The sequence below is a fragment of the Akebia trifoliata genome, chromosome 4 (assembly GCF_017979445.1).
Source record: "Akebia trifoliata isolate Shusen 1 chromosome 4, ASM1797944v1, whole genome shotgun sequence".
In the NCBI taxonomy this organism is placed as follows: domain Eukaryota; kingdom Viridiplantae; phylum Streptophyta; class Magnoliopsida; order Ranunculales; family Lardizabalaceae; genus Akebia; species Akebia trifoliata.
In genome coordinates, this window is record NC_141378.1 from 24,698,428 (window position 1) to 24,770,516 (window position 72,089).

At 34.4% G+C, this 72,089-nt stretch overlaps 4 protein-coding genes across 24 annotated transcripts; 2 read left to right on the forward strand and 2 right to left on the reverse strand.

Annotated features, from left to right (window-relative positions):
• Positions 1–2,290: 2,290 nt before the first annotated feature.
• On the forward strand, positions 2,291–12,879 carry LOC147404571 (uncharacterized). 21 transcript variants are annotated; one of them, XM_086440597.1, is made up of 13 exons: positions 2,291–2,545; positions 4,077–4,171; positions 6,244–9,330; positions 9,412–9,489; positions 9,575–9,658; positions 9,757–9,840; positions 9,931–10,044; positions 10,123–11,131; positions 11,248–11,316; positions 11,409–11,497; positions 12,003–12,086; positions 12,208–12,305; positions 12,484–12,879. In XM_086440597.1, exons 3-9 carry the CDS (start codon positions 9,281–9,283, stop codon positions 11,248–11,250), a joined length of 1,422 nt encoding a protein of 473 aa, XP_086296723.1. In that variant the 5' UTR covers positions 2,291–2,545; positions 4,077–4,171; positions 6,244–9,280; the 3' UTR covers positions 11,251–11,316; positions 11,409–11,497; positions 12,003–12,086; positions 12,208–12,305; positions 12,484–12,879. The 21 variants fall into 21 exon arrangements, with proteins under 21 accessions (XP_086296723.1, XP_086296722.1, XP_086296715.1 ...); XM_086440596.1 differs by having other exon boundaries at positions 12,514–12,879; XM_086440602.1 differs by lacking the exon at positions 12,003–12,086 and having other exon boundaries at positions 2,292–2,545; positions 6,244–6,367; positions 6,509–6,601; ... (1 more) ...; positions 11,409–11,481; positions 12,208–12,879.
• A 13,983-nt stretch (positions 12,880–26,862) lies between these two features.
• Positions 26,863–33,623, forward strand: LOC147404572 (ras-related protein RABD1-like). The gene is made up of 8 exons (XM_086440610.1): positions 26,863–27,079; positions 27,185–27,257; positions 27,374–27,421; positions 27,517–27,564; positions 28,668–28,739; positions 29,774–29,929; positions 31,931–32,034; positions 33,312–33,623. The coding sequence occupies exons 1-8, from the start codon at positions 27,066–27,068 to the stop codon at positions 33,400–33,402; spliced, it is 606 nt and encodes a 201-aa protein (XP_086296736.1). The 5' UTR covers positions 26,863–27,065; the 3' UTR covers positions 33,403–33,623.
• Positions 33,624–40,462: 6,839 nt separating this feature from the next.
• Positions 40,463–42,620, reverse strand: LOC147404573 (uncharacterized). Its single transcript, XM_086440608.1, has 2 exons — positions 42,417–42,620; positions 40,463–42,133 (listed from the first exon to the last, which is right to left on the reverse strand). The coding sequence occupies exon 2, from the start codon at positions 41,992–41,994 to the stop codon at positions 40,942–40,944; it is 1,053 nt and encodes a 350-aa protein (XP_086296734.1). The 5' UTR covers positions 41,995–42,133; positions 42,417–42,620; the 3' UTR covers positions 40,463–40,941.
• A 6,052-nt stretch (positions 42,621–48,672) lies between these two features.
• On the reverse strand, positions 48,673–49,326 carry LOC147404574 (cation/H(+) antiporter 18-like). The gene has a single exon (XM_086437863.1). It carries the CDS (start codon positions 49,324–49,326, stop codon positions 48,673–48,675), a length of 654 nt encoding a protein of 217 aa, XP_086293989.1.
• Positions 49,327–72,089: the final 22,763 nt, after the last annotated feature.

A 72,089-nucleotide genomic window follows, 5' to 3' on the forward strand; every position in this document is an offset into this window, starting at 1 on the left:
CCCCTCCCCCTTTGACACGCCCTTATACATCTCTTGATGTGACGTGACATGTACGAGAATCATAAATTCTTTTTTTGGGACACACAACCCCATATATTTATGGGGATCTATAGTTGTGTCTTCCAAGCAAAAAAAATCTATGATTCTAACCCATGCCACATAAGAGGGCGTCAGAAAATCATGAATCAATTTGGGAAGTTTTAAATTTACATCAAATCCTTTTCATTATAATATTGAAAATTAAAAGGGTATTTTTATAATTTCTAGTTTCAATAAATTATTTTTATAATATTTTATGAATAATGATTTTCTAACTAGAAAGTCTTTACCCTGTTAGTAAGTGGCAGATGTGGCACAGACATGGAATCATAAATCTTTTTCCTTTGGGATACACAATTGCATATCTTTTATGAGAATATCTAGTTGTGTATCCCGAGAAAAAATCTATGATTCTGTGTCTCTGCCATGTCAGCAGCCGAGTGAAGAGTTTCTAATTAAAAAATCAGCACTATATTATATTCCTAGCAAAGACACTGTAAAAGTAAAACCATCCATTTTCATTACTAGAGCGTTTTATGTCCTCACCTTCACCACCATCCTTGGAATCAAGAATTAATATTCACACTTCAAAATCCTGGTAATCGAAGGTGGTGTTTAGAATCTTTGGACTTCGACTCTGCCAACCTTGAGTATGCATGTATTACAACAATGGCAAACACATTGAAACCACTTCCACCAATGATGAATAATGCATCATGTATGAATGGGTCCGACAAACAAATCAAATTATGATCAATGATGGAAAGAGCTCATGGTTAGCCTCGGCATTGAATGGAACCAATGTCCGATGTCCCGACAACCAAAGGAAACAATAACCCCATTGTGATTTTTGCAGCTGTGCATTGACAATAGATGTGTTATAGTCCGCAAATTTTACTTTATGAATGAGTTTAGGTGAAGTCTTTTTTTTTCCTTACTTTTTTAATTACTTAAGAAGTCTAGTATTCTAGTTTCGTAATCGATGAGGATCTAGAACGGTGGCTGCATGGAGTGTTTTGGCTCTAAATTAAAATACTTTGGACTTCTAAACAAGTCATTTTCTACATAGCATGCAGTCCAATGTGTTTAATCTCTTACAAAAAAGTGCCATGTAGACACCTTTTGTTGCTATAGGAGCGGAACATTGTTCTTGATCGTGTGACTCGGTAATTGAAAAAAAAAAATAAACGAGTTGCTATTGGCACCTAAAACTTTTACTTATTACACTTTAATTAAAAATAATAAAGAGTCATGATAATTTGACTCCCACTCTGACACACGCCCTCGTTACAAAATCGTAGATCATTTGCCTCGAGATACACAAGAAAAAATTTTATGATTTTTTTTATCTCGAGGTAAATGATCTACGGTTCTGTGATGAGGGCGAGTGTCAGACGAGGTGTCAGAAAATCATTATTGTAATGAAAATAGAGAAATTTGTGTAAATGTGCACAATTTATAACAAAATTTTAGTTCTGGTACAATATTCATTTTAATTCTCAAAACAAGTTTTCCAGTGAGATCGTAATTTTTATAATCATCGATCTTGATGATAAATTACTAGCGAGATAGCAAGTAATGTTAAAGTCAAATGCCTTTGATATTTTTAATGGCGAGATCGTTGGTAATTTATTAGCAAGATCGCTGATTATAAAAGTAATGAACTCGTTGGAAAACATGTTTTAAGAATTAAAATAAACAGTATACCAGAGCGAGCAGTGAATTTTAACATATTGAACGCACAAAATGCTAATTTATACGAAAATAAGTAAATGATTGAGAATAAGGAAAAATGAGGATGTCAAGAGAAACTCTCTCGGTGGTTTTTCTTTCTATTTTTTGGGTATTGGATATTATAAAATCCTATTGAAATTTTTTGAACGAGTTTTATGTCTTGCAATGTTGTTGAGATAATTTGAGCCAAACATTTGTAATGTTTGTAGCATGAGTTTAAATCTCGTCTGAGACTAAGAGGACTCATTCGATATATCTCGGTATCGTCCACAAACCAGACAGATGGACAAGTCAAACGTATCGGAAGAGATTTAAAACAAAGATACATTCTTTCTTATTGTTGAACGAGACGACTCAAATGTGTCAAAAAAACTCGTCCAAGACGACTCGGTCTCGTTTATGGACGAGACGAGAAGCCAAAACGAGTTTTAAAACCATGGTTTGTAGAGGGTGGGGTGTAATAAGTAAAAGTTAGGTTGTTAATAGCATCTCTCAAACCCTCTCTCTCTTGGTTTAACGGTCTGTTTGGATTGAAAGAAGAGAAAGGAAGGGAAGCAAATTTTTTCTTCCTTTCTCCTGTTTGGATTGTGAAGTGGGGAGAGAAGAGAAGAAAAATGGAGGGAAGAGAAGGGAAAAAAACATCAAATTTCAGAAACCCTAGAGTTGTTTACGAAGGAGACGAAGAAACCATAGAGAGAAGGAACGAAAGCGGCGACCTCGAGTAGGAGACGACTTCGACTAGGAGACAACCTCGACTAGGAGACGACCTGAGGTACTCTTTCTCTGTCTCTCTCTCTCGCTCTCTGTTATTCTTCTGATTTTTTCAAAAAACCAATAGTATTATTAGTAAATAGTATGATTTTTTTCTCTCTCCCCATTTTGATGGTCTGGGTTTACTGCATTTGCTCTTGAAAGTCTTGAAATTTAGTCATTTTATTTAGATTTGTGTGTTTCTGTACCAATTGAGGTGATCTAGGTGTTCCCCAAAATTGTGTTTGGTAATCTAGGTTGTGCTTAAAAACGTGTTTGTTGATTTGAGTTTGAATTTCTTTTCTGTAGATTTTAGAGGTTTATGAGTGTTTGGTGGTTGGGAATTTGTAGTTGAGAGTTTAGAGATTTGGGTTTTGCTTAATAAACTAGACAGTGAAGGCTCTCTACAACTGATGAGATCTAAATAAAAGATCACTAATTTGGGAGGAATTTTAGAGCTAATAAAATAGAAGTTTCTAATGCTGCAATGTCAGTTGCAGCAATTCATTTTTAAGATCTGTTGATCCTTGTTAGTTTTTTATCTTTCAAGACTTACTATAGATCTTAAGAAAAAATATTTTATAGAATCCTTAGAAGTGATCTTTCTATGAAAATTTAATTTGTATCATTTTGAATTAAATTGATTCTTGTGAAAAACCTCAATTTTCCTAGAGTCAAACTGGGTTGTTTATCAGTTTGTGTTAGTTCTTCTTTTACACAAATAAGGTGTCGAGTGTTGCATTATCATAATTGCGCCTTCCCCATCAGATTGGTCTTTTGGGGTAAATGATTGTAAACATAAGGTTGGATTGTTATCTTTTCAACTTTAAAATTTCATTTGATTGTTCCATTGTCATTGTTTTAATATGGGTCCATATATATAGTCTGTACCTTACACATGGTGTGCATTCCTATCCTTCAGGTCCATCCAAATGATAGGCTCTTAGTCACTGGTCCACCAATTTATGTCAAATGTTTTTATTTTCTGATTGGGGTTATTTGGCCTCAAGTAGTAAAATCTAGTAATTTGGATTTCTCATGCACCATGTATTAAATTATTTAAGACACTCTTCAAACATTAGCAAGGTTTGGCTCAAATTATAATCTCAACATTACAAAACAATATAACACTCGTTCAAATAATTTCAGTAGATGTTTGCATTTTTTATTAGTCTCATATAAAATCCTAAACCCAAAAGATAGAAATCTAGTATAAAAAAAAGAGAGACCTTTTATTGGCATCCCAACCTTCTCAACCATTCACTTATTTTCTTTGTTTTTAATTGGGGTGTAATAAGTAAAAGTTGGGGTGCCAATAGCAGCTCTCTTGTAATATTATGACATTGGGGTAGTCACCATCCTAGTTGTTGGTGTTTTGAAAGACTGGATATTGATTGTCCTTTCAATAGTTATATTTCTTGAATGAACAATTATTGGATTGAATATTATTGATTATGCAATCAGTACTTGTCTTTATGCTGAATTTCTTTGTAAAACCCCAACTTTGTACCATTCTTAATGGTTCACATGTACATTTAAACTTTTTTTTACAGTTCTTTGTGGTGTTGTCGTGTACAACTACTTGAAGTTCAAGGAATCCCCTACATCTCAACTTCCTATTGAAAGTATTCTCAAAGGAGCAGTAAAGGTCAATTTTCTTTTTTATTTATATATTTCATCGAGTGTGTATTAGAAAATTCATCAAATAAATTAGTTCTTATTTCCACTCCTATTCTTGCTAATCTCATACCCTCTATTAGTAAGAGGGCTTGTTACTTTTTTATTGCTAAATATGAAACCTTTTCTTCTTTAAATAATGGTTTTACCATAATCGATCAATAGTCTAATGCTTTGCATTTTTTGGCGACCTTTGGTGTAAGGGATCTCCTTTTTGAATTTGAGTAGTCAAAATATTTGCATAGCCTTTATTCATGATGGTGTTATCAAATTTTGATTTTTTTTTCTTTGGGTTCTCTTTGATTGTATACCATCTTTTAATTTTCATTAAAAGAGGGGCATTAACATATAGATTGTCTTCGTTTACCTCACCAATATGGATTAAAAGATTTCTCGTGTTATAATGTAGACATATATGTATACGGTTAATTACTATATAGTTGTTATAATTACTATTGTAATTGTTGTAATTTTTAGATGGATGGAGATGAAGAATTGGATAATTTGTTTGATGAAGATTTTTTTGATGGTTATCAAATTTGGAGTAATTTTGTTTTGGAATGGGATCGAAGGCGTCGTATGGCTACACACATGGTTTGTCTTGTGGCTGCCTATTTGGTTAAGCAGTCTGAGTATAGAAATTATGTGGATCACTCTATAATGCCGAACAATTTAGAAAGAGAATGTGTGAGTAGGTCTAAGAAAATAGATAAGGAACAAGCTTGGAAATGGAATGAGCAAATGGATGCAGTTCTCATTGAGGCATTTGTTCACCAGAACGACAATGGCAATAGAGTTAATGAGACTTTCACAACCACGGCATATGACAAAATTGTGCTTGAATTGAATGAACAATTCGGGTATGAATTTAATAAGCAACTCGTGAAGAATCGCATGAAAATAATTAAAAAGAACTTCAATGAGTGTTATGATATTTTCAAGAGTGGCCTGAGTGGTTTTGCATGGAATCAAGAGACAAAGATGATGGATGCTGAGCCTGAAGTTTGGAAGGCTTTGATTGAGGTTAAATTTTATTAGTAATTTAAATTATGTCACTTTAATTTGCTTATTAATATGTAATAATGTTTTAAAGTTTGTTTTTTTTCTTTATTGTTGTAGGTAAAACCTGAAGCAAAGAAGTGGATGAATACACCTTTACCTCACTATGAAAAACTAACAAAATTCTTTGAAAATGATAGAGCAACAAGACAAGGTGCTAAAACTGCATTCGAAAAAGTGAAGCAGTGGAATAATGAGATGCAGACAGGTGGGGAGATGGAAGCGGGTGAGCGTGGTAAAACATTTATTGATGATATTGATCATATGGTGATAAATGATGATATCTATTTGGAGGGCTTTGAAGGTTCATATAATATGCATGAAGAAAGTGAACCAACAACTCCTTATGAATCAGTTTCTAACAAGTCTGTAACTTCCTCACAATCCAAAAAGAGAAAGACATCGTCTTCAACAGATTATTCGAGAATTGTAGATTTAATGAAAGAGATTGCATTGGCAATCAAAGAAGGAAATGAAATTCTTAGAGAAAGAAATGCAATTCTTAGAGGTAGAATTCGTGAAGCAAATAAGATTCTTCAGAATACTCGAGTACGAGTTTACTCGGAACAAGATGTTTTTGATGAGTTGGTCAGGTTAGGAATTGATTCAGAATTACTTGATCGTGCATACTCTTTTCTCATCGAAAAACCAGGAAGAATGAGGGCATTTTTTGGTAATCCGGTTGAGAGGCGTGTGCGATACTTGATGACAATGTTGAATAGTGCTGGAGATTCTTGATTTAGTTTGTTAACACTTTTTGTAATATAACTTGATTAATACTTTGGAGATGCTTTTGTGATGTGACTTGATTAATATTTTGGTGATGTTTTTTGTGATATGACTTGATTAATACTTCGGGGATACTTTTGTGATATGACTTAATTAATGTTGATTTTATTCTAAATTTCTGGTATTCAGTTGAATTAAGATCTAATTCATTCATACCATGCCTCAGATACTAAAGGTTTATCCTTTGCATGTTAGCCAAGATATAATAGAAGGGCTTGAACGGGCAAGAGATAGCCTAAATGAAGCTGTAGCTTTAAGAGAGAGATTTGTGTTGGGCACAAGTGTTAGTAGAAGGGTTGTTGTTGCAGTTGCTTCTACTGTAATGTCCCTTTTGTTTTTGAAATTCCTTCCATTTTTTTAATCAAAGATTTTATTAATCTGTCAATATTATATCATGTTATGCTTTTGTTCTGATTTAGAAACTTATCTCCTATAATTTAGTCTTGCTGATGACATGTAGGCAGAAGCAGTTGCTGCTGCTTGTGAAAGTAGTTTTAGATCTTTCATGGTGGTTGTACAACACTGTGCAAGCAATGTGGCTATAGTCCAGCAAGTATGCTGTTTTTGGACACTTTAATTAGGCCTCTAAGACCATCACATTGATAATAAGACTCTCACTTAACTGCTCCCGGTAATGTATGCATGGGCATATATTTGTAAATTGGCATGTGCTAAGCATGTTCTTATTTTTTCACTGATAATGAGATTACCTCTCTTGTTCTATGGAAACCACTTGCATAAAGGGCTATTTAACCATTGGCAGAAGTATACCTAACCATCTGTTCACATGTTTCAGAGCTGCGTGGTTGGTCATGCTTTGAATTATTTATTCTCATGTCCTCTTGAGCTATTTTTTATTGTTCTTTTTTTCCCCTATAGCTGTACATTTTCCATGTTTGTTGATCTTGAAATTGAGTCTCTAATTCCAAAGTTTGACCTCCATCCATGATTTATCCTTAATTGATAGAAGCAGCAAGAGGCAATGATACATGCAAGCATGTATCAAAAACTCATCTTTGGAGAAAATTAATTGGTACAGTAGTAGTAATTTTAGGATCCATTGTGTCTACTAATAGAAAGATTCTCGTCAAAACAGGACCTATGCATCTCTATTGTTTGTGTTTTAATTTGAAGGAGATTTCGATGGGCACGAGACCAAATTGTGTAGCTTTTTTCTATTTTAAAGTGGACAGAAAACCATGTAGTGTTCTTTCTTCATTTAAATGTATATGTTTTGCAAGTACAAATCGATAACCCACAAATCTATACCTTTAATGCTTTGATTTATACTCTGAGATTGTTGTTGTTGCTTTGATTACAACCAAAAAATGATTTAGTCATTGTGTGTGTAGAGAGAAAGACAAGTCCCTTTTGAATTATCGACAACATCAATGGGGGTGTTTGATGAGGAGTTTCAAGTAGTGCAGCGAAGAACTAAAGGAGAACATGTATGAGATTTTTATTATAGATTTAAATAACAAAACAACTTTTTGGGTTTATTTATATTAATTGGTGTGGTACCAATTAAAAAAAAATCAGGTTGATGAACAGGGTATTTTTAATGATTTTGAATAAATCATTAGTCTCTAGTCAAACATAATCAGTTTGAAAACAATAAAGGGGTTCGCAAAATTAGCCATTGAAGCAAACAATGGAAAGATTAGACATGTGGTGTTCTAATATTGGAAGATTGAATTTCAATGACCTCATGAACAATAAGAGGGGTATCTTCATAATTGATACCATGGTTTAAATGTCAAGGGAGCACCAAAAGTAGGCAGCCACTTGGTTGATACAATTATGGTTTAAAATATCGGAATGTATCGGTTGATACGTATTGGTATCATCTCAAAGCGATACGAAACATTGACCTTGAAACATTGCATGTTTCGAGAATGTATTGGGTTTGTAGTAGAATGTATCAATTTGTACCCAATCCGTTGTTTCATTAACGGAAACATTCAATCGATACAATATTGTAACATTAATGATGAAGTGACACACATGGGGACATGGGTGACACAAATGTGCACTCCTATGTTCCCCTTTGTGTCACCCTAGTACGACTCATTTTAAACCATGGCATCTTATTTATTAAACAGCTTAACACCCTCGCATAAGATATTCTTTTATAAACTAATGGAAAATAATCACACTTAGAAATATTTTAATTAATAAAGAACATTGATGGTCACATTGGAAAAATAACACTACAACTCTCTAAAATTCATGTTTAACTTGAGTTAGACTATACTTAAATAAAAAATAAAAAATATTTTTATTTTGGGCTTGATCCATGCTTTGAAAATGGATGATCACTAAATTCTAAAATTCAAATCTAAATCCAACGATGAATTTTATTTTATTTTATTTTAAGTTTATTAAAATCTTATAGATGGCATTGGATCCTGTTTTTGAAGTTGAAGTTACATTATTTTGGAAAGAAATAAAAAAATATCTACTTAATATTACATTTTTGAATCCGAACAATTTAACCCGACCGATCCGATTTTTAAAACATTTCTTAGAACAAAGAAGGTCAAATGAGTTTAATTGTTTATATTTTGTATCATTGAACAAATAGGATTTTATTTTTTAGACTATGAAAGGTATAATAGTCATTTGACAAGAATAATTTCTCTTCTCTTCTCTTATGAATCCTAACCAAACAGAAGAAACTTGACTCTTTTCTCTTCTCTTCTCTTTCAATCCAAACAGGATGAAGAGAAACTAGTCTTCTCTTCTCTTCCTTTATCTTTTCTTAATGAGTTTTTCTTCCCTTCTCTTCTCTCAATCCAAACAGAGCGTTAGTCTTTCAAATATTTTGGTTGGTCTTAGGATGTACTATGGAAGTAGGTATTTCATTAGTAACATCTACGTATGGACGTTTCAAATATCTTATTATATTATTTGCTTATTGATGAAGGTGTTGCTGATCAGCGAACGAGATGAACACTGACAAGGTGGTCATTGTTTGTTTTTATGGTGGGAGGATTACTGAAGGTGTTGCTGCAGATTACATTGGAGGTATAAGTAGGCTTCTACAAGTAGATAGGACGATAACATTTTCAAAGCTTTGTAGTAGATTTAAGATTACATTCGGTATACAAGAAGATTTAGAGTTTAGAGTCATTTGTAAATACCTTATAACTGCAATGGCTAGTAGTTTTATTAAGGTGGACATAATAGACGATGATTCACTAGCAAATGTATTTATGATTGTACCACATCTATGCAATTCGTTGGTATTTTGCATCGACAAACATCTTGTACAACATTCAGGTAAGTATTCACATTTCCTTGATTTTATAACACATTTTATACAATGCCATTTATACTTATGGAGAGCTTAATTTATACAAGATCCTCCGTGGGAAGTAGGCAACAACATCGTGACTTCAATTCGAATGTTGGTAGAGATGACTTGCTTATGAATCATAGGTAAATGGTTTTAAAGAATATTCTTGTTACCTTAACAATGCATGATATTCTTTTATTACAATAATGATTATAAGTGATATTCTAGTGTACAAGAAATACAAAGCATTGTACAAGAAGAGTTCATTGGACCTCCAACTCTTGAATCTATACACTCCCAAGCAGGAAATAGGTAATGGAACATATTTCTAAAGCTAGGCTTATGTATAATATTATTTGAATTATGGATAATGTTCTCGGTTGCAATAATACTTGTAAGTGTTATTGTAGATCAAGAGGAATTCATGAGATAACACAAGAAGCTACAATTGGTCCTGTAACTATGGAATTCGAAGATCCCCTACCGGAGATTAGGTATGATTTATCAATAATTGGTCAAGTTAATACCTAATATATGTTTATAGATTGTCAACATAGATGTTTACTTATTCTTTTATATACCAGGTTAAATCTGTCTCATTCAACTGTTGAATCTGAACAAGAAACTGATTGTGCAATTGATTCTGAGAATGAAGAAATGGTTTATCAAATTCCAGTTCCTTCGTATGATGACAATAGGTATTGTACATCTAATATGCAATTTAACGCTACAATACATTTCTTATAGTGTTAATTTATGCATTTATATATCATTAGGTTACATAGGCTTGAAACAAATTTGAATGATGAAAGCTTTCTATTGCAAGTCGAAAATGCTAAGATACGTCGTATGGCCTCACCTTTTGGAGGAAATCGTAATACAGAAATGAAATTTGGAAAAATGGTTAGCAATAAATTCGATTTCACAGAGGGTCAGACATTTGCTGATTATAATGCTTTCAAACATGCAATAAGTGAATACGCCGTTCGAAAGAAAGTTGAGATAATAGATGTAAAAACCTGTCCAGCAAGGATAGTAGTAAAATGTAAAGCTGAAGGTTGTCAATGGCGTTTTCGTGGAACGAAACAAAGAGGGTTGTCAAAGTTCAAGGTGACCTTTTATAAAAAAAAACCGCACACATGTTCCATGCACCAAAGATTGAGAGGTAGTGACCATAGACAAGCTACTACAAAATGGGTTGCCAGTAAGATGGTCACCAAGCTACGTGAGCATCGAAATATAACTCCTTCTGAGATAATAACAGATATTAGCACGTTATATGGCATAACCATATCTTATTGTAAAGCCGATGAAGCAAAAATCAGGGCGATGTCTATGATATATGGTTCTTTCACCGAATCCTATAAGTTATTACTGTCACTGTCAGCAGAATTGAAAAGAGTTGATCCAGGATGCATGACCAAGCTAGTATTGACCAATAAAGGGTGGTTTGATAGATTTTTTTGGGCATTTGGACCTTCAATACGATCGTTTCATAATCATCTACAACCATTGCTCTCCATATACGGTACTCACTCAGGCTCGGAAGTACAGGGGTGTTTAATGGTTGCTTCAGCGGTTGATGGGCAGAATGATATTGTACCTCTAGCTTTTGCAATTGTCCAGACAGAGGACGTGGGTTGTTGGAAATGGTTCTTGAGCTGTCTGAGTTGGAAATGGTACGTGCGTCCCTTCGTTGCTCAAAGTGTAAGGAATTTGGGCACAATAGGCGTCGTTGCAAAAATCCACCCTGCATCAGTGGGCCTTCACCCAATTGTACTTAAGGTTGGCCATCATCAATTAAAATGCATTGATTTATGTTTTTTATGTTGAAGTTGTACTTGATGCATGAGTTCAGATTATTTTTTGTATTTTAAAATATTTTTTTAATGCCATTGCAGTGAACTTAATAAAAGGAAGGATTGAAGGATTTTGATGGCTTTAACTTAGAGAACAGTACAAGAAGTCAGGTGAGTCATGAGTAATTATAAACTATAGTTAAGTATCCAATTGATGTTTCTAGAAGCACATCTCCATTTTAACTTTACCATTTTGTGTTCAGGTACCTCTAAAGCTCTGTTGCATCGACAATTGATGGTTCTGGAAGCACTTCTCCAAACAGCATTGGAAACAAAGTATGTTAACATAATGGTTAGTGTGTAACACTGACAAATTATGATAGTTTCTATTGACATTTGATTAGGTGCATTGGAAGCAATTTTCAGTCTCAATAGTCTTGGACTTAAAATATGAGTTGATTTTATATTTTTCAATTTTTTGGGGATTTTCTCTTATATTTAGTCTCTGCCATGTGATTGGTTGCAACGTATCTCGGTTGCAGGTCAGGTAAAATAGCAGGTTTTGGATGCAAATGGAAAAAAACGAAACATGACATCTTTTGATGCTTTCATGAAAATGATGTTGTCCCAGAAAATTTCAGTTTCGGTTTGGAATTTTCATAACCCTTTATAGGGTGGAAAGGGTCCTGCATATATTTTATTGGTGGTGAAGAAGAAAATGAGTTTAGTGGTACTCCATTTTCGAGTGCATAGAAGCTGAATGTTTATCTGAAATTACTTCGCAAATTAGCTGAATGTTTGTCGTAATTGTCACATCTTCTGCCATTTACGCATCACTTTCGTGGCTTTCTGAACAGTACTTTTATTTCTGGATTGTTATCTGTTTGGCAAAGCCAACATTAAAATTCAACAATGAAGGCTACTTTGACATTATATTCAGGGTGAATCTCAAGGCTTTTTATTTCACTTGTTAATAAGGTTTCCTTGATACAAAGTAATCAACTTTGCTATTTGTTTTCTCCCTTCTGATTGGATAGGGTTTTTTTTTTTCAATAATCTCAGGAAATGCAAAATATGCAGAAGGCTTACAGACCAGACCTGTTTGCTGTCGAGGGGTCATTCAAATTTGAAGTCAAGAGATTCAGCTCGGAAATGGCAAGGTTTGTTTGGCCTCCTTGACAAAGTTTAAAAAAAAAAGAAGAATAAAAAGTAAAGAGATATATGAGGCTGTCAAAATTACAGTTATTTGAGCCATGTTTTTTTTTTTTCAAACTAACAGATTTGAACATTTATTCATTAAAAAAAAATTGAGCTTTGGAGAGTCTCTAATCCTGGCAGTGTTGCTTGTTGTTTTGCTCTAATAAGAAGAATGGGTGCGTTTGGGGTTGGTGAGAAGTTCTATAGATTGCAATGATGATGAGAAACTGTGCTACAATTGTGATTCATGCAAGGCCAGCATCCTACTCATCGTTCTTTCGATCATCCATGTTTTTGGTTGGACTGTTTTCAGAAACAATAGCAGGATTGGCAATGATGAGCCTTATGGGGGTGAACAGGATTCTATCCATTAGCAGACAATGGAAACACAAAGACTATTATTGGTTTGATTGTAAATTACATGTCTATGTGGAAGAACAAAATTTGTTAACTTAGAATAAATTGGTCTATATATATAAGGCATGCGGTGCAGGCCATTGAGCTAGAGAGCAATGAGAACAACCACTTGGATGACAACTCAGTTGACTCGTTTTACCACTCCGATACTTTGGATGTATTGAGATATTGGAACACTTGTAATCTATCGAATCAACTAAAGAATATGGAAGTGAAGGAAATATAAGTGGTGTTGGTTGGTTTACGAAGCAGGATGTCTAAGGATCATGGTTTTAAAACTTGGTTTTGTGTCTCGTCCAGGCCCAATACTGAGTCATCTCGGATGAGTTTTCCGATACGTTTGAGACATCTTGTTCAGCTCCGATATCGAGTTAACTTGGGCGATATGTCTCACTCTCGGGCGAGTTTTAAAACCATGTTAAGATCGAGATGTGTGGCATCGGGAAAATTTTCACAAAAAAGGGTAAGGTGGCTGTCAAAGAATACACTATTAGCATTTGATCAAGTCCTCTTGGTCGTTAAACGCAAGATGATTTGCATTGAACATCTCACTTGTTATTGAAGGATACCAAGATGACTAGGACGAGTCATCTCAGTGTTTTCGACGGGATTTGAAACCATGGAAAGGAGAAAAAATTGCAAATCATGAGAATCTGATGCCACTAGTCCAGGAAAGAATAAGGTAGATGTAGACAAGAGGCCCATGGTTTTGTAATAGAAGAGGTATTTTAAACTTCTGTCTGTATAGATGATGCTTAACATTACTCCCACCTAAATCCTAGAGCCTTAGATCGACACTACGGCCTTGGGCTTATGTTTTCATATCTCAGTTTGACATCTCAACTCGTTCATCGACGAGCCCGAGTTATCTCGGACGAATCATCTCGTCTCTGACAATATAAACCATTTAACTCAATTTGCAATTACTTATTAAAATATATTTACATATGTATAATTATATTTTTATATATAAATAAGGTAGGTAGTCTATAGGGATATCTGGTTTTCAGGAAAAAAATAAAATAACAAAAAAGGTAACAACATTATAAAATCATTAGTTACAAGATCAATTTTTATTTAAATCATATTTTAATAAAAATCTAAGTTGTCTTGGTCGAGTTTTACTGACTCGGCTAAGATTTTCAAGATATAGTCCAAGTCATCTCATTTGTCTTTTGAGATGGTGTGAAGTTGACTCAGGCGAGTAATGTTGGTCTTGGGTGAGATTTGAAAACATGTTTGGACTTAACTTGAATTGAAAATTTGATAAAAAGATATTATTCATAAAAACTGATGATTAGACCGAAAATTTGATAAATTGGTTAGACCACTGTAGGCATCAAAATTTAAACGGACCCCCATAACTTTCTAAATTAATAAAAAGTCCCCTAAATCAAAATTGGGCCGACAAATTTAAATTAAGAGTCCATTAATCGGGATGGGCCTCGCGTGATTTGGGTTTGGGTTTTCGCAGATAAAACTCATAATCCAACAAATTCAAGTTATCCACATATTAAATATTTGGCCTTACACCCAAATAAATGGGTTTAGCCCAGTAATAATCCACAGAATCCTTGAAAATTGGCTTTGAATGGGTTTAACTTTTAAACAAATCAATCAAACCTCTTTAAATTGGGGTGTAATTGAAAATCTAAATTATCTTTAAGTCTATAAATACAATAATCTCTCTCATTGAGAGGGGATCTGGATTATTTTCTCTTAGAAGACAGAAGCTTTCTCTCTAAAGAAGAAAAATCCCTCAAGCCCTCTTCTAAAGACAAATACAAAGTTCTTCAGAGATTCGAACTCCGATTAAAGAGAAGATCAAGCATTAAACCCTTCTTCGGAATCCGAGAAAACCTTCTCAATCGATAAAGCACGAAATCCGGAGAGAAGAAAATCTACAGAAACCCCTATAGAAGATCAAGTACAAACAAAACTACAATCAAAGCTACCGTCTTAACTAATAAAGCGTGAAGCCCGGAGAGAAGAAAAATTACATACGTCATCATCACTATTTTGTACTTGACTATTAATCAAAGGAAACATTGTGATCTATATTTCCTTTTCATTAAAAATCAATAAAATCATTTGCGATCATATTTCTCGAATTTCGAAATAGATTTATTGAAATTTATTGTCGACAATCACAATTGGACCCTGGTGTTATTTGGTTGAACGAACTTACATTTATTAAAAAAGGAAAAAAAATTATATATATAATTTTTTAAATTATCTTCATTTATTTGATAAAAAGATATTATTCACAAAAATTGGTGATTTATTGAGTGAACTGATTTTATTAAAAATTCCAGTTCAAAACACTATTTTCAAGACTTTACCAACTTGGCTTAGTTTAAACCTTCTATTTGATCATGGTAATTGTTTATCTAGGAATGTCGTGATAAAAAAATAAAAGCTACATAGAAAGTTTGAAAAGGTAAAATTGTATGTGGGTTAAGTAATTGAGATTTAAAATCACTACAAAGATTAAATTCAATGGACTTTGATATCAAATTTACCTCTTTTTGGATAGTGAATAAGATTATGAGACCATCCATTTTGGTTGTCTAGTTGGATTGATTGATTTAGATAGTCCTCAAGGTGCTATCCAAAGTGATTTCATAGAGTAGTCAGTCCGCCATTTAAGCCAAACTATCTGGTTGGTTTGTTTGAGTTTCCGAATTTACCCTCATTAAACAATGTCGTTTTATGGCCTTTGTTGAAGATTTTGAATTTACCCTTGCAAAACTAGGTTGTTTATCAAGATAGTCAAACGACCGAGTTTCATGTTTTTTTAAATAAAAAAGTATAAACACGTGACAAGACTTCTCTTATGAATCCAGCGAAACATGGAGTCATCTCCAACTCCAACCCATCAAAACATATCTCCAACTGTTCCAAAGGCCCAGTTGGTTAAGCAATTTTGTTGCGGATAAGTAATCTACTTGAGATTGCTTAGGAAATTTACTTTTTAAACCCCTATCTTAATTGATTATTCCTCAAGAAAATCCAATTAATGAAAATTTACTTTTTAAACCCCTGTCTTAATTGATTATTCCTCAAGAAAATCCAATTAATTTTCAATTTTTCCCGTGCATTAAGCTTTCCTTAAGGTATTTGATTATGTTAGGATTTTAGAAACATATATGTTAAATGCAACAAAGATCCAAACCTTGAGTCGTGTCATGTTTACCGATCTCCAAAGATAAGAAAATCCAAACACCCATCACGTCTAATAAAAAATAAATTATTTTTTAATAATTTTCTCTATAAAATAAGGTGGTTTAAAAGATCATTATCCACAAGGCCTTTTTTTTTTTTAATTGAAAAATACAAATACTCAATTGACTTGGGTGAGATCTACTAACTGAGCCGAGAGTTTCAAAATTTCTTCCAACTCATCTTGGTTGTCAAATGAGATGTGACCCAAGGTGATTTGTATTGACCATCTCACTTGTTCTTGAAAGATAACAAGATGATTCGGACTAGTCATCCCATTCTCTAATGAGATTTAAAACCATAGAAAGGAGAGAAAAATATAAATTTTAAAGAAGTCACTTACCACAAGAATCCAATGTCATGAATCCTAGAAAGAGTCAAGTAGACGTAGATCACATACCCATGGTTTTGTAATAGCAAAGGTATTTTTAACTTCTGTCGATATTTAGAATGCTCAACCTTAGATCAAATACTATTGACTTGGGCTCATGTTTTCAAATCTCGATTTGATGTCTCATGGACAAGATCGAGATATTTCAGACGAATCATCTTCTCTAAGATGATATAAACCATTTAATTCAATTTGCAATCATTTATTAAAATATTTTTACATATATCTATATAATAAAATCCAGCTGTGGGTTTCACTCAAGTATAACTTTTTTTAGGGGGGTGATAAATGTCTTCTCTAGCTACAATTTTGTGGATTCCATACTACTCAATTTATTACTTTCCTCTACATCCCCTCCGACTTTATTGTTTTTCTCTCCTACTCCACCCACTTTTTCAATAATATCCCTATTATTTTATTATATTTTCTCTTTTACCCTATATATTTTCAATAATACCCTTTTAACTTTTTTATCTTTCATCTTTTACCCTTCAACTCTAAAAAGGATTAACTCCAAAGATTTTTAATAATACTCTTCCATTTTTATTATTTTCCTCTTTTACCCTCGTAACCCCAAAGAGGGCAAAGATACAAACTCTAGTATAATTATAAATAAGGTAGCTAGATTATAAGATCATGAGTTACAAGATTATTTGAAATTTAAATCATAAAATATAATTAATTTAATAAAAGAATATGGAAGTATTATTTACTTTGGCTAAGATTATCAAAATATCGTCCGAATCATCTCATTTGTCTTGTGAGATGGTGTGAAGTTGACTTGGGTGAGTCATCGTGGTCTTGAATGAGATTGGGAGACCATGCTTGGACTGAAATTGAATTGAAAGAGAGGCTCCTTTCTTCCCTAAGTAAAAGTGGGATAAGCTTTTTTTATAAGCTTATACACACATGCCCATTCAATCAGAGTTTATGCTCGATGCTAAGTAGTGTCAATCATGTAATCCTAATTTGATTAACTCACCTCTCTTTGGAGATTATTACTTGTTAATTTTTGTTTTTTTTTGACATTTATTAAAAAAATTTAAAATTGTGTATTTAGTTTTCTAAATTATCTTCATTTATATTGATAAAAAATTAATATTCACAAAACTGGAGATTCATTGAGCGAACTGATTTTATTACAAAATCCAATTTGAACGTAATTGGATCACTAATTAGATTCTATTTTCAAAACGATATTTCCAAACCTTTACCAACTTAGCTAAGTTGAAAGTTGAAACCTTCCAGTTTGATCGATGTAATTGCTTATCTGGACAACGAAAAGTGTAGATCAATGTCCCGAAAAAAGAAATAAGAAGCTGCATAGGGAGTTTGAAAAGGTTAAATTGTACATGGCTTAAGTAATTGAGATCCAAAATAAAACCATCTATTTTGGTTGTCTAGTTAGATTTGTTGATCTAGATGGTCCTCGAGGTGCTAGCAAAAGTGATCTCATAGTTAGAAAAAAAAAATCAAAAAGGTATTTAGAAAATAATGGTATTTAAGCCGAACTGAGTTAGATTCAAGGTGGCTGATCCCAATACAAGTTCAAAATTTAACAATTAAAAAACAGTTAGAAAATAAAGGTATTTGGGTTTTTTCTAATTTATGACAGGGGTCTCCGAACTTACACTAGACTAGGGGGACCGGAAGAGTCAAAGGATATGGCTCACTCCCCAGGGCATGTGCAACACCCGCGCATCACATGCACTGAGTAAGTGAAGGTGTGCTGTCACGGGTGGTTTCGAGAAAATACTTCTCATACTGAGTATCGAACTCACAACCTATGGGCTCTTACTGCATTGGATCCAAAATTGCTATTGAGCCACCCCCTCGGGGTTGGAGTATTTAGGTTATTTGACCTAAAAGACATTCTTTTAATATTAAATTCTAGTAAGTGGCATGTGGAAACAAACATATTACAAGAATTAGAATTTATAAATGATTTAAATTTTTTATAATTATTTTTATCATTTAAAATATTATAAAAGAATTTTTTTTGTAATTTAAAATATCAATTATATATATAATTGATAATTAGTATTTTTTGGAGATAAAATACTAAACAAGATACTTTTGTAATTTTAGAAAGCTAAAAACCAAGTGGCTATAGGAGGCCATGGCATTTAAATTCTATTCTTTTTGACGAAAATGACTTTGTTAATTATGATATTAAATGTAAAAGTGGGGGTCTTTTGGTCTTTTAAATTTTAGTGTAAACAAGCACCCATTAGGCCTTATCTCATTCTAATAGTAAAGATTTTTTGACAGTTAGGGAGGAGTTTAGAATTTTTTTTTCAAAAATATCAGTGGTGTGGGTATTTTATTTTTGTTTTGAAATAGCATTAATTAGGGGCTGATTTGTTCTAATTGGATTTGGTTCATGTTTGCAAGGTGTAATGGTAGTTTACACACCGTTGATAATGTGAAATAGTTAAATATTAATGTATTCAAAATGAGAGAAAATGATTAATGAAACTACAAAGATGAGACCTCATCATAAATGGAAAAAAATATAACATCACTTTGATAATGATTGTGTGAATTATGTCTTCAGTTTGAATCAAAAGATCCCTTAAATATGATGTAAATGGATATTGTTACGTGTCGTTGATTAGAAATTTCTATATAACATAATAACGACAAGAAGGAAATTCAACATGAGAGAGAGAGAGGGGGTGGTGATGAATGGATGAGATAGATTTTAAGACATAGAATGGAGTAAGAGCAGGGGTGGAGTTAGTATGGAGACATTGAGGGTAATTGGTCCCATTCAACTTTTTTGAATATTTTAGATACCCTTGAATTTATGCTTAAGTTTGAGATAACCCTACATTTTGAACTATGGATATGCCCCGTTTAATCTTGTTGCCCCCACTCCCTCATCTCCCTCCAATTTTTGTCCCTTTCCCCCTCTAATGAACTATAAGTTTGCCCCCACTAAAAGAAATTATTGGTTCCACCCCTGAATAAAATGATCAAGACTAGGGGTATATATGGTTTGGATTGATTCGGATTTGTGACAAAATTGAAATCAAATTATTCTAATTACCCTATAGAATCGAACCAATCAATTCTCGATTCTCATATTTATTATTTTCAATAGTAAAATTAAAATAGTTAAAACTTAAAATTAAGTAAAATAAATATTAAACAAAGCATCAACATACTTATTATTTCAACAAAAACAAAACATCACGCATAACAGATTAGAAATGAAAATCATAAAAAAAAAAAAATTATAAAAAAATATTAGATCAAAGAAATTAAAAAATGGATTTGAGACTTTGAGTATTGTTTAAATATTTTTATCTTTTATCTTTTAAGATTATATTTTATTTTTAAATAAATAAATATAAAAATTTATTCAATTCTATTATACCCCTAATCCAAAATCAAATCAATTTAATCGATTTTTTTTTTTTACAATCTATACCCAAATCAAATTATGTTCAATACAAACTAATCTAATTCAAAAAAATTCAGATTAATTCGATTCTCAAATTTATCCAATCTAGTGTGCATTCTAATGAAGACCATATCTTAGGAAATGGAGATCTTGAGTTGGAATTCCCCTAATGGGACCATTCTGGTATTTTATCCGAAAAAATTACATGGTGTGGAAGAAAGATTGAAGCCTTTTTCTCTTTCATAAAAATGGGACTTAGCATTGGATTCTATATCTATGTTTGTCTTTTGTAGATTTTCTTCCAATTACCTTCCATGTGTTTTAAACCCAAGAAGCACGTATTCTTTGGTGCGGTCCCAAGTACTCAGGAGTAAAGGACAACTCTTGACATTAGCTAAAATACAAAACGTCACGTCACTAGCTTCGTTATTAAGTCCAGGCCTACCAACTCTATCATTACTAAAAATAAAAAAAAGTAAAGTTTTATTGTCGCACCATCTTTTTCTTATGATATTCAATAAAATAATAGAATTAAAATAGAGTTTTCTTGTAATATTCGGTGACTTTGTTCACCCGTTGAAGGGTGTAAAAGCGAAAAAATAAAAGTAACGTGAAAGGCAGGTGGCACCAATTTTAGCACGTCCCCCAAAGACACGCACGACATTAGTGGACTTACATCAAACCTAATCGGACTTTTAATGTTAAAAGGTAAAAAATAATAAATAATAAAATAAATTAAAAAAATTAAAAAAGTAAAAAAGATAAAATATAATAAAATTATAAGATAAAATATAGAAAAATAAAATATGTCCTACAAAATTATAATTTTATAGGAGGATTAAAAGCATAAAAATAAAAATAAAAAAATTAGAAAGATTTTATTAAAAAATTTGAGATTAAAAAGGTAAAAAATATAAAATAAATTAAAAAGAATAAAAGAGAAAATATAATAAAATTAGATAAGTAAAAATAAAGTTGATTGGGGTAAAGAGAAAAAATAATAAAGTGAATCTCACAGAGATTTGTGTCTCACAATTGTGTGTGTGGAGTAAACATTATTGAACTAGAGTTTGTCGATACCTGTGACACAAGCATTCTCTTTGGATTAGGAGATGGAAGGCAATAATGAGTATTATTGGAAAAAAGATTATTAAATGAAAGACCATCAATTTGAAAGGATCTTAACAAAAAAAGAAAATATAATAAAATTGAAAGGGTATCCTTAAAAAGAGGTAAAAGAGAAAATGCAATAAAGTTATAAATTATTCTTGAGATTTGTAGAGAGTTTTAATCTCAAATCCATTTTACATGGGGATAAAAGGGAATGGGGTTCAACATCGTGTTTTATTATATAAATAATAAATAATGTAAAAATTGTGGGATTAATATTTTTAATTTTCATTATGACAATCAATTCTTCACAATTAAAATCAAATTGAACTTTAAAAGAAGTGGAGAAAGAAAGAGGAAAAATTAGAGAAAGAAAAATCTATCAAAATCCTTAAAACCATGGTTGACAATTCCTCTTGTACTATTTCTCAATTTAGAGAAATAAAGCAAAAAGTAAAAGATTTTCTTGTTCATTTTCAAATCCAATCCAAATCCATCCATCTGAATCCAAAAAATGAAATTATATATAGAGTACACATTCTCTTCAACATCCTCTATTTTCTCAATCATCAATCCAGTATCAATGTTAATGAATCAAATGTTAATTAGAATTAATATTTAAGTTGTTGGGGAAGTGAGTCCATGTTTGGATTGACTTCTTCAAATACTTTTAGCTTCTACGGGGAATCATAAGCACTAACAGTATTGTTGGCATTCCAACATAAAAAATAAGCAAGTCTTGCGGGGAGCTATTTTTAGTACTTATTACTGGAACACAAATTAGGTATGAGGAATTGGGGAGGTTTGATGGATGTGAGAGAAAGTGAAAAGAAGTGATTATTAAGAATTTGACTTATATAACACACACACACACACATAATAAATTCTTAAGATTATATATATCATAAAAAGAGAAAATGAAGGGTAAAAGGAGAGTAGGTTTAGTCGATGGTACCCATTTAATTATTTTCATTTAAGTAATAGGCATTTGAATCAATTCGATTCCATTTGGCAAGTACTTGTGGTTACCAAAACTTGTTTTGTCGTTTCTCTTTATATTTGTAGATAGTCGAACACTTCCCTGGTTAATATATATTTCTTGAAGGTTCATTCGATTTCCATATAATCTATATATTGGAGCTTAGTTTACTATCTATTTTGGAAGTTTATTACTTGTAAAGAAAATAAATTTTAGTTTTTAAGAAAAATATTGACTCTTATTTTTATTAGAATAAATTATAATTATATTGATGCTTTTATAAATTAAGTATTGTGGTACTAAAAGAAATAAAGTTTTGTAATAATTCGTAAAAGCTATTTTTATCAAATTTCTCATATTTGCAATGGAAAAAATTGCGTATAAAGTGTATGTGAAATTAAAAGTTCTCATATTTCTCATTATTATCTTCTTCTTTTTTTCCTTATCAGAATATGAAGAACATGATAAAATATCTTGTAATGCTCCAGAATTTTTAATGTACATCTCAAGATAATTCATAGGTCAAATAAATAGAATTTGATCCTAACAAATCCGACTATACCCTTTGATCTATACCAAAAAATTAATCAAAATAGACTATAAAATCGCTAAAATCGAAGTTTGAGACATAGACTTATTAAACAAAAGGAAATAAATATGTTAATGACCTTTGCATCTTTGGGATTCTATAAATACTAAACTTAAGTAAATATGCAGAGTTTCAATTCTCTTACATTCTTTTCCTCTTTAAAAAGAAACTCTAGAGAAAACTTTACACTCTTTCACCTTCTATCTCGATTTCCACCCACCTAAAGGTCGCGTTAGGATTCGGCATAAAAGAGAGAAGTAATCGAATCGTCTTAGACTTCAAGGGGAATCAAAGAAGTAGTCTTCGAAAAAATTTTAGAGACAACCTTCGACCTAGTTTGATCCACAACGGATTTCGAGACTCCTAAAAAATAAATCTAAGGTAGGGAATTTCTGGAACTTATTAATAATTATAGTTTTTCGTGTATTGTAGTTTTCAATCTAAAAATATAATATAGTGTTAATATAGTGTTAAATATTTTTGCAAAAATCATTATCGATTATATTGTTTGAGGTTTTAAGGATAAATCAACGTCTTAAAAATTGTTTTTCTTATTGGTTAAAAGAAAATCGAAGCTTGGAATTTCGAAAAAATCACAACCACTAATAGCCACCGACTGATTTCTGGAAAAGGTTCTATCAGTGCCAACGACAAATCCATCGATGAAACTGACAACCACTAATAGCCACCGACTGATTTCATTGTTGCTATCGACATAAGTATTTTTCGATGATAAAATTATCTCTACTTTCAACTGTTTTTTATCATTTTCTTCAAATATAGTTTTAAAAGACGATTCTTGGCATTTAAACTTGTTTAAAACTTCAATTTTAACTCGTTCAAATCTTATAAAGGATTTTGATTGAAGTCTCGACATTTTGAAAACAAAGTGATTTGAATCATTAACGAGTATGAAGGATAACATTGTAAGTGTGAGGCCCTATTAAAGAAAGTGTGGACTCTCGTTGTATGTGTGTGTTGACGAGTGAATATCTAAGGTTAACTTTATTTTTGTTATCACAAGGCGATGTTGCATGTTTATTTAAATTATATTATTGTGAGTCGATGAGTACTGTTGTTTATTCTAGTGTTAATTTATATTTTGTTTTCAAAATGAAAAAGTATATATATAGCTATTTTGAGATTTTTTAAAGAGTGAATGCTTGAAGGGATAGTTTGTGATGTTATTTTTGGAGTAACATACTCTCCCATGATAAATAGTGGTAAACTCCTATGTAGTATGTGATACATAAGGGAGTAGCGTTACAATTGAGACCTAAGAGATTCCTCTCTATCTTTATCGGTGAACTATGTGATGTAACGATAGTTTGTAGAAGTGTATAGATGTTATTAGAGAATCATATGCTCACCTGATAAGCTTAGATGAAGATAGCTAGTTAATAATCATTAATAGTCTAGAGTAATCAAACATACTGAAACTTCATGAAAAGATTTGTATTTTATGGTCATAGTCAATGGCTAACTTGAATATGATAAATGGCCACCCAATTGTGGTAAGTACAACGGCCAGGCACAGAATCAAAAATTAATGATGAGGTTCCACGTCGGTGAAGTCTAGAATATATTCAAATCCTGACTAAGAGGTATCCAGTCATGATTCTCAACACTTTTAACGACACTACCACTGCTTCTACTTAATTTATTAAAAATATTTTATTTTATGTAAGTGGAAATTATCTTGTAAACTATTTAAATAATGTTATGTTTATGTTTCCAACATGATTATATCACTTTGATTTTATTTACATTGAAAATTACATGTATTTCAAATGTATTAAAATGATTTTCCCCCATGTTTAAGAGATTGTTAGTTTGAGATAGTGATTTACTTTCTAGGCAATTCCCCCATTACTTATTCTATCATTTCAAATATAAATCCTCCCCCCAATTGAGGAGTAGTTAAAGGAACCTCCAGTGGAGTACCAACTCGTAGGTCATATTGACAACTAGAGTCCACTTCCATTTGAGAATTGAAATTATTTTTATTAGTTTTATTTCAGTTCAGGTGTTAGGAATCTTCTGATTCATTTTTATTTGAGAATAGAGTTGATGTTTTTGTTAGTTTTAATAGTATTTTTTTTTTCATCTTCCTTGATGATTAAATGCAAAAAAGTTAAAAGAAATTCAAAAAAAAAAAAAAGGTAACTTGAGAAAAAATCCTAAAACATAATCTCCATTGATTCAACCTATCACAAAAATAAAAAAAGAGATGAATTTGAAGAAGAAGAAGAAGAAGAAGAAGATTGAGAGAGATAAAGAGGTAGATGGTGAAGAATAAGAGAATAGATAGAAAAGATGGGCGTTGAGAACGTATACGGTAGGCACGGTTATCATGACCCTTGTTTAAAGGGTAAATTATACTTTGGCCCTTTATAGTTTGACATAATTCCATTTGACCCCCTAACATTTTGATAATTGCACTTAACTCCCCTTTCACTGACGAGGTTAGAATTTAGATGTTATTTTACCCTATTTATTTTATGTTACTTTTTATTAGAAAAAACAAATTTTAAAACAATAATTAAAATGCCCTACCTAGGCATTCATTGAGCTCATTTTTTTTAGTCATATTTTTGTTATAAAAAAGAATAACATTTAAAAAAAGGTAAAATGATTTTTATAAAAGGAATTTAACCGTTAAGTTGATGACAATTTGATGGAAGGGGGTTAGTGAATCCCTTAGATAACAGTAAGGGAGGTAAGTGCTATAATCAAAACGTTAGGGTGTAAAAATGGAATTATGCCAAATTACAAAGGGTCAAAGTATAATTTACCTTTGTTTAAATGATAATTAGTAGCAAGGGTCGGGTTATTTGCACCATGTACTACTTGCACTCTAAATTTTAAAATACTCTTTGCATCCACATTTCTTTTCAATTATTCTTTGCACATACCAACCCAACAAACCTCATTCAATCCTCTTCTTCTTCTCTCTTTTTCTCTCTCACCCACACACTCATATTCTTCTTTTACAAAAATTTCAACAATCATTTTTTTTATAGAAGAAAAAATATATTAGAACTTATAAAGGCGGTTAAAAATGACAGTAGAAATTTCAAATCTTGATCTAGAGGATGTCAAAAAATCTTGATAATAAAAAATATAAAAAAAATCAAATGAAGTTTTATTCAATAATTAGTTATAAAAATATTTAACAATATCAAATCTATCTGAAAGAACTTGATACATTTCAATAGTACTTGGATAAATAAATTTCTATCGAAAAAAAAGAAGTTAAGGGCCCGTGTGGATACAGGAGCCAAAAGTACTTAGAACATAAGTACTTTTTTAAGTACTGTCTGGAGTAAGTGGATAACTGTTGTGTGTTAGGATGCAGGTTCTGAAAAGTACTGTTAGAAGTACTTTTGATAGAGTTTTGTGTTTGGAAACTATTTTGAATTCTGTTTAAATGATCAAAAAGCCCTTATAAGTATCAGTTACTATTATTAACATTATAACTCAACAAATTATTCTTCAAAAGAAATAAAAGTTATTGTTTTTATCCAGAAAAACTAATATAAACACCCAACAATTATAAATAAATAGAAAATATTGTGAGCAAATATATACAACCACTAAAAATATGAAGAAGCTTTCACCACATCAATGGATAGTAAATTTGTGTGTAATTGTTCACATCAATTTTCCAATAAGAAAATTTCAACCATAGTTGGAATGCTCATGGATAAATCATTGAGTAAGCAATTGGGGGAGTTAGAAATTCAAATTCAAATGCTATACTAAAAGACTACCACCACATCAATGGATAATAATAAAATATTATTTAATTGCATTTTTGAGGGTATGCTTGTAATTTTCAAAATTTATGATGGACATACTTGTCCCAAATGCTATACCAAAAAGCTATCACCACATCAATGGATAGTAATATAGTATTACTGTAATTGCATTTTTAAGGGTATGCTTGTAATTTTCAAAATTTATGAGGGGTATACTTGTCTCAAATGTTACACCAAAAGGCTACCACCATATCAATGGATAGTAATATAATATTATTTCAATTGCTTTTTTGAGGGTAGATTTGTAATTTTTGAAATTTATGAGGAGCATACTTGTCCTAATCTCGTCATTTTGATAATATTTTGTGGCTCCGCGCAAGAGTAGTTTAGAGAAGTAGCACCATCGGTACTCCGTGAAAAAGCACTAAAATGACTCCACAGTAAAGTAGTTCTTTCTAGGAGTAATTTATCCAAACACCTTTAAAGTGCTTCTAACTCCCCGCAAAAGTCAGAAGTACTTAGAAAAGTCAATCCACACAGGCCCTAACTTTTCAAGAGTGAATGTGAATTTTTTTTATTTATTAGGATCAATTTGATCATTTCACTTATTTTTTCGTAATTGTTTTCATGCAAGGAAAAACGTGGGTGCAAGTGCAACTAGTCGCTCGCTAGTTAACTTGTAAAGGTGGTGGGAAAGGGAGAGAGGCAGAGGGCTTTGGCGTTTTGACCGGTAAAAGAGACCTGCTTCTTTTCTTCCCTTCAAAGTTCAAACTCCCCTCTCCAAACCCTAAAAGAAGAGCAAAAGTGTCCTCAAAACTCATCAGCTTTCATCGAAATTTCCCAATATGAGCAACGAATAGTAAGATTCGATCTTTATATCTCAATCTCCCATTTTTACTGGTTTTTAAGCTATTTTGTGCAATTTAATCTACAGTTTTTTTATTTTTTTTATTTTTTAAATCAGCGATTATCTGTTCAAACTTCTGTTAATTGGAGACTCCTCTGTTGGTAAATCATGCCTTCTTCTCAGATTCGCTGTAAGTTATGGTCTGATTTTGTATTCGAAAAAAAGGGGAAAATAGTACTAATAGTTTCGGTTTCACATTTCGAGTTGAATTCTTAGGGTTAATCATTTTTATTCAAAATTTTTCAGGATGATTCTTATGTTGATAGCTACATTAGCACGATAGGAGTCGATTTCGTGAGTTTCTCTTTGTTCTTTCAATTTTATTTTAAATTTAGTATTATTAGTTCATGACATTTACATTTGTAACAAAAAATTGAATTTTTCCCCAGAAAATTAGGACTGTGGAGCTGGACGGCAAGACCATCAAGCTTCAGATTGTGAGTTGTAATTAACTAATGAAGCTTCTCTTATTAGATTAAATGAAAAGACCTAGTTGCCCTCCTCTTTAAAATGAGCATTGATCCTTATAGCATAGAACAGAACCACTGTTACCAAGTCGGCAAATTATACTGGTAATATTGTTACTAATTTGGAATTTATCTATTATACAGATTATTTTTTGTATTATTGAAAAAATATTTTTAACATAAAAAAATAAAGTTTCAATATTTTTTTCCCTCATTTGTGTCATTACTGAAATTATGATCAACAGAACCGGATTGTACTTGAATTTTCTCTGTTCCATGTTTTTACTCTATGCCGAAGTGCCAACTATGACCATAACAATGGTGAATGTTGCATTTGGTGGATTTGATGTTTCATTAGAAAGGGTGCCCCAATAATCTCTTGTGTGTTATTTTTCTAGTGGAAATTGGTTTTGAGGGAAGTTGTTAAGTGCAAAGATTTATTGTTTTAAATGCAGATAGAAACCAAAACAGACATAAAGTACTAATCCGAAAAATGAAATCAGTACTGGTGCAACCAATGAGATGATGTATTTTTTCTCGAAAGAGATTGGCTGGCTCTCCTTAGAATCCCTGAATGGTTTCGGTGTTCATGTTACATTTTAAATTTTTTGCACCTATATGATATCACGAAAGACACGTATGATCGAGTGTATGTTAGTAATGATCCAGGAAGAAAAAAGAAGAAGAAAACATGGCATTTGTAGCTACTTTATGCTTGGGTTGTCTTAGATTGTTTCCCTTCAGATATGATATTTGAAAGACTTGGGGAATCAATGTAACCCTTCCAAGCCATCATAACCTTTCCTACTGGTGTCCGTTTTTTTTTTTTTTTTTTCGCTTAGAAGAGTTTTGGGCACCAATGTAGTATCACCGAGCCATCCAACCTTCAGTTTTATTTCCCCTTGCTTGGAAAAGCCTCAGGTTGTTTCTCTCATGCCTTTTTTTAGTGGAGAAAATTTGCAGACGGAAGCTGTGTTATGTCATATTCTGAGGAGAGAAGCATAATGTTGCCTTTTCTATGAGTATACTTAATGATGCTTTCATGGAATCTATGATGTTTTTGTTCCCTTTAGTGGGACACTGCAGGACAAGAACGATTTAGGACTATAACCAGCAGTTACTACCGAGGGGCACATGGAATCATTGTAAGAAATTCTTTCATCTAATTTCTTGAACAGAAACAAAAATTTCTTTCATTCAATTGTACATTTTTTTTTTGCTAAGGGCTTATTGCTCTGTGCATATTTCTGATTATATGAAACCAAAGTTTTCATTGTTGGTTTACAGATATCCAAGCATAAATGCTTCTGATATTTTATTAAACACATCGACATTGCAGCCAATTTTACTTGTCATACATACTGTATTTCTGAATAGTTCTTTTATCTGTTCGAGACCCTTGAAATTTTCTTTTCCCATACCAATGAATCTAATTTAATTCTTTAAAGATTATGGGTGCCGTTTCTTGTTTATTTTTTTTTGTTGTGGGACGTTTATCACAGATTGATTCATTTTCCTAAAAACATTTCCCTGCACATTGCTATTTTTTTTGTTGTCTTCGCTAGTATTATATTGGCGCAGCTGGTGGCTGTCTCACAAGTGTCTTATTTGAAAATATTCTTGCAATATTCTACATAATTTATCAAATGATAAAACCCGTAGAAATTTTCTTTGGAGAGTTTGTGTTATAAATTTTCTCAAAACTAGTTATATATCTCACGTAAAACTAAGCTATTCCAATATTTCCTAAGATTTTCATTGAATAGTAAAACTAGGAGACAAATCTCATTGGAATTTGAGGATTACTTTCTCTCTTGTAGTCTTATATCACAAATAAAAACTGCTTTTGTCTCTAGAGAAAAATCTTGTTTGAGGTTCATGAGCTTGATGGTTTGTCAGATATGTATTTCATGCTTACTTTTTAGGATTTACTGCTAAGATCCAAATGGAAACAAAAGGTGTTTGTCATCATTTTTATGGTTTTTCTTATAAAAAGGGATCTTAAGAATTAGTTTTTCAATTGATAAGACGAAACTATGATAGGTTCGTGTGAAGGCAATCTTATGGCATTTTCTGAAACATATTCACACTGGTGTTTTTGTACTAAGAAATTGGGAAAAATGCATTTCAGTTTTTTTGACTTCCCAATATTACAATTGATATTCTGAGATTTCAACAGATTGTCTACGATGTTACTGAGATGGAAAGCTTCAACAATGTCAAGCAGTGGTTGAATGAGATTGACAGATATGCAAATGATAGCGTATGCAAGCTTCTTGTTGGAAATAAATGTGATTTGGTTGAGAACAAGGTTGTGGACACACAAACTGCCAAGGTAATTCGCGTTCAGTTTTAATGAGTCCAAGTTCAGTTGATTACACTTTGGCTGTACTGATCTGGGAATTATTAGAGAAAAATACTAGTTTATCCATTCCTTGCTAAAATTAGACAAATTTTAAACTAGTAAAAACAATATATTTTGTTTGACAAGTCATTATGCACTGTTAGGTAATAGGTATAAAGGCAAGAACTCAAGGCTGCAAATGTTTGAAGAAAAGTAAGATGATGCATGGGTTAGTTGAAATGGGAAAAGCAAATCACATGATGCAGCTAGAAGAGTGGTGTAATGAAGAATCAAAACTTTGGCCACTATCGTAGCCAAATAATGGAAAATCTAGGAAAACCCTTGTATAGGGTGAAGTGCAAGCACTCCCAAGAGTTCACCAAGAAACAAAACAAAACCTTACAGGCAAATCTATTTCAATAATAGTAAATATCATTTATAATGCTCACACAACATTTACGCGATAAAACCTTAAACCTTTTTTAAGAGTTTAAGTAGAAAATATTGAGCATCCACCTTAACTAATGTAAATGTTTTTTCTAACAATTAAGAAAATCTATTAAATGGCATCCAATCATTACACCAAAACTTCTAACATAGTTTAGGCCCATAACACTTAACAGTCTTAATAAAGTTGTGAAGTAGCTACTATAAGTCTTAGAAAGATCTTTTTGATGCGCTTAATGGTTTCTCAATTGGATATCCTAGTAAGAGTAATGCCTTTTGAAAGGTACCTATCTCGAATCCTAGCAAGATTAAAGAAGTGGACTCTTCTCTATGCATCTATTTATTGTGGTTTAAGATGACTTGATCTTTAACATTTGAACATTTGATGTACAAGGCCTATTAGTTTGGCTCCATCACTAGCCCTTTTTTGCCCTATGTGACAATGACATGACACGTCTAGTATCTGTAGAGGTTCTCGCCCATTTATTCACACATATCCCTGTCAACATGACCTGACAGGTACAACAGTGCCACTCTTTATTTGAATAGTTATGCACTGAAAGAATGACTTTAAGAGAGAGTTGGTGGTTTCCAATTTATTTAGTTATAAGCAATTATAGTTCTTTGATATTTTAATACTTATGTTTATTTAGTAATTGGATAGAAATGTTTCCTTTCTCTTTTTTCTCCAACATTTTTTTTTCTTTCTAGAAAAAAATCGGAGGTAAGCATAGTTCAATATAATCATGATACATGTGTACGTGTATGCCAATTGGGCTTCTTGAAGGTGATGTGTTGTCAATGTCACTGCTGAAGAAATTTCACAGTGGGGGGACTGAGCAACAAAATAACGTGACATAGTTAGCCCAGGCCTGAATCCATTCCTAATCATATCTTGGTACTCAAAAAAGCAAACTTGCATGCTATTGTAATGAGGACTCTCTCTACCAATACAGTCTTTGGCTCATCATTCAAGTAATGAAATTTCACACGGGGCACGTTGACATCGGGATATCCAATCCGTCATTGGAACCCAACTAAGGCATGGGGTAGGGTATTTGCCTATGCAAGTGACCCAGTGCATGCATACATGACCCTTATACCAAGCCCTGTTAGCCAGTGGACCAACCATGCTAATCCCTCACCTAGGAACTATCCCATGTCATGTTCTATTAACATAAGGACGTTTTTTGATCAAGGTCACCCTCATAGGATCCACTACTTATAGTCCAGAATAACAAGGCCATTCACTGTTTTTGGGATATAGATTAGGTGGTAGTACGAGGACTAACCTACGTTATCATTTCGAAAATATTATATATAGTTAGAAAGCTGGCTTTCGAGAACTGATGAACTCTGGAATCATTTTATTTTTTAAGACATTAAGAGTCTACATTGATTGATTATACCAATCAAACAGCTTTTGATATTCAAAAACTTGGAAAAAAAATTCAACAGATCTGAAGGCTCATACCAAATTTTATTGTATGTCCAACCAATATTATTTACTTTATCTAATGATTTCACTTGTAAAATGAACTGCAGGCATTTGCTGATGAGCTTGGAATCCCATTTCTCGAGACTAGTGCCAAAGACTCAATAAATGTGGAGCAAGCTTTCTTAACCATGGCTGCGGAGATTAAGAAAAGGTAAAATCACAACTCATGATCTTTCACTTTAACTACAACTGTAGATTGGATTCTTGATCTTTTGGAGGAACCCCATCAGTACCAGAATTTATTGTTTTGTTCAATGGTTACTACCTTGAAGTGGTTGTTATCTGTGATGGTTATTGCTTACTGCCTTCAGTTATTTGTTCTCATCATATTTCAAAATCTTTCAAGCTAATACATTGTATGATGATAAACATTTTTAGAAAGCTCAGCGGCAAAATCTTTGATGGTTGCTGTCCAGTGCCTAAAATCCAAAGTATGGAGAAATCTAATAGAATACTTGTAGTTTTGAACACATGGCACACATCTAATGGACTTGTGTCTATCATTAAATGGGTCTCACCTGGATTTATGCCAGAAATAACCAATAGGATGGTCGTCGTTAGTTCTATGTTATATGTTTTGGTTGTCATGTGAAGAATGTGATGGATATGGTCTCAATCATCACACTGGGTTGAATTTTGGCATTAAAGATATGTTCACAGCAGATATACTGTTAGCATTACTAGTGGGATGCAGTTCTTTCCCAGAATATTTGGATTCCTTACTCCCATTTTTTTTTTCCAAGTAGGGCACCCTGTACTGCAACATTTTTTTTTTTGATAAGTATATATTCATTCATGAGCAGAAACGATACAATGAATACAAACAAGGCGGTTGAGATGACTGACTCAGGAGCTCCTTATAATCCATCAAAGCTTCCCACTTAGAAACAAAGTCTTCATAGAAGGCCCTCTTAAAGTCAGGGTATAACTTGCACCAAAAAAATAAAATCCCCAAAATGTGCAAGGTAATCTTATGAAAGTTTGAGGTCACCCCTCTAAAAATTCTCCTGTTCCTTTCCAACCAAATTCCCCCACAAATGGCAAAAGGAAGAAACCTCCACAAAATGTTCTATCTCCTCAAGAAACAGGGCAAATCCCTACTCTGAAAGAGGTAGAAAGTCGTATTAGGAAGAACCCAAGAGATCCTGAACTGCAACATTTAGGAAGTAATGTCGACCTTATTACATGATTTTTTCTCTCTCTAGGCAAGCAAGGTTAGTGGTCAGCAATAGAGGGTGAAGGCTGTTTTTTCAACCCAGGTCATGGTATCAACAATCGCAAACCTTTACCAACTTAGCTAAGTTGGCGCCTTCAACCTTATTACCTGAATCAGACTCCTTCACCATTATTCTTTTTTATTTCTTCTTTATTCCCCACCATATGTCACAAATTAATTTCCATTATCATTGTTTTTTCCATTTTCTACAGAATGGGAAACCAGCCCAGCTCTGACAGCAAAGGCACTACTGTTCAAATGAAGGGGCAACCAATTCAGGAGAAAAGCAATTGTTGTGGTTAAGCCATTCCTGTATTTTCTTCTGTTATACAATGGTAAGCTTAGTTGAATGGTAAATATGTGATAATCTTGTTGTTTTCTTTTTATGGATTTGGCATAACTTGTTGAACCCACATTCTGTCTACCTTAACCTTTCTCCCTCTAGGAATGCTAAATTTGACAATGGAACCTCTTAAGTGAATCATATATATATGGATCGTGATGGTATATTTTAGAATGTTAAATTCTTCTATGTTTAAAGTGGAAATGGTGCTTAGTTCAATAAATTTGATCACACAAGGGTGTTGACCTAACGGATGTGAACTAGTACAAACTTGGGTATGGTATTTTAGTTCCCGGTTCTTTTAACCATTTTTCTCTCAACAACAGAAGGACGAACTACCCGAGTGTTTGCTCTTTTACCCATTTCAAGGGGAAAAATGGTGAATAAAATATTTGTTGACAACCAAATTCAGGCTTGGTTTGATGATTGGGGGTGTCAACACTTTGACTAGCCTTATTAGATGCCTCTTGGCACCCCAATTTCTCCTTGGGATGAGGACCTTCAAGTTTGGATGAGAAGTCGAGATATAATATTGTTTTTCTTAGTTAATTCTTTTTATTATACTTTCTCCACTTGCCCATTGTATTGTCTTCTCGATTCCATCATCTGGGATACAAAAATTCTTTAAAAATATGGCTTGTTTTTCAATTTCCCCCTAAATTGGCTGCCTGCTGGGGGGACTAGCTTCGACTGTCAGTCATTTTGATTTTGCAAGCTGAATCTGTTGACCACCTCATTTTTCATTGTAGTTTCCAAAGCATCGTTTGACGTCGCTTTCTGTTTTGTTGATATTCTGGATTTCTTCCATTTCTGTTTTTGATCTTTTTCTTCATAATTGGTATTAGTGGTGTCAACGGGTCAGTGTCATATAAAATCTTGGTTATGGTTCTTATCGATTTAAGTTTTGGGTATGAGATCCTTTGAAACACAATGGACTTAACAAATACACGAAACCCATAGGGTACCCATTAAGATAATAATGTATTTCTTTTTTAAATGAGACAAAAAAATGAGTATCCTTTGAAATAGATAATTATTTATAGATGAAACAATTTAACATGAAATCCTCCATTTAAGTTAAGACAAATAATGAAATCTTCAAGCAGATCAAACTTGTGAATAAAATTGTAGAAATTATGTTATAGACCATTTATTTGTTGTTGAAATTATTTAAAAATGTGTAAAATGAATGTCCCTTCACATAGAGAAGAAGTAAATAAGTTTTTAAGAACTTACTCGTCTTCATATTTCAACTTAATTCAAGTACATTTACTTCAAGATAAAATTTCTTTGTTATTAATTAAATTATTAATTTTATTATAAATAAAAAACATTTACTAATCGGGTACCCAATGGGTTCTTGAAGCAGACCCAATTCTTATCAGGTCCTTAAGATAGTTATCCAAAATCGGGACCCAAAAATGATTGTGTCCATAATGACAGACTCAAAATCGACTACTCGGTTTTGGTTTTGTATGCGTTGGGTAATTGGTTACACCCGTTGACACTCTTAGTTGGTATTTCATGTCAAACCTTACGTAGAGCATTTGTTGGAGGTGATCCTACTATTCATGTAATTGTATTAGGACCTTTGATTGGGAAAGAAAGTTTTTTTTTTTGAAAAAAAAATTAATTAAAGGAAATGAGTAGTTATAAGCATCCTATGCTTTATTTTATTCTGATGTAAGATTTTGGAAGAATTTTTGCAGATGGGAGCTTAGTACTAGCCTTTCTATTGCTTTAAATTTTTTTTTTGGAAAATTACTTAATAGAATGCCCCCTCCCCCCGCCCTCATGCCCGAATATTCCACCACAGGCTGGAGCTCAGGAACCCACACCTTCATTTGGTGGTGCTTCTGAGCTTATGGCTGCGGCTCAGCCGTTCCTTAGGAACAGTGCGCTTATCATTTAGGGGGGATTGGGGAGCAGCTGCAGGCTCCTGATCTGCTGGGGGCACTTCCACTGGTGGTGGAGCCAGCAAAACGAGTGGAATCAGACGTACATAAGGTTTTACTTAAATTGAACGTCGGTACAGAGGACCTTAATTGAGATTTTCAGCTATTTGTAACAGTAAAAAAAACAATGACCAAGCACGATGGTCTCGTATGACGAATCTTAATTGAGGTTTTCAATGATGAATGCCATGGCACCAATAATTTTCAATGATAATTGAACAATTACCAAAAATATCTTATGGTAAGGCAGAGTGTTTGTTCTCCAATTTTTTTTTTCAAACGGACTCCCTTCCTTAAACCTTCAATGAGAGACTAAAAAAAAATGACTTATGCGAGATGAATTCTTCCTTATCCCATGTTGGAATTTAAAGCAAAATTCCAGATTATCAAATAAATTAATTCGAAGAAAATAACAAAATGTTCATCTTAGTGGATTTTGCAAAATAATGCACTGATACCTGGAAGTCTGTTTTAGGTAAAAATATTGTCGTAAAAATCCAGAGGTTCAAGATGATGGATATTTGGAGTTTTTTTTTTTTTTTTGTCTTTCTTTCAAGAAATTGAAAATGAGGATATTTTGGTTATTTCCTTACTACTCTTGTAGATGATGGTTGTCAAAGGGGGCAAGTACTGCCACTGCCCATCTGATTTAATATATTTTGTAAAACTATGTCAAGTTTTATCTTTGAGATGAGATTAATCTTATTTGGTCTTTCTTATTTCTTTAATTATTTTTACTATAAATTATAAAATAATTTCTACAAATAGCAAGGTTTAATAACAAAGAGGATTTCTATTGTCACACCAACTCTTTTTTATAGCATCCCATTTCTTCATATCTAACTAATGATGCTTTCTGATTTTGGTCTGCTTGTAAGAAAAATTAGTTAACCTTCTTGAAACTTTTATCATGACATGCCCATACTTAAATCTCTTTTGGAATTCAACAGCCAATCTGTTATCTCTTTCTATTGAGCAAACCAAAATCGAAGAAACATTGCTGTTTTCTAGCAAAAGTTGGTGTGGAAATATAAGTCCTGACTTCCTAGAATTTTTTTTTTTTTTTGGTTCTCATCTCTTTCTTCCTATCTATCATTTTGGATTGGACAGTAACACACACAACAAACACAGTTCACATGAAGATTTAAACTAGAAAAACTCATGAAAAACAGTACCATATGTTCAAGAGAGGCATTCATCCTAATTGGGAATTATTTGATTGTCTTTCTCTAACAAAGAAGTATAATCCTTATCTTCGTAGAACAGTTGATAGACCCAAGAGGCGATGGTTTATATGTGGTGGGCTGTCAATGGTTTGAGTCCTCAAGAACTGCAAAAATCCAATCTAAATTATCATAATTGATCAACTATTTCTTCCATTTTCTTCAAGAAGAATGAGTTTTGACCCACTTTTACAAAGATACAATTATTTCATTAAAATAAAAATTGTAAGGATATCCAAAAACAACCACAAATTCAGAGCAAACAATTTGTCCTCAACAAATCCTACTTTTTATGGAGAGGGAGAGAAAGTAGGAGAGGTGACAAAACTCTATAGCCTTCATTACAAATCTAAGCGCTAATGATCGATATCACTTGGGGAATATATCCCCAAGCATTAAAATGATTCTTACCAACCAACTGTCAAAGAACAATACTTGGGACATAAAAAAATAATCTTAACAACCATATGTGAAAAAAGTATATTAGGTTATTAGTGGCAATATATTTTTTTTCCTTTTAAAGCGATGGCCTGTCCACGATATGCCTCAATAATCAAAGCACTTTGCAATTGCAGTTGCAAGTCGATGGCAGAAACTTGTTTGCATTTGTCAACTGAAACAAAAAACGCTTTGGCTTTATATAATGGTTCAATTTTGACAAACAGAGATGAAAGATGTACATTAGGCTATTTGTGGGAATTTTTTTTTTCTTTCTTTCAAAGCGATGGCCTGTCAATGCTGCAATTACAAATTGATGGCAAAAACTTGTTTGCATTCATCAACTGAAACTAAAAAGCTTTGGCTTTAATCATGGTTTGAATTTGAATTTGCTCTCAAACCCTGTTTACACACAAGTTTTTTGGCGAGGTAGATTAATATTTCACAGCATTTTGGGATCTGTTAAACCCTTATTTCAGTTCAATTTCTGTGGAAGATTAACCTTGTAGTTTGGTTATTCTTGGGAATGATAAAACCATAGTTTTAGACCAATTTTAACTGTTAAACTCTCATTTTCTAGATTGATTTTTGAAATCTTTAGAAGATATTACATGCAAGTTTTGGAGGATTCACCAATTATTAATACTTACGTACTTTAGCCAGACAAAGACTTTGTGGGCTCGGCTAAGCGAATCATTTCCCTTGATTCAATTATGTCCAAAGTCAAGTTTTCTGTTATTGAGAGTTCAGAACACATCTGAATCAATGTATGTGTAAATGGTTTTCCAAGACAAAGGAGGTTGAAATAAGTCGGATATAGGTTTTTAAAGATTCTTAAAATTAAGGCCTTAGATTGATAATTCAGAAGACATCTGAATCTGTAGTGAGTGAGTAAATGGTTTTTGACCACGGAGATAGAAATAAGTAGATTATTAGGTTCTGAAAATTAGTTGAACAGATCTAAGTTATGAAGTTGCCGAAAGATTTGATTTGGCAGCATTGAGAGGTGGAGAGATTACGGCCTATAAAAGAAGTTTTTATAGAAATTAACTGAAAGATAGAAAAGGAACGGAGACCCATTCTGCACTGCAGTGTGGCATCAGCTAGGATTAGGGCAAGCTATGTCGCATAAGAGGGGTGCAAGTGACATGGCTACGAAGTATCAGATTTGGCAAACCTTAAAAAAATAAGATTCCTGGATTAGGCATTAAATTAATTTAAATCAAATTTGTTTCTATATACGAATGAGGATAAAAATGGATTATGTGATGGGAAATCTTACGATGTCTACGATAAACGCTAGTCAATATCTTGCAATCACTAAGGGAAAAAAAACGTATCACATACATATCCATGGCATGGTTCAAATTTTTGTGACATTTCGAAATGTTTTGGCAGAATATTCCATCAAAACATTATGGTTTCGGCCTAAAGTAGCGCAAAAATTGACCCCCAAACATTCAATGTTTTGTATTGTCTTGGAATGCTTTGATAAAAGATTATTTCGTTTTTTCTTGAAACGAAAACTTTGCATCAAAATGAGATTTTAAACCTTGATCCATGGGGTGTAGGAATCTAACACACCCTTTAGGATGGGCTACCCAATATAGCCAACAACCCATCCAAAGTAGCAGTTGTAGCAGGACAGCATTATTCAAAGATTAGGATTGACAATCTTTTTGGATCAGATCTCATAGATTGAAACCCAAATATGTCCCTTGTATGTTAAATGGAAATCTTATGATCCTACAGAATAACCACCAAATGGTTTCAGATATGGTCCTGCAACAGTCACACCTTTTCTTATCAAAAGCTAGTAATCGAGGGATTGTATTGCTACACCAACTTTTACTTATAACACCCCAATCATTAAATTTAATAAAAATCTCTGATGCGAGGTTATCCAGTCTTCTGTTTTACTTACAGTACCACTCTTTTCACATTTTCTTCTTCTCCTAAGAGGCCAAGGAGGAAGAAAAACCAGCAGCCACCACCGTTCATCTAACAACATCCTAAGTGCACCACCATTCTTTCCCCCTAATATCTAATTTTGTTTTAATTTTCTTTACTTCTTTTGCATAAATTTCTCTTTTTCGGTTTTTTCTTTATAGGATTATAATCATCCCCAAGTTTGTAAATAACATTGTAATTTTTTTTTCCTCACACATTGGTCGAGAGGTCTGGATTCTACAAACTTCAAAGGTTACGTCACAGGCGGAGACATGGTTAGAAGAAGATGACCAAGCAGTACCTGATCGGCAAAGACAGACCCGACCAAACAACCCACTAATCTACAAAACTTCAACCATGAAAAAAACGAAACAGAACTAAAATCAAAAAACAAAAACCTAGATGGGAAAATCATATAAATGATTCACTAATCTACAAAGATATCTCAATCACACCAGATATTTCAATCAAATGAGCCTAAATCCTGGTGAATTGGCTGTTGGCTGAGGCCCGTATTGAGCACATTGTCCTAAAGGAGAATTACGTGCCACCTCTACATGTAAAATGTAGATAACATCTCTCAAAAATTTTCCTCTGGTTTTTTGTTTTTGTTTTTAAAAGAAGACTAGAAAATATGAGTTTGTAAAGGCCAAAAAATTGATTGGATTTGGGTCACTAGATGGAAGAAAAGTAACCAACCTCCCATGATTTTCAGTCATGCTGTTGAAGGTTCTCCAATGTCTCCAAATGACTTATTTAATTTCTTGAATAAATTATTTAATTGAAGGTAGGTCATTCACCTACCTAGTGGTGTGACAACATTGACGCAACGTATTTATCTGCCAACCCTATCTTCCATGCTCAAACAAAGCATGTTGAAATTGATTTTCACTTTGTCAAAGATGAAGTGATTAAAGGTGATCTTCAGGTTTGGTTCATTTCCATAGAGGATCAACTCACTGACATGTTAACTAAGGGTCTCTCTACTACCTGATTCCATCATCTTCGTAACAAACTCACCATCACACTCGTGACATCAAGTTTGAGGGGGCATGTTAAGGAAAGTTGAATGGTTAAGGAAAGTGGACTGAATCATATCTCTTGCATTACCAATGATTCAGTCCATAGATATATTGCTTGATTTCAACACCAAATTTGTGTAAATCATATTCTAAATATAGTAAATCCAGCTGGTTGTACCAATCAAAAAGATATATTCTCTAATCTCTTATGTAAATAAATACAAAACCTTCTCTCTGAAAGAGACATAGAAGAAGAACACAACTCTCTCCTTCTGTGTTATTTACTTTCATATGGTATGCCTTGCCTTGAGAGACGCACGTTGAGGGGCACACCTCACACGCCTTTTTAAACGCGGATAAAATTCGTTCAACTCACAACTGACGCACAATAAATTTTTAGTAAATTAGAGAATAATTTCAGAGAATAGTATCAACAAGATCAATTAGTACAATAGAATTCATTCAACTCGCAATCAACACAGTATGCAATAAGAGAGTAAGATCATAATTGCATAGAACAATGTCAACAATGCTAAAGAATTCAACAACACTAGTTTCCGCCAATGAAGCGAAATAAAGCCTTATTTACATGGACCAGTTAACATGATAAACAAATAAGGATCAGCAGGAAAACACAATCGAACTTCTAAAAGGAAGTTTCTTATTAGTAACTTGAGTTGGGATGTTTACAATTTACCATATTGACATATCCTCATCACCAGGAATCATTGATGCTTATATGCAACCTAGCCATTGTGATTCAAACCCTCAATACTGGTCAAAATTCATAATAAATGAAGACCAAGATCGGTCTTAAAAGTGAATCTGAACACTTCATAGTCACTGTGTGATGAAATTGACATCATGGTTCCATATAATGTCAACCCATTTGCAGATTAAGGTTTCTGTATTTATTCCTCTGATATGTGCAAACAAACCCTCTCAAGCTGTTTAGGCCAATCTTCTCCAAGTACTTCAGGATTTAACTCCATTGCGACCCGAAAATCCAATAACGATGCAGAAATGGACTGGGTTGATCTTTGCACGTGTCTCTCGGCCTGCACCCCATTTAAACCAGAAGTAAGTTTATCATTCACTTGTTTTAAGTGTTCGTGTCCACACCTTGACCTAGATAGTTCAATGCATGGTTTGATCAACCTCTTCAAAAATGCATCCAACCCATTATTCAACAGATTAACACAATCAATTGTGATGCCAAGTCTCTCCATTTCCAACTTTTTCTCCAATATCTTTCTTAAGGACCTTGTATCGGGTAGTTCATAGCTGTTATGATATGTATCCGGATGAAAAGCAGTTAAAGAGCTGCCACGAAGAGCTTTACGTGATCCACCCGTGTTGATGGGGATACCCAATGGAGCTCTCACAGGACTTCTACTTTGAACACTTGGGCTTCCCATTATTTGTTCAACCTCTTCACCGTCTTCAACTGAGGCAACTTCAGCGAGGGGTCTGCTACCGAGAGAAACCAATTCAGTGGCACTTTGCTGCTGTTGTGTCGTACGGACCGCTTCATCACACACAATACTAAGGATCTTCCCATCAGGACCAAGAGGGCTCGGACGGTCCCCAAACTTGCGTTCTCGTTGATTTGAAGATCTGCCCTTACGAGGGGTCAGAGGAAACGCGTCTCCACATAGTGACTGAAGACTACTTCTCTGACACTCATTTGATGAATCTTCAACTTTGCTTCCTCGTGAAGGAGGCGTCTTAGCAAGGCAGGCATTCTTGATAATCGATCCTAGAAGCCGGTTATGAAGCGAAACATTATCTCTCCCGATTGTACCGATGCAGACCTTATTGAGTTCGGATTTCCCAAGCTTGAAGCTGAGGAACCCGTTGAGGTGATAGAAGTATTTCTCTGCTTTCTGATGCCCAACCTTCCTGATAATCTCAGCTTTGAGCTCCAAAGTGTTTAATCTCAAGGAATGCCGACTGGACGGCATTTTGATTCTTGAATCCCTTAAAATCGTCAAAATGGGCTCCTTCTAAATCCCACCAAAACCCAGACAACTAAGAAACCCTAGTTTTCAGAATCTGTTTCTGTGATGGATTTCTGTGGCGATTAGGGTGGGTTTTCGAAATCTGAAACAAGGATCAAAACCCAGAAAGAAATTGAGCTCAAGAGGTGAAAAAAAAAAAAAATCAATTAAGAATCCAAATTTTGAAGCAGAACAATTGGTAAAAAACGAAACTTTAAAATTGGTAAGAAGAGGAAAAAAATCAAATTACAGAGATTGTAAAGTTGTAATTTGGATTCTACAAGAAACCCTTGTTAGATTTTACAAAGAAGCAAAAATCCCAATAAAGAAATAGCACGATCATAGAAGAAAGACGAAGAATTGGAAAGAAGAAAGAAACAACAGACCTAGCTTGACCGCTTACTCTTCAGCTTCATGCATCACAATTCACAGTGCGTCGATCGCTGGGGGTTGTCTTTGCTGTTGTTAATAGGGGGACTTCGTAGTCAAGTCAACGCACGTGCGATTTCTTGTGAGTTCTCGAGGTTTTTTCTTGTCTCCTTGAGATGATAAAGTACTTGTGGGGCTTCAATGATGTTTAGAAACCATCTGACTAAAACATAAAAATAAAAGACTACAATACCTTTAGAATGTCTACCAAACTCAAACTATTCTAAAAATTTCCTTAAAAGAGATTTTCTGAATTTTGGACTATAAAATATATTATAATATCTACTTAAACCGACATAATAAAAAAAAAATAAAAATTCCAAGTTCTAGCTATACCTCACCTAAAAATTAGAGTTTTGCATCCATATGTAGTTAATAATATTTCAAAAATTAAACAAAATAAAACTATGATCTAGCAAAATCATTTAGAGCACACTTAAGAAATGGCCAAGTAAAAAAGTCCTAAAAGGAAAGTTACATTACAATTAAAAAAAAGTTTTGTTTTAAAGATGATTTTCGAACTAATATCGAACAACTACTTCTCATTTTCTTCCATGGAGAATAAAAATTATTTGAACACAAAAAACCAGAACCCTAGCAATAAGTCGAATAAACAATGGTCATATTTAATTTTTAAAGTGAGATCCACATATTCAATCAAGCTATTTGACTTTGAGTTAAGGGTTTCTTTGATACAAAGCTAGAAGAAACATAGTTGACCGGAATACCCCAATTTCCCATTTTTCATCAATCTCACACTTGAAATCGTTGAAGAAAACAATCATGCAGAATGATTTTCAATCTCAAACCCTAGAAAGAGATATGGGAGGGAGATCTCATGGGAACTCTAGAAAACCTTGTCCAATATTGCACCAAACCTCGGTAAGAGAAATTTAAAACTCAAAACCCTTGCTACATTCAAATCCAGAAATTACAGTTGGAGAAATTTAAAACATCCCAGCGTGAATTATCCTCAAATTTATCTACCCCTCATTTTGGAATTAAAACGAGAAGACTTAAATTTAATGATGATGATCAAAAGGTGAGATGCTCAATGAGAAATGATTTCATTAAAGAAAATCCATGATTCGTATTGTAAATCTTAAGATCTTTTATGGGTCTGGATTTAGGTGTGTTTTTTCCCACTTGAATAATACCACTTCATGATATCGGTTGATTGAGAATGATCAAGATCTCATGGGAAGGAGATCTCTTCTGGTTTATGGAATCAAACGCATCAAAGAGAGATCTTTGTAAGAGAATACGCTAATGTATCTCATCACAAAAGGAAGGTAGTGATGGAAAATAATATTTTTAGTAATATAAATTAGGATATTCCACATTAGGAATATTAATAAAGTAGAATATTTATATATTATGCTAGTTTCCCTATCTTAGTTGATGTAAGCTCTATAAATACCCTATTAGGGTTCATGTAATATTTATCCAAGAATTCTCAATAAAATAAGATTTCTTCAATCTTGGCCTACCCCTCTCGGAGGGTTTACCACAAACATTTACTCTAGATTGAATTATGTTTTTTTTTTTCCCACATAGTCTTTGAGATCAACATGGCTCTAACGGAAGATATGATAAAAAAAATTGGGATCGTTGGGGTAAATTCATTTATTGAAGGAGGGTATTTTTGGAAGAGAACCGTAATTTTAATGGAAAGTTCTTACTCCGCACAAGAGCAACTTGAGAAGTTTGAATTAGTATACGTTTAGATAGAGCCCTTTGAGTATTTCTAGATCCTTCGGGGAGCTAGAAGTCGTGAGTTGTTGTTTGGATAATTTTTTTCTCTGCCCAAACTACTCCTCATAAGAACCACTTTTTCTCTTTGTGGAGAAGCCTACAAAATGTGCTCTTGTGAATATCTCTTGCGCGAAGGTGACTTTTCAAGTTAAAATAGTGGGTTGGACTCCAAAAGTCCTTGTCAAGTTTCAATATTCTATGAGAATGTCCCTCAAATCATGTGAAGCCCTAAACTCATTTCTCTTATTCTCTATCAACAAAGCACCTCCAGAGCCCTAAACCTTGTGTTCAGATAGTGCAAAGCTGCCATTGATCTAGAGAGGAGTTCTCACTGTGACCTACAATTGATCTAGATCATTGTTGTTTGTAGATTTTCGATCTCCAGGTTGAATCTTCTATCTTTCATCTTCTCCAACCTTCAATACTTTATTGTAAGATCTATTTTTCATCCATTAAGTGTTTTTTCTTATATTTTCTATATGTTTCTAACATCTCTTTGATTTTTTAATAGCTTTTCTTACCATACCTTGAATCCTTGATTTTAATTAACTTGAGCTGTTTAAACTATTCCTTATTTTCAAGATTTATTGATGGGATATCTTAAAAATTTGTAGTTTCAATAATTGATTCATTATTTTTAATTTTTGTGGAAATTAAATTTTATTTAAGATGATTGATTGTAACTCTTGAACATGAATTCTTAACAAGATTGTCTCATAGTTTTTTGTGTCAAGAGCCATCATTAAAGGGTTTTTTTTTTCTTCAAATCCTTTCTCATGATTTCAATCCTTATCTTCTTTGGCCATCCCTTTACTTTGCGATCCATTCAATCTTTGTTGCTTTTGTTGATTGTCTGTGTTATCTTTGAACACTCTTCTCAGATGTCATGAGCATTCATATTGCTAATTAATTAATTAGCTAATTTTCGATAAGGTTCCCTGAAATGGTTGATGTTAGAATACAAGTCTAACATTAATATCCTTCCTCTAATAGAGTACCATCAACTTGAAATAATAGAAGTTTACGAAAAAGAGAGGCAATTTTAGTGTGTTTACAAGCATCTACTCTACTAATTATCATTGGAAAAAATGTTATTCCAATGTGATCTTGTTTATTCATCTTTTAGTTGTTAAACCCATCTATAATTTAAATCAAAACCGTTATATTAATATTCGATAGGATCTATCAAAGGCCATGTCTAAACCATGGAAATGCAAACATTGTTTTAGTGATCTTCAATGTTTCTTACATCCAATTTTGTCTCAGTAATATTTTAGAGATTAGAGACCACTAGTGTTGTTATTTGTCTTCTTTATGGGAAATTAGTTTTCGCAACACATGGATAACTCGTCTAAGTTTTGTGCATTATTTTTTATTTGTAACATAAAATGTTTGAAACCCAATCTAAGGGAAATGAGATGACTTCTCAACCATAGCAAATAAAACTTTTCTAGACATGAGAAATCCACAAGACATTAATAGATATATGTCTTGAATTAGTCCAACAGGGTCGTAGAAATGTCCCTAGTTTGGATAAGCTAAGTTGTAAAGACCTTTGGTCAGAGCTTAAGAATAGTGAAAATGTACACAGTGAACATACAACTTAAGAACCATTAGGATAAAACTAAGGGTGACTAAAATAGTTGAAATGATTTGATAAGTATGAGTGGGATTATGTGGAAGATGTGGTCCAAAGACAAGAATCAGAAGGGACTGAGACTGAGCAGCATGTTAGGAAGGGGGTCTTGGAAGAATGAGTTTTTGAAGAGTAAAAGGAGGAATTATTGAAAGCGCCTAGACACCTTTCATTAAAAAATAAAAAGGGTATCTGATGATTAATTGGTGGATTTTATGAGAATGGTGAGTTTTCACCTAGTTTAGGTCTAGGAACCAAATAACTCTAGATGAATTCGAGTCGGTCCGAGAGTAAGAGAAATGGGTAAGGGGTCAAGTTACAGGTTTCGGAAGGTGTTAGGTACTGAACTTGCCCGATAAAAAATAATGGTCTCTACTACGATCCAAGAAACTCTTAAGGTCAAAGAAGAAAGACTAAAGGCAAGCTAAAGCCTGATCATCATCATTTTATGCCCAATTGACCAACCAAATCCGATGGCCACAATTTTCTCAAATAGAAAAAAAAAAAAAAAACATTGTCTGCACAAATTTAATTCTAAAGAATCTTGAAAAAGCCATAGTTTCAAATAAGTCCACGTGGCATGTATCTATTAATCAATTCGCAAATTAATTCGAGTCCATGTAAAAAAAAAAAATCAATAAATCAATTCATTAACCATTTTATGAAATCAAAACAATATTTTGCGTGGCACGTACATAAAAATGAGTGAGTTAACTTGAGTGGTTTTGAGATGAAGGAAATTCCATTTGAATGCCATGTGTATGAAAAGAGAGGGATCAACTTAAATCGACAGTTAAAATGGAAATCACAAATCAACTCAGCCACCTTAGGCTTAAATTAATGAGCTTGTGAAAAGCATCCAACGATGGCTCATGTGTCAAAATTTAGCCCAAATTGATTATGTTTTTCACCGAGGCAGGATAAAAATTTGCTAAAATTATCCAAGATTCACCATAAAGATTACCAAATCTATTCAAAATTCACCATAGCCAAGGAAAATTATCCAATCAATCCAAGCGAGTTACGATAGTCATAATCAGCAAATCAATAATTACGAAATCAGTCCAATTCTTACCTTAGGCATGAACATTGCTAAAATGGTCCAAGTATCCTATGAAGTATCAAACTAGTGGCATCACGTTAAATGAAGGACATATTCCACATTCCTTAATAAGAAATGGTTAGAAATCACGAAGAAGAATTGACAATAATATTATATCAACATCTTTATGAGCCAAAAATCAGAAATTACTGTTGAAAAATAATAGGAGTAATTCGATGAAGGAAGAAAATAACTTCTAGGCTCGAATCTGATTCGATCTCTTTTACAAAAATATTCTCCCCTACTGGTTGAACCAGATTACACAAGGGATCAATGAACAAATACCTTCATGATACAAAGAAACTTACACACAATTTACTAAATCAGATTATGTACAATCTGATTTAGGCTAGAACACTCAAAAAAAAAAAAAAATATTGATGATGCCTAGATCTTAAGCTTAGAGAGAGGAGAATACAAAAATTTTCAGTGAAAAAATCTGAATTATGATTGGCTTTTTATAGTCATTTTTGTATCTGTTGACCAAGAGCCATGATTTAATGTCTTTTTGTCTAATAACCGTTAGATTGTGTCTGATCTAAAATCAAACGATCCAGATTGCATCCTATCGAAGGTATGTGTCTTATGCCTTTTAACTAACACCTTTTAATTGAATCTACTTGATCTAGTGGCTCTGATCGCGTCTGATCAGTTGCCATTTGATCTAACGGATCCGATTGTTCCTAATCGGATACCAATCATGAACCAATACACCTAATCGATTCTGATTGGGTACAATCATGAATCAACTCACCTGATCGTTTTTTATTGGGTACTAACTTGATCCAACGCATCAGATCGTATCTGATCTGGTATTAATCCGATTTATCGTATCCGATCGATTCCCGATCGAATACTAACTTGATCATGTGGTGCTGATCGTACCCGATCCATCATACGTAACGGATCAACTACAACCCTTGGATGATTTCGTATCTCGAAAACTTTAAGACTCTCCAGCTCCTCGTGACAATGCGTACGTGCGAAGTGCAAAGTTCGTTCCAAAGCGCCTTAAACGCCTAATCGTCCTTTCACACGTCACCTCGAAGCACTAGATCAAAGTTTTAAAGGTATGACACAAATACAACTAACTATGTTGACTATTACTTATAAAGTACACCACTTTCTTACTTGTGGGCAATGTAGGACTAAATTTTATATGCACAAAAATCTCAAAAACTAACTTAAGAAAAATAAACCAATAAACCACAAAAACCTTATTTTATTTTCAAAATATTCAACAAATCCCCCACTATTTCAAAATATAAAAAATTGAAATATATATATATATATATATATATATATATATATATATATATATATATATATATATATAGGACGGTTCGACGGACGTTTGAAAAACCGCCTTGGAAGCTGATGTTCTCAAGTCATTGGATTTGAACCATTGAACGGCTTGGATGAAATCTGCCAAACAGCTGGAAACCAAATACTTTTTGTAAAAGAGTTTAGAAATTTCAAAAAACTCTCTCCAATTTTTAACTAATTAAAATTACATCCAGCTCACAGTATCAATATCTTCTCTGTACAGAAATAACGCACACAAGAGACGTCTCCAACACCTTCGAACTCTCTCACGAATCTCTCAACAGGGATGTCTTTAACACCTTCGAACCCTTTCTCTCACGAATCTCTCAACCTCTCTCTCGATCGACGGCTTCAAAGAACCCGATCTCTCTCTCGACCTGTCTCGATCTCTCTCTCAATCTTTCTCTCGATCTGTCGATGGCTTCAAAGAACCCGAATGAATAGCTGCACCAATCACATTGCATACCACACCCGAAACTAAGACAACTAAAAGGATGGTGATCACATAGCCTTGGTCCACGGGTTTCCCTACTGGAGTCATTCTGATTATCTTCATTATCGTAAGCCGAAAAACAAAGAATAGTAACACGGTCAAGGAACATAATTGCAGAAAGACTTGAGATGTATGATATCTTGAAAATTGATCCATGGTTGCAAGGATAACTAGAGAAACCCAGCCTGCTACATCAACAACCATAGAAATGGACATGGCGAGTCGCCCTACTTTGGAGTTGAGGATGTTTAGTTCTTTGAGAATTGGAAAGAGAACGTGAGATGAATTTATTACCAAAAACGCCAATATCCACCAAATCACATCCGAGTTGGTGATATTCTTCTCTAAATAATTCTTTAGAAAGTATTTACCAGAGGAGACTAGTATGAAGGGAAGGATCACACCACAAAAACCTATAAAACAAGCATTCTTTCCAGCTTTTGCAATCATGCTAGTATTCATTTGCACTCCAATCACGAAAACGAAATACATCGTAGATATTTCTGCTATAGTATTCAACAAAAAGTCACCTCTGTCGGGGAACATCAACACCATGTATTTCGCATTTCGTCCCAAAATAGATGGGCCAATGATTATATCCTTGATAGAGATCAATCATCAAAGTGCATAACAAATGAGACTTATATATACATGCATGGGTTATAGAATTCTTAATAGTTCATTAAAAAAAAGATGAAAAAATTAAAATTAAAATAGAAGAAGCTTACGTACAATGATCTCTGATACGACACGAGGTCGAGACAGGTCACCGTTCGGGTTCTTTGAAGCCGTCGACTGATCGAGAAAAAGATTGAGAGAGAGATTGAGACAGGTCGAAAGAGAGATCGGGTTCTTTGAAGCCGTCGATTGAGAGAGAGGTTGAGAGATTCGTGAGAGAAAGGGTTCGAAGGTGTTAAAGATATCCCTGTTGAAAGATTCGTGAGAAAGTTCGAAGGTGTTAGAGACGTCTCTTGTGTGGATTATTTATGTACAGAGAAGATATTGATACTGTGAGCTGGATGTAATTTTAATTAGTTAAAAATTGGAAAGAGTTTTTTGAAATTTCTAAACTCTTTTACAAAAAGTATTTTGTTTCCAGCTGTTTAGCAGATTTCATCCGAGCCGTTTAACGGTTCAAATCCAATGACTTGAGAACATCGGCTTCCAATGCGGTTTTTCAAAGGTCCGTCGAACCGTTATATATATATATATATAATATTAAAACAGCTGCACCACTTAAGTGGTTGCCTATTGAAATCGCCTCGACCACCTCACCGTCCGCTATATAGCAGATAGGGGTCTGATTTATAAATGGGGGATTTTTAAAGAATAGGGAGTCGCCACCTAGTTTAGCTATATGAGCCAAAATTAACTCCAAATGGATATGGGTCGGTCCACGGATCAAAGAGATGGATAAGTGATCAGTTTACTGGTTTCGGAAGGTGTTAGGCATCGAATCGGCCTGATCAAGATGATCAGTCTCTACTGCGATTCAAAAATATCCTACGGTCAACATTCAAATATTAAAGGTCAAACTAGGGTCTAATCATCATCAAATTGCATTGAATTTACTAAACGAATCCTATGACTAAAATAATTATATTGTTTCTTGAATTTCGTAAAACGAAAATCCACGATTTAATAAGGCTTATATGGCACCAAAAATTAATGGATCAATTCGATCATATTTTGAATAATATGAAATCGATTTTTAATGCCACGTATATAAAATTAATGAATTGGCTCATTGACGATATTTTATCAAAGAGATTCAATTTTTGAACCGTCACGTACATTAAAATCAGTGAGTTTTTGAATTGTCACGTGTATTAAAATCAGTGAGTCAACTTACACATTTTTAACTAAAGAAATTCGATTTTTGAATTGTCACGTGCATCCTAAAATTAGCGAGTTAACTCACAAATTATTAATCAAAAAAATCCGATTTTTAAATTGCCACATGTATTAAAATCAGTGAGCCAACTCGTTGTTCAATTTCATAGGACATTTCGATTTCCAATGCACACGAAAATCGATGAGTTAACTTGTTGACTTTCATTGAGAAAATCGATTTATTTTTAATTTTTTATGTATTAAAAAATTCGTGAGTTGATCAATACCAATATTAATGAGTTGAGTCACACATTATTAATCAAAGAAAATCGATATTTTGAATCTTCACGTGCATTAAAATCAGTGAGTTAATCCATAAATTTTTTATCAAATATATCTTGATTTTTGAAATGCCACGTGTATTAAAATCAATGAGTCGACTCACATGGCTGATTTTATAGAAAATCTCAATTTGGAATTTCTAATGCACACAAAAATCAGTGAGTTGACTCATATACTCATTTTATAGAAAATTTTGATTTGGAATTTTCAATGTGCACAAAAATCAATAAGTCAACTCGTTGAATTTTTATTGAGGAAAATCGATTTTTAATTTTTCGGGTACGCAAAAAAATTTATGAATTGATTAATATCCACATTAATGAGTTGGCTCAATAACGTAATAAATCGACGAATCGACCCGATAAATATCCATACCCAATGAGCCGATCCACCAACTTAATATTATTGAGTTTACCAATTAATTTATCAACAAAAAAAATAGGCGAATCAATTCACCAATATTTCGAAATCATAAAGATTTTCATTAATGCCATGTATACCCCAAAAATCGACGAATTAATCCGGATGCATAAAAAATACGAAATCAAGAATCAATAAAAAATAAAATAAGAAAGTTAAAAAAAGAAAAAAGAAAAATTACCTTCGCCTAATGATTTTGGAAGTTTGGATTCCTTTAAAAAGAACCTCGAAATAGCGTGTGACACCAAAGGGTGTAGGAAGAAAATGATGACTGCTATGGGGTGCCTAATAAATCAGAGAGGTCGCCAAAGAGAGAGAGTGAGAAAGCTTGCTGCTTTTTTTTTTTTTATCTCTTTTTTGTTGTAGGGGCTTGTTGCGGGCAAGCTTAGACAGAGAAGCCTGAAAGGTGGCTGCTGAAGCGTTGGTAATGAACTTACAATGTTAGTGAAATGGTGAGGGATCAAGGGGGGCATCAATGTTTTTTTTTATTTTTTATATGGCAGTAGCCAACGAAAAAATTAAAAAAAAAATAAATTTGTTGCTGGTTTTTATAAAGAGGGTAGCAAAAAAACGTGAATGGGTGCTAAGAAATGATGAGGGACCAAGTTTAGGTATTGGAGAAGAGTTTAATGGTAGAAAGTGAATGGAAGAAAACGTTGTGACTGTATGTATGGTTATTGGAGAAGAAGGTTAATCAGAAAACATGATGGCTATGTATGGTTGTTAACATGAGGTGATAGAGGCTGGTTTAATGGAAGAAAACGTGGTGACTCAGCTTATTGATGAAGAAAGAGAGAGTTGCAGGTTTGATGGAGGTGCAAAGGGACAGCAGGGAGGGCGTTCTGGAGTAGGGTGCAGCAATGTTGCAGATTTAATAAGGAAGAAAAACGAAAATGTTGCAGCAAGGTTGGGTGTGAGAGACATAAGAAGAAGAAGTGGAGTTGTAGTTTTCTTTTTTATGGAAGTTTTGTTGTTGCAGGTTTAATGGCTAAATTTTTTGAACAAGGCAGCCACAAAAAAAAAAAAAAAAACGTTTTCTGATTTTTTTTTAGTGCCTCCTAATCAAAACGTGGGGGAGAAGGAGAGTTTCAGAGAGAAGAAGATGGAGAGTAAAGGTATGGGATGTTAATGACTGCTGTGTTAATGGAGAATTGCTGTTTTTTTTTTTAATCCAAAAGCTTCTCCTCAAAACGTCCCCTTTTCTCTGATTTTATGGTGGTTCCACCATAGAACGTGATAGAGGGAGAGAGGGAGATCATGGGTGGTTATGAAGAGATGAGGGAGGTGAGAGAGATGGTGAAGACCGTGGGTCGTTGGAGAAGGAGAAGAAGAAGTCGTTGGGGAAGAAGACCCACGTCTTAATTTTTTGTTCTTCTCTTTTTTTAATTTTTTATTTTTGGAGAATGGGGGGTGGTGATCCCACGCTACTCGTACTACGATTGCCTACCGTCGTTGAATTGTGATTAGTTGATGAGTTTTATTTTGGATTTTAAATTTTGAACTTATTTTTAATCCAATTTTGAATTGAATTTCAATTGGTTGATTTCGATTGAAGTTTTAAATAAAATTTGAATTTGTGTTTGATTTTAAAATTTGCTTGTTTAATTAATTTCAATTTAATTTTAAATTTGATTTGAATTTTGATTTTATTATTGGTTGGTTTAATTTTATTTCGATTGGTTGATCGATTCGATTTAATTTTATTTTTTTAATTGGTTGAATGATTTTAGCTTGATTTTAAATTTGATTTTGATTTTTGTATTTTAATTATTTTGTTGATTTTTAATTTAAACTTAATTTTTATTTTATATTTTAATTGAACTTTAATTTGATTTACGATTTTAAATTGATTTTGAATTTTAATTTGATCTTGGTTAAAGTTTAGTTTAATTTTCAATTTGAATTTTATTTTGATTTTCGGCTTAAATTTGATTTGAATTTTAAATTGGTTTCTTGGTTGAATTTTAGTTTGATTTTCGATTTGAATTTTATTTTCCTAGAGATCAGGATCTCTATGTTAGAGTTGGATATTGAGGGGCATTTTTATGAATTTTATGAAATTTCTCTGTTTTCATCGATTTGAGTCCCGTTAGACTCGAAATTACATTCTGAGTGCAATGGAGGTACTTTCAAGATTTTTCGGGGGTCTGAAATTTATGAAGGGTATTTTGTCATTTTGTTGATTGTCTTATAGATTTTTACGAATTTCACTATTTTCATCGATTTGGGTCCCGTTAGACTCGAAACCACATTCTGAATGCAATGGAGGTACTTTCTAGATTTTTCGGGGGTTCGAAATTTAGAAGGGGCATTTTATCATTTTGATGATTTTTTATAGATTTTTACGGATTTCTCTATTTTCATTGATTTGGGTCCCGTTAGACTCGAAATCACATTCTGAGTGCAATGGAGGTATTTTCGAGACTTTTAGGAGATTTGAGATTTATGAAGGGTATTTTCATTATTTTTGTGATTTTTTTACAGATTTTTACGAATTTTAGCGTGAAGTTTCTTTCAGTCCCTGTGTAGTTATTTCTAAGTCTCAAATCCATATTTTCTTAGCATAGCGAGGTCTCTAAGTTGTCGAACTGTATAGCGAATCTAAGCGTACATGCTTACTAAATCGGGTGTAAGGCGTAGCGATCCAAAGCGTGCGTAAATTTCTACGTCGAGTCGTGACGAGTAGGGGGGAAGGAATCAAGCAGTACTCACAAGCCTTTGAGTTCTTTTATGTTCATCATTAGGAATCCACCAAAATCGAGTGACGAATTGTCAAATTAGGTAAATGCAATAATGGGGTGTCTACAGATGCCCCTCTTTGGCAGAGGGTGGAAGCAAACTAGATGCACAATCTATTGCGTTAGATAATGCGATATCCGAATGCCAAAGCTAGTGACAGTCTATTTTACAGCCTGATTCGATAATTTGTCGAAGCGTCCAGATCCTTGAAGGTAACCTCTCCTTGAAAAATGTCAGATCTTTGAATTTTGAAAAATTCTCCTTGACTAATACGAATGCAATGCAAGTGCACGTGTGTGCCATTGTGTAGTGATGATTTTAAAAATGCGCATCTCCATTATACACATTCATGCTGGGAAGACAGCAATCTTAATAATGAAAAAAAGTGTAGACATGAGAAAGTTCATCATTGAACCTCAATGCTACGTTGTTTGGAGTCGCCACCATTCTTTTTTGGAAATGAGTGTGAATGGGCACCTGAATCGATTCTTTTGAAAATAATTTTTTATGGCATTGTAGTGACTCTCAATCATGGAAAAGGTATGGTCTACCTAAGATCTAGGTAAGGGGATTCGGTTAGAGAATGGGGAAGGTGTTAAGCACCCCATTCTCTCCACCTAAAGTGGTTACCTTGAGATTTCGCCACTTTTTGAAAAGATTAACATAACAAAATTGCATGAAATGCATAGAGTGGGTGTGTGCACTTAGTGAATATATACCTCTTTGAAAGAAGATTTAATGTTAGTGTTGACATAAGAAATATCCTATGGAGAAGATATTCTATGGAGTCAACACACTTTTGCATGAGTTGAGATGTTGATTTAAGATTTTAGAGAAATTTCATGGATGAAATTCCCTTAAATCCATAACCTTAATGTATGCATACTTAACTAGAAGCTTAGTGTTTTAGCCCCATCAAAAGAGCTACACAATTCTTCATCATGGCCAAACATGTGTGATGTGTGTGCATAGTGTACATTATGATGTATGATATGAGAATGGGTTTAAAAAAAGGGCTTCAACCTCCATCCTTTCGACCAAACCACCTTAAGTATTCCATGCCCAAGGTTGAGGTTCAATCTACTCGGGATGAAGGAGGGTTCTCCATTACATCCTAAAGGTTTCTAAAAAGAAAAAGAAAGGGTTAGAAGAAGAAGATGCAAGTTAAAAGAAAATAAATAGACAACTATTATCCCACCTTGTCCCCTTAGAGGTCTTGAATGAACTTGAGCTTGAGAAATGAACTTGAGAGTTGAAGGATGTAGTTGAGGGTTGAGAGAGTTGAAGGTTGAGAGATAAGAGATGAGTAGAAATTTTGGTAGAGTTTTAGGTTGAAAGATGGGGGCTTGAGAGCATGAATTGTTCTTAGAAAATGAGGGTATTTATAGAGTTTTTGGAGAACTTTTGGGGATAAAGTGGTCCAACCCTAAAAATAAAGAAAATGAACATGAGGTTTATGTTATTTCTTTTTGGATTTTCCATTTGTATGAGGGTAAAGATGACATTTGTGAAGAAATCCTAAAAACATTATTTGATTTTTGGTTTTTTGATAAATAGAGGTGAGGGAACAAAAGTACTTTTGGGAGGGTGAATAAGGGAGTGACATGTGTAAAGATGGAGTGGTAAGTAAAAAGTAGATCTTGGTTCATTTGTAAATAACACATAAAGCAATGGTGGAAATATATTTTTGAAATGGACCAATGGGAGAACTCCATGTATGTACTTGAAGATTTCCACCTTTTGAGGGTATGATTGGAAGTTCTCTCAACTTTATAAATTATTACCAAAGACCCAAAAACCTTTTTGGTTTGATCAACCTTTTTAGGAAAGGCATTTTTGAATTTTCACAAGGAAGAGTTGACTCTCCAATTAGATGATGTATTGGGTATTGAGAGCTTATAGGAGATCAACATGTGTCATCTTTTGAGGGGGTATGAAAGAATGCGCTTGGAATGGACTTGGGTAATGGACTTGGGTTATGGACTATGGACTTTAAGGGTGGGCTAAAAGAATGGACTTGAATTTGGGTTAGAAGGTAGGCTTTGTCTTGGGCTTAGGTTGGATTAGGAAATGGACCTTGGTTGTGGTATAGGTGATGGGCGGTGAGTGGAGAACGGTTACGGATCCGGATTAGATCATAGAGGTGGAGCGGATTTAGATTGGGTTAGGGACAAGGTTGAGTATGCAAAATTATGTGGTATGATGCATGTATGCATGTATGCATGAAAAATGATGACACGTGGCAATGCGGGTCCGTCGAAAATCTTGAGGTCTAAATCGAAATCAATTCGAGGAAATTTGGATTTTCCTAACGGGTTTGTACAAATTGGGGTGTCTACAAAAAGTGTAAGATCAACATAAAACCTGATCAATGTTTGAAAAAAATCGAATAAAATTGAGTAAAATCTGAGCAAAAATCCTAGAATAATCTCAGCGGATCTGAGCAAAATCTGAGTAGGTTTGAGTAAAATCTGAACAAGTCTGAGTAAAATCTGATGAAAAATTTTAGCGGGTCTAAGAAAAACCCGAGAAAGAATTTCGACAGGTCTGAGCAAAATTTGAGTAGGTCTAAGTAAAATCTGAGACAAATCTTAGCGGGTCTGAGCAAAATCTGAGCAAGTATGAGTAAAATTCGAAATGAGTCTCGACGGGTCTGAGCAAAATTCGAGAAAAAATATCGGCAGGTCTGAACAAAATCTGAGTAGGTCTGAGCAAAATTCGAGAATGAATCTCGGCAGGTCTGAGTAAAATCTGAGCAGAGTCTAAGTAAAATCTGAGAAAAATCTCTACGGGTTTGAGTAAAATTAGATAAAGAATCTCGACAGGTCTGAGAAAAATCCGAGAAAGAATCTCGACAGGTCTGAGCAAAATCTGAGTAGGTCTGAGTAAAATTCGAGACGAATCTGAGCAAAATCGAGAAAGAATCTCGACAGGACTAAGCAAAATCTGAGTAGGTCTAAGTAAAATCTGAGACAAGTCTCGACGAGTCTGAGCAAAATCTAGGAAAAAATCTCGGCTAGTATAACACCCCAGATTTTCAACTCGTATCTCGAAGAAGTCAAAAGGTGATATTTTGAGGAAAATACCGAAAAAGAAAATTAGAGTAAAACACTCGGATATGGTTCCGATCATTTCTAACGAAAACCAACTCCACCATTAGGTTCAAAATGATTGAAATATGTACTTTAGCCTGTAAGCAAGTTCGAATTCGAATTCGGATGAAAAAATTATAAAATCATCGAATTTCGCGTTAAGCGGGACCCAAAACAGTGAATTTTTGCTAGAAAAAGAATCAGAAAAATTTAACCATATCATGAGGTCGATAACAAAAAATTATTCGAAATGGAGTACTCATATGTCAATTTTCGAGTTCGAATGGTCAAGATTTTGTCGAAAATTTAAACGAAGGAAAAATATAAAAATGCCCTCAGCTTTTATTATAAAAAGAATCAACTCATTTCTTTTATTTACTTTCTACTCTCAAACTCACAAAAGATCAGCCCATTCTCCAAACCTAGGGTTTCAACCCTTCCCATCAAGATCTATCGCAAGCTAGTCTGAGTTGAACCTCGACGAAGAAGGCAAAGTCGTCGGCGTTGTCGAGCCCCACATGATCACCCTATTTAACTTCCATTTCCTTTTCGTTCTCTTGGTCTCCCACAAAAATCAGCAAGTGGGTTTGTTTATAACCACTTGGAGCCTCATCCAAATCGTAGGAGAGTTGTTGTTTGTCATTAGAAAGGGAAAAAACACTTCCATCGAGGGTTTTGCAACCAAACCGATTCGTTTGGCATTCAAGTTCCACCAAATTCGATGTTCCGGACCGCCACTCCTTCATTTCCAAGCTAGCTTATCGTGTCCAACAACTACAAGAGTAAGAGACTTTCGATTCTTATTAATAACCGTAGATTTCGAAAAATTGCATTTAGGGATGTTTCGAAACTTTTATATGTTTTAAATTTATAGAATATCGCTTAATTTACTTCAAATTCATGCTAGAAATAGTTATGTTTGATGTGTTTTATCGTAGTTTAAATATTTAATTCGTGGGTGGATTATTAGAATCGAAAACGAGTGAAAAACGAAGAAAAAAATGGAAAAATTAGTGAATTTCCAGCATTTTGACGGTGCCACCGTGCACTATTCACGGTGCTACCGTGAAAATCAAAAATTGCCTGAAAGTTTTTTTTGATATTTTTTTTTTGGATTCCTCATGCTTTTAACATGCCAAAACGACTACATATGGCCCCCGTAACTCCTTCAAACGAAGCGGTAAAAAAATAAATAAATTTTCGTCACGACGGGAATATTTTAAATATTCGCGTGATATCTTTTGCATTACTTTGAATTAGGTTACAAAAATATGGCTCTTCTCATGTTGTCAAGGGCCTTCACTTACAAAAACCCATTTTCAATTTCGATAACTTTGAAAAATCGAGTTTCCAATACTTAGCCAAATTTTCATCGATTTTCTCAGTTTTGATAGTTTGCCTTCGCATACTTATTGGGACCCCATTTTAACAAAAATTGGATAGTTTTTGATCGAATGATAAAAGTGATTTTGCAAGCTTGAAAAAGAAATACTTTGTTCGAAAAGTAGAGAAGTCAAAACACGGTAGAATGGGAAAGGGATGAATCGGTAAAATGTCAGAATCATACCGAGGGGTGATGTCTGCATTTTACGTTGTATGTTGTATGTAGGTTGGTGAAAGGATATCCAGGTTATTAATGAAAGGGTTGCATGTTTATTTAAATTTATGTTGGCGTAGAGGCTCCGAGTACTGTTGTTTATTTTAGGCCGAGTGGCCACAGTTGCATGGTAGGAACTGGATATCCATTCTCAACCCTGTTCTGTTAATTTCTCTTTTATTTTAAATGAAAAATAATATATATATATATATATATATGTAGCTATTTTGTGAGCTGTTAAAGGGTCTATGAATGCTTGAAGGGATAGTACGTCACATCATCCGGAGGGATGTACTATCCTGGGATGTACGATAGGGACCACCAAGCTCATACGTGTATGGGACGCGTATGAGAGTGGAGTCACAACTGGAATCCGGGTCCATTCCTTTTTTATCTTTATCAGTGAACGTGTATTGTAAAGGTGGTCGTATATGAGTAGAGTTTTATTTTGGGAATCATATGCACACCTAATAGGCATAGACGAAGATGATTAGTCAGTGATCACTAACAATCTATTAGTAGTCAGACGTTCTGACACATCGAAAAGAGACCTATTGCTTACGGTCACGTCAAACAGCCAGCCTGATCCGAATAAATGATCCCGTAAGCGTGGTAAACAGCGACCAGCCACAAAATCAGGAACTACGATGTTATTGAGGAATATCATGTCCCGACTGGGAGCGATCCAGTCGTGAATCTCAACTTTTTAATTCCAATACTCCACCAATTGTATTATGTAACTGTTGTTATATTTCGAAGTATAAACTGAAAAGCATGTCTACTATTTCGATGTTGTCAACTATATTTGCATAAGATGAAAAATGTATAGTGAGTACCGATGATTGATGTGATGTAAACTTTTAAACTGTTTAGCTACTCATCCCTAGCTATATGAACCAGTTAATCGTATTTTATCTTGTAAAACTTTGCATATGTTAAACTGTTCAGCATGTTTACTCGACCATGTTTAGGGGAGGTTATTAGTAGGAATTGGTTGTGGACTTACTAGGTAACCAACGTTACTTACCCTTTCCTTCCTATTTTTTTTTAGTTTCAGTACTTGCAGTTACCGAGACAGGCGCAGAGTCGTTAAGTGAGGAGTATCTGGTCGGTCAGATCGACGATCAGAGTCTATTGCTTGGTGAGCACTAGGACTACACCCCTTAGAGATGTCAGTTTCGTCCAAGATATATGTAGATTTTGGAGTGAGTGTTAGGTTTGTATTAGAATAAGAGTACTTTGGAAATCTTGTATATTGTTAAACTTCCGCACTCTGATATACTTATGTATTAGATATTTTTAGTATTCCGTTGTTATTTTCGTGTTGCCTTTATATATGGTCAGAGTTTGTGGTATATTAAATTACGATGTTTTCGAGTTCCGTGGAATACTAACATAAACAGAGAGAGCCATGCCCAAATTTCGAGGTGCCACCTAGTACCTTAGGATTTGGCCTTGGGATTTGTGTTAGTGTTTGGCGAGGCATCACAGCAGGTCTGAGCAAAAGCTGAGCAAGTTTGAGTAAAATTTGAAACGAGTCTCGGCGGGTCTGAGCAAAATCCGAGAAAAAAACTCGACAGGTCTGAGTAAAATCTGAGTAGGTCTGAGTAAAATCCGAGATGAATCTCGACGGGTCTGAGCAAAATCCAAGAAAGATTCTTGACAGGTCTGAGTAAATCTGAGCAGAGTTTGAGTAAAATCTGAGAAAAATCTCGGCGGGTCTGAGCAAAATCTAAGAAAGAATCTTGACAGGTCTGAGCAAAATCCGAGAAAGAATCTCGGTAGGTCTGAGCAAAATCTGAACAAGTCTGAGTAAAATCAGAGACGAATCTCGACGGGTCTGAGCAAATCCGAGAAGACCCTCGACGACATCTGAGCAAAATTCGAGAATACCCTTGGTGGTATATGAGCACAATTCGAGAAAACCCTCGGCGATTTCTGAGAAAAATTCGAGAAAACCCTCGGCGGTATCTGAGCTCGTCGAGCAAAATTCGGGAAAACCCTCGGCAGTATCTAAGCAAAATTCGAAAAACCCTCGGCGGCGTCTGAGCAAAATCTGAGAAAACCCTCGGCGGTATCCGAGCTTTAAGCAAAATCTGAGAAAACCCTCGGTGGTATCTGAGCAAAATCCGAAAAAGAATCTCGATGGGTCTGAGTAAAATATTGGAGTAAAATCTCATTTCATAGGAACCAAATTTATTTATTTATTTATTTATAAAGGTCAGGTCTACATGTTAACTTTCTTTGAACCTCAGGGGTTTTCAAAAAAATGTTATCGAAAGGATAACCTTTTATTTCAGATTTTCCTTATCCTTTGGGGCTGGAATTGATCATGCTTAAGAACAAAAAATGCCACTAGTTTGATAGGACCTTACACTGGAGATAATTGAACATATTTTGCAAAGACATGCCCCTAATGTAGGGAAAAAATAAATATGCTTCCGAACAAAATGAGAAGTGCCCCTCAATATGAAAATTAGAAGTCTTAGATTACCACAAATACAATAAGGATTCATTTTATTGAAGATCATGAGTAAGGCTCATCTGTTGGAAACATATATTCACTTTTGATATTAATCTTGGAGATCACATTCTTTCCCCTTTGGCTTGCTTAGGAAAGTAAACTTTTTCAGATTAGTCGTAGATGAGATACATGTGGCTTCTAAGTCTTTGTCTGACTTAAACTGAGTATTAAAGCTTGGTTATTCAGACTTCTGATGCTTTGACTCAATTCATCTTTTAAGATAGTCGGCTCGACGGAGATTCTCTTTTGATTGCTCTATCTTTTGCCTAGATTGCATGTTCAGGTTTTCAATCTAGCGAGCATGCTCTAACTTTTATCTAGACCACTTTTTTAGGTTTTCGATCTAGCGAGCTTATAATTTTCTTTTTCTTTGCTCTAATTGTTGCTAAGGCCGTCCTTTTGGATTTTCAACCTTGCGAGCTTGCCTTAATTTTTGCCTAAACCGCCCTTTCGGATTTTCAACCTAATAGGCTTTTTTTTTGAGTTACTGTCTGATCATGCTTGCTATTTTCCTCAACCTTTTCGTGCGGTACTTAGGAGGACTTCCATAGGTGGGCTTAGAAGTAGGCTAAGAAAGAAATGAGACTTGAGACTCAAGAACTGGAATGCCCCTTGTGTGCCATTCCTTTTAAAATAGTTTTCTTTTCCTTTCCCATTTTGACAATTTTTTCTTTGAAAGGAACATATTTTTTATTTTTTTGAACTGGTTGGGCCTGAAGTAACTTCTCAGGTTGCTTACGTACCCCAGAATTTTGGGATCAGACCAAAACGTAGTTCAAACATTTTCCTCCCCTGGGTTAGGTGATAGGGCTGAGAAAGAAAAGTATTTTTTTTAAATGGCTACAAGGGATTGAGAAATAAGATATTTAATTGGGTAACAAGAAAATTGGTCCAACCGAAGATGGCCTCCTCAAATATAGTATCGCTTGATCTGGTCAAGGTTTGCGATTCTAGTAATTCGATGCCATCTTGATCTTGGAGTTTGATGGCTTTCCCAGGCAGTACCTCTTTGATAATGAAGGGACCTCCCCAATTAGGCTTAAATTTACCTTTAGGATCGAAGATGGGTGCTCGATTTTCTTTGAGTATTAGGTCCCTAACTTGTAAGTCACGAACTTTAACCTTTTATCAAATGCCCGAGTGACTCTTCTCTAATAAGCTTGCACATGGTACAGAACTTTAAGTCGTTTTTCATCGATTAAATTCAACTCTTCATACCGGTGACGAATCCAATCTACTTCTGATAACTGACTTTTCATTAGAATCCTGAGGGACGGGATTTCCATTTCAACTGGTAAGACAACTTCCATTTCGTACACTAGTGAATAAGGGGTGGCTCCGGTGAAAGATCGTATCGAGATACGGTATGCCCAGAGCGTAAATGGTAATTTTTTAGACCAATCCCTATGCGATTGACACATCTTCCTGATGATTGTCTTGAGATTCTTATTGACTGCTTCAACTGCTCCGTTAGTCTAGGGACGGTAGGGTGATGATTTGTGGTGTCGGATCTTGAACTTTGAACATAAAGTAACAACTTCAACTTTGAAGTGTGACCTATTATCAGATATCAGTTCAGAATGTATCCCATATCGATTGATAATATGTGTTTGGACGAACTTTGCAACTTTAGACGCAGTGAGAACAGCATATGAAGTAGCCTCCACCCATTTTGTAAAATAAGCAATAGCCACAAGAATGTACTCATATCCATTCGATGCTTTAGATGTGATTTTGTCAATTATGTCGATACCCCGGATAGAAAATGGCTATGGCAAAGTCAAACCAACTAACTGAGATGGAGGTACATGTATGAGGTTAGCATGTACTTGGCATTTATGACAGGCCTTGACCAGGTGATGACAATCTGTTTCCATTGTTGGCCAATAATATCCCTGTCTCATGATTCGTTTGCTTAACATCTTCCCACTCATATGCGGTCCACAGTCTCCGGAATGCAACTTTTCCATTAACCGTTCAGCTTGATTTTTGTCAACACATAACAAATGAATGATCGATAGGTCTTGTTCCTTCTACCACTGGATGATTAGCCAAGTATTCTGCTACCGCTCTTCCCTTGATGGACTTCTGTGTAACATGCGTAATATCGAATTCTAATAATAACAATAACCACCGTGCAATTCTTCGTATCAATGCCAGCTTCTCGAAGAGATATTTTAAGGGGTCCATCCGAGATAACATAATGACTGAATGAGAGAGCATGTAGTGCTGAAACCTTTGAGTAGCCCATACTAGTGCTAAGCAGGTCTTTTCGAGAGCTGAATACTTTCGTTCATACTCTAACATCTTTTTGTTGATGTAGTAGATGACCTTCTCTTTGTGACTGTCTTTGTCGTACTGTGCCAGTATGCATCCCATAACTTCTTCTATGACTGACAAGTAAAGGAGAAGAGGTTCACCTAGGGTAGGCAAAACCAAAATGGGCGCATTTGAGATATATTCCTTAATTTGGTCGAAAGCTTTTTGGCATTGCTCATTCTATACTGTCGGTTCGTTCTTCTTGAGAAACTTGAATATAGGTTCGCACACATTGGTGAGCTGAGCGATAAATCTACTGACATACTGAATTCTGCCTAAGAACCCTTGAATCTGTTTTTCAGTCTTAGGAGGTGCCATTTCTTGTATAGCTTTGATTTTTCTAGGGTCTACCTCGATCCCTCTTTGACTCACTACAAATCCAAGTAATTTTCCAGAAGTCACTCCGAATACGCACTTTTACCGGTTAAGGCGTAACTGGTATTTTTGAATCCTTGTGAGAAACTTCTCTAATGCAGCGACGTGTCCCGATCGTTATTTGGATTTCACTATCATGTCATCCACATAGACCTCGACCTCCTTGTGTATCATAATATGCAATAAGGTCATAGCTACTCTCTAATAGGTAGCCCCAACGTTCTTTAAACCAAAAGGCATGATTTTGTAGCAAAAGGTTCCCCATTGCATGATGAATGAACTCTTTTGCATGTCGCGAGGATCCATCTTTATTTGGTTATATCCGGAAAACCCATCCATAAATGAAAGCATGGCGTGCCCTGCTGTATTATCGACTAATACACCTATGTGAGGCAACGGAAAGCTATCCTTTGGACTAGCCTTATTTAAATCTCTGAAGTCCACGCACATTCTCATTTTTTCATCTTTTTTGGGAACTGGAACTACATTAGCTATCCATTCTGGGTGTTCTACCATTTTCAAGAATCCGGCATTGATCTGCTTAGTGACCTCTTCCTTAATATTCAAAGTCCATTTTGGTTTCACACGTCGGAGTTTCGGCTTTACTGGCCAAGCATTGGGATGTAGTGGAATCCGATGTTGAACGATATATGTCCTTACTCCTGGCATGTCCTCATACGACCACGCGAACACGTCTTTGAAGTTTCTTAGCAAATCCACTATCCCTTCGCGTTCCTCGGGAGATAAGGTGACTCCAATTTGAATCTCTTGAGGATTTTCTTTAATCCCGAGATTGACTAGTTATGTTTCTTCCATTATAGGTTGAGTCCAACGTTCATCTTCTTGTTCAAGTAATTTAACTAATTTGATAGGAGTTTCTTCATCAGAAGATTTGTCCACCGAATTTAGATTATCAGTTAAATCATTATTGCACTAGGGGTAATCAAAAATTTCTTCTATTTCATTAAAGATAGATGGGATGACAGGACTTACTGCAGACTCGACAGGCTTAAGATGACTAGACTCGACATACAGTAAAGGACTTATTACATAGTAATTAGAAAGGGACCCGACTGCGGGTTTGATTACAGACTGTGGGTTTTGAGTACCACTCTTGATTGACAGGACTGATACATTTCCTTCTTCGATAAACATCTGAGCGATATTGAGTGAATCCAAGATTGTCTGCCAATCATCTGCTTCTTCGAATTCTTCAGATGCTCTATCTTCTTTCTTGTTAGGCCAACCCATCCCAAAGAAAATCTCAAATCCTGGTTAGCGAGTACCCGTGACGTGATTGATGAAATGTTCTGAAAAACCACAATAAGGGAAATCTTCCCCTGTTTTCACAATGCGCCCATTAAGAGTTTTGCGATAAGGCCTCATTTTGATCAGATCAACGACATTCCCTTGTCTTATCGTGTTTGCCTTATATTTCTTTATCTTCCAATATCGGGCCTGTTTTCTTTGGTAGGTTCGTACCCCAATTCGAATGTCCAAACTATTTCTTGAATGGCTATTGCAGATTTGATCCCTTGTTGTCTACGACCCAAGCCCATGCTTGGGAAAAATCTCATGCTTTTGAATATGTTGGCCACACAACAGCTGAATGTATTATCGATATGAACGAGTTCTTTTGTCGAATTATCCCACTGAACAACATGAATATTTTTAAATTAAAACCTGCTGAATTGTATTTTTTTTTGTTCAGGTTGCATTTTAGGCAGCAACTTATCCTTGGTTTCGATTTCGTTCACAATCCCCATAATTTCGACATCCCCATGAAGTGTGATTACTAAACCGTCTTTGATGAACTTAATCTTCTAATGCAAAGTAAAATGTACAGCCTTAATTTGATGCAGTCACGGTCTCCCTAGTAATAGATTGAATGATGACTGAATATCCAAGACTTGGAATTCCACAGAGAAGTCTACTATACCCGTGGATATTCGTAGCTGCAAAGTCCCTAGTACATCTCTTTTCGTATTATCGTAAGCTCTGACGCCTTGGTTGGTTGGTTTGAAATCTTCCGTCTTGAACCCGAGGTAAGTTGCGATCTTCAAAGGACAAACATTTAGTGCACATCCATTATTTACCAATACTAGAGGGACTCTAATTCCATTGCAGTTAATTGTAATATGTAGCGACTTTGTGTGGCTCGGCCCTTCTTTTAGGAGATCTGAATCTGAGAAGGACAGGCTATTTTCAGCATAGGTTGCCCCTACTATACTTACTAGTAGATTCGAAGATGTGTCGAGGGAAACTTGGGTTACGCTTAATACTTTGAGAACAGCTTCCCTGTGAGCTGTGGAGACCATGAGCAAACCCCAAACTAAAATGTTTGCGCCTGCCCTTTTTAGCTGTTTGATCACAACATCATCCTCTTCAATAGTCTCCTTGATGGGATCCATTTTTTCTTTTCTCACCAAAGTTGCTGGGTTGTTTGCATTAAGTTCCGGTGGCTTAAAGGCTCTTCTTCCTCGAGTTATGTGCTTGACTTCATCACAAGAGAGTGGAAATGGCTCGTCTTCTTCGGCCAATAGGTAAGGATCTTCACCTGTTGCAGAGAATGGATTTTCCGATATCATTTGTGCCAAGAGGTAGCTGGTATATGATGGGCTATTGTAACGAGGTGGGGATAGACAATATGATTCATTTCCAGTTAGATCAAACGGCTCATGGCTTGTGGCATAGACCTCGTTAGTGAAAGCTATTCCGATAAGAGGTTAACTGGGTAGATGAGAGAGACTGGGTCGAATGATAGTTGGGTGTTTGAGACCATATTCAATGTTGGCGGAGGTTGATATGTAGGTAGTGGATTTATAGTAACATTTGGTGGTGTTGGGATAGGAATGATAACTTTTTATCATTAATGAGATTTTGGATGGCATGACAGAAAGAGATGCATCGATCAGTATGATGACCAAGGCTTTGATGGAATTTACAAAAGACGTTTGGGTTATGTGAAGCTGGTAGGGGATTTGGTAGAGGTAGAGGTTGGAGAGGGGTGAGGAGCCCTTTTTTCAATATTTTTTGGAAGGCTACAGTGAGGGTCATCCCTAAATTTGTGAATTGTTGAGGGAGGCTCTACCAAAATTTACTTGATTATTGGTTCGAGTTGGGGGTTGAACTGGGGTGGTGGAAGTGTTGGTTATATAGGCTGATGAGACTATCGTTGTTCTTCTCACCGGAGTTAATAATAATCTTAGTTTTACCTTACTTGTGGGGCAAGTAGGGGATCGAACCCAAGAGAAAGGAGGAATAGAGCTAAGCTAAGAAAATAAAATTCAAATTAACTAAAAGGAATTAAAACTGTTTTTCTTTGTATTTTTGAACTTATAAGAAGATGTAAAATTGCTAGAAAATAAACTAAAGTAAATGAAATTAAAAGCAAGTAAACTTATGAATTAAAACACCATTGGAGGTGGATTTACCTAAAACATGTTAATGAGCAATTTCTAGTCTCTAGCCTTTTTATAACTCAATCATAAGGGCTTGGTGTTAGCTCCTTAGATCGGAAAGTTTTGCAATTAAAATGAAATAAAGGAACAAAAATAAAGTAGAATTTCTTGAGAACTTCTTACTACAAATTATCTAATTTAAGCATACTTTATCTTGATCTAATCTAAGCATAAAGTATCTATATTAAGAATAAAATGTGCAAGAAACTTAAAGAGAATTCATAAGCATTTTAAATAAAAGAAAGGCATAAAATTAGAAATAACACAAGAACTTGCTCTAGGCTTTTCCACTCTCCAATGGAGGGGAACTTAGCCTAATGTCATTGCAAGAGAGGGAAGATAAGAGATGAAAGAACTTTTCTTCATTTCATGGAGAAAATTACAACTTCTTCTTCTTCTACTTCTTACAAGACTATTTAACCAAAAGAAAATAACTAGAAAATGAAAATACAAAAAAATAAGAGAATAGGCAAAGAGCCTTAGATTAAAGGAGTCTTGGATAAGAGAACCAAGATTGGACCCTTTCTCTAGAAATGAAGGCTCTATTTATAGAGAAAAATGTGTGTAGAAGAGTCTAAAAGTAGCCTCCACTTTTCTTTGCACAAAAAGACAAAAGAAGAGAATATGAGTTAAGGATTAGGGCATTCCAAAGGATTAGGGCATTCCAAAGTGTTAGGGCATTCCAAAGTGGGCCCAAATGCTTTTGCCTTGAGATTTTGATTCCAAATTGTTGATTTTCTGCACAAGAAACACACGTAATTAGATTTATCTAGTAAATAAATTTATTTATATATAATTAAGCCTAATTAACATGCAACGTGGTGGTTTGAGGCTTATCATGATTGTTATCTTAATATAGAGAAATAGGTACAAAAATCAAGATAAATATCCAGAAAATGTACGTATAATTGAGTGTTTGGAGACACTCATCACACCCCCAAACTTACCTTTTTCTAGTCCCTAGAAAATAAAACTGCCACTTTCGCAGGCACCTCGACTGCATTTAGCGAATGCAGCAAGCCCTTGAACCGCTAGGTTACCCCTAGTGGACGAGTTTGACTCGTGAGGGTTTGCAGAAAATATACCCACAAAATTTGAAAATAACTTTGAAGTAAAAATAGTCAAAATCAAAACTTATATTGAAAAGCACAAGTCTCTTTTTTTGATTTTGTCAATCAATTAGAAGTACTGCTTGGTATAGAGTCCCAACCCTTATTTCTCTACAACAAAATTTAGACTTAAATTGACCTTTGAGCGATAGTGATTCTAACTTAGAAATTTAAGAGATTCGATTTCCCAAAATGAGTTTCAACCTTCTAACTACTCAAGAATAACTGGAGTAACTTAGGGTTTAATTCTAAACTTAGCATCCTGTCTGGGGTAGTGAGAAGTGTGGATATTCACTTTAATACCTCTAAGGGGCTTTATCTGTGATATTCCAGTATACTCACATTTTTACACTTGATGGCTTTCACCCTACTAAAACTTTACATAAACTTTTGGATCTTTGACTTTTTCTCTTTTTTTTTTTTTTATATTACTTCTTCACTATTTTTCTAAGAAAAGTAGGCAGCCCTTTTCACGGTACCCAGTCTAATTCAATGGTTGCTGTACAAGGTGTATACAATCCAGTTCTGTTTTTCTTCTAATCAACCAACCAATTGAACAAGGAAGTCAAAGTTCATCAAACCTAGTTTTTCCTTAAACTCTAGGTAGAAAGAAGGTAACAAGCTCTTTTAATACAATCTAGACTCTTGGTAACCTTATTAGAAGTGACTATAAACCAAAAGATAACTTTACTCTAATTTTTGCCTAAGAAAAACATAAATGGGGACTCCAGATCATAGCTTCCAATGAAAGACTGATTAAATATTTTCACTAAGTGCTTAAAAGATATAAGCTAAGACTTTGAGAAAAATACAACAAAGTTGCCAACCAAATATTTTTCAATTTTTTTTTTTTTTTTTTTTTGTATAAAAGAAGAAAATAATATGTGGAAATCCAACCCATACACCCCCAAACTTAAACATTATATTGTCCTCAATATTTCAAAATATACATGCAAAGGTAAAATTGAAATTGACAAAATGAAATGAAGTGGGTTAGATAGCACCTGAGAAAGACCTTATAGTCCTGTTGATATTTAACACAATGTCCTTGAAGTGCATGGATTGCCTCCCAAAAGCGCTAAGTTTAACGTCTTTAGCTAGACGAAAACATAGTTAATTTTGATAGACGAGATCATCGAGAAAAAGAACTTCCTCCTGCGGAACATACTCGAGAAACGGTTTGAGACGTTGGCCATTCACTTTGAAAGTGGATCCGTCCTTAGGATTAAGGACTTCAACAGCACCATGGGGGTAAACTGTTTGGATAATATATGGGCCAGTCCATCGAGACTTAAGTTTTCCAGGAAAAAGGTGGAGTCTATTATCATACAACAAAACTTTTTGATTAGGAATGAAATTCCTCCTAAGAATGTGCCTATCGTGAAAGAATTTGGTACGCTCTTTGTACCTTTTGGCACAATCATACGAGTCATTTCTAATCTCTTCTAACTCGTCTAGTTGTAACTTTCGCTTCTCACCGGCTTTATCAAAATCAAAGTTGAGGCGTTTGATCGCCCAATATGCACGATGTTCTAGTTCTACAGGGAGATGGCAGGCCTTGCCAAAAACTAACCGGTAGGGAGACATCCCTATGGGTGTCTTGAATGCAGTCCTATAGGCCCAGAGTGAATCACTCAATCTCAAAGACCAATCTTTCCTTGAAGGATTGACTGTTTTTTCTAAGATAGTCTTTATTTCCCTGTTAGAAATCTCCACTTGTCCACTTGTTTGTGGGTGGTAAGGTGTGGCAACCTTATGCGTTATGAGGTATTTCTTCATCAACGCAGCAAAGATCTTGTTGCAAAAATGCGAGCCACCATCACTTATGATAGCTCGCGGAGTACCAAATCTTGAAAAAATCGTCTCCTTGATGAATTTTATCACAACCTTATGATCGTTAGTTCTACATGCCACAGCTTCGACCCATTTTGACACATAGTCAACGGCAACTAGGATGTATTGATAACCCTGGGAGATAGGAAAAGGTCCCATGAAGTCTATACCCCACACGTCAAAAATTTCGATGATCAGTATAGGATTTTGAGGCATTTCATTTCTCTTAGAGATTTTTCCTAATCTCTGACATCTATCACAAGATTTGCTAAACTCGTGGGCATCACGAAAAATACTAGGCCAGAAAAAACCGCATTGTAGGATTTTCATGGCGGTTTTCTTACCACTGAAGTGCCCTCCGCAGGCATGATTATGGCAAAACTCTAGGATACTGACTTGCTCACAGGTTGGAATACAACGTCTAATGATTTGATCAGGACAATACTTAAATAAGTATGGCTCATCCTAGAAATACCATTTTATTTTTGACAGAAGACGAAGTTTCTCTTGACTAGTCATTTCGACTGGGAATTGACCTGTAACTAGGTAGTTGACAATGTCCGCATACCATGGAGCATTGGCTTGAGAGATTTGCATAAGTTGCTCATCGGGAAAGGATTCAGAGATGGGTAAGGATTCCTCGGATGGCTTGTTAACTATCCTAGACAAGTGATCAGCTACGACATTTTCTGCCCCTTTTTTGTCTCGGATCTCGAGATCAAACTCTTGTAGAAGTAGAATCCAACGGATTAATCTTGCTTTAGCATCTTTCTTTGATAGAAGGTACTTCAATGCTGCGTGGTCTGTGTAGATCACAACTTTAGATCCTATAAGGTAGGGGCGGAATTTTTCAACGGCATAGACCACTGCTAGCATTTCCTTCTCCGTTGTAGAGTAGTTAAGCTGAGCATCGTTAAGGGTTTTACTAGCATATTGGATAACATGAGGTTGTTTTTCAATTCGCTGACCCAAAACAGCGCCTATTGCATAATCTGAAGCGTCGCACATAACTTCGAATGAAATGCTCCAGTTTGGAGGTTGAATAATGGGTGCCGAGGTTAACTCAGACTTGAGCTTGTTGAACGCAGAAAGACATGACTCTGAAAAGTCGAAAGGAACATCCTTTCCCAATAGCTCACATAAAGGCTTCGAGATTTTCCCGAAATCTTTAATGAATCTACGATAAAAACCCGCATGGCCTAGGAATGACCTAATTTCTTTGACCGTTCTAGGAGGTGGTAATTTTTCAATTAGACCTACCTTTGCCTTATCTACCTCAATCCCTTTAGAAGAAACAATGTGCCCTAACACAATCCCCGATGTTACCATGAAATGGCATTTTTCCCAATTGAGGACTAGATTGACCTCTTTGCAACGTTGAAGGACCAAAGTCAAGTGATCGAGACATTCCTCAAAACTTGATCCGAAAATTGAAAAATCGTCCATGAACACTTCGAGATATCTTTCTAGCATGTCGGAAAATATACTCATCATGCACCGTTGAAAAGTAGCGGGTGCATTACATAATCCAAAAGGCATGCGACGATACGCGAAAGTTCCGAAGGGACAGGTGAACGTTGTTTTCTCTTGATCGATTGGAGCAACAGGTATCTGGTTGTACCCGGAATAACCATCTAAGAAGCAATAGTAAGAATGTCCTGCCAGACGCTCTAA

What these genes read in the sequence shown, in the direction of transcription:
- LOC147404571 (XM_086440589.1), top strand. Translation starts at nt 9,281, where the DNA reads ATGCAATTCGTTGGTATTTTGCATCGACAAACATCTTGTACAACATTC. An exon ending in ACATCTTGTACAACATTCAG is followed by an intron (nt 9,331 to 9,411) that starts GTAAGTATTCAC and finishes AATTTATACAAG; the next exon opens with ATCCTCCGTGGGAAGTAGGC. An exon ending in GATCCCCTACCGGAGATTAG is followed by an intron (nt 9,841 to 9,930) that starts GTATGATTTATC and finishes TTTATATACCAG; the next exon opens with GTTAAATCTGTCTCATTCAA.
- LOC147404572 (XM_086440610.1), top strand. An exon ending in AGACCATCAAGCTTCAGATT is followed by an intron (nt 27,565 to 28,667) that starts GTGAGTTGTAAT and finishes TGTTCCCTTTAG; the next exon opens with TGGGACACTGCAGGACAAGA. An exon ending in GCTGCGGAGATTAAGAAAAG is followed by an intron (nt 32,035 to 33,311) that starts GTAAAATCACAA and finishes CATTTTCTACAG; the next exon opens with AATGGGAAACCAGCCCAGCT.
- LOC147404573 (XM_086440608.1), bottom strand. Translation starts at nt 41,994, where the DNA reads ATGCCGTCCAGTCGGCATTCCTTGAGATTAAACACTTTGGAGCTCAAA.
- LOC147404574 (XM_086437863.1), bottom strand. Translation starts at nt 49,326, where the DNA reads ATGGTGTTGATGTTCCCCGACAGAGGTGACTTTTTGTTGAATACTATA.